The sequence below is a fragment of the Oncorhynchus tshawytscha genome, linkage group LG16 (assembly GCF_018296145.1).
Source record: "Oncorhynchus tshawytscha isolate Ot180627B linkage group LG16, Otsh_v2.0, whole genome shotgun sequence".
In the NCBI taxonomy this organism is placed as follows: Eukaryota; Metazoa; Chordata; class Actinopteri; order Salmoniformes; family Salmonidae; genus Oncorhynchus; species Oncorhynchus tshawytscha.
Window position 1 is genome coordinate 73,150,747 of NC_056444.1, and position 56,801 is coordinate 73,207,547.

Here is a 56,801-nt window from a genome sequence, read left to right on the forward strand (position 1 = left end):
CATGCTTCTACACCTGCATTGCTTGCTGTTTGGGGTTTTAGGCTGGGTTTCTGTACAGCACCTTGAGATATCAGCTGATGTACGAAGGGCTATATAAATTAATTTGATTTGATTTGATTTGAACTTCCAGGAGAGCGGTTCAATTATTGTAAAGAAGGCTTCAGGGCGCCCAAGAAAGTCCAGCAAGTGCCAGGACCGTCTCCTAATGTTGATTCAGCTGCAGGATTGGAGCACCACCAATACAGAGCTTGTTCAGGAATGGCAGCAGGCAGGTGTGAGTGCATCTGCGCGCACAGTGAGGAAAATACTTTTGGAGGATGGCCTGGTGTCCAGAAGGGCAGCAAAGAAAACATTTCTCTCCAGGAAAAACATCAGGGACAGACTGATATTCTGCAAAGGGTACAGGGATTGGACTGCTGAGGCCTGGGGTAAAGTAATTTTCTCTGATGAATCCCCTTTCCGATTGTTCCGATTGCTTTTTTCAAGGTTAGCGCTACCATCAGTCCTGTGTCATGCCAACAGTAAAGCATCCTGAGACCATTCATGTGTGGGGTTGCTTCTCAGCCAAGGGAGTGGGCTCACTCACAATTTTGCCAAAGAACACAGCCACGAATGAAGAATGGTACCAACATATCCTCCGAGAGCAACTTCTCCCAACCATCTAGGAACAGTTTGGCGACGAACAATGCCTTTTCCAGCATGATGGAGCAACTTGCCATAAGGCAAAAGTGATAACTAAGTGGCTCGGGGAACAAAACATAGATATTTTGGGTCCATGGCCAGGAAACTCCCTAGAGATTAATCCAATTGAGAACTTGTGGACAATCCTCAAGAGGCTGGTGGTCAAAAACCCCCCACAAATTCCGACAAAGTCCAAGCACTGATTATGCAGGAATGGACTGCCATCACTCAGGATGTGGCCCAGAATTTAATTGACAGCATGCCAGGGCAGATTGCAGAGGTCTTGAAAAAGAAGGGTCAGCACTGCAAATATTGACTCTTTATATTGCATCAACTTCATGTAATTGTCAATAAAAGCCTTTGACACTTATAAAATGCTTGTAATTATACTTCAGTATTCCATAGTAACATTTGACAAAAATATCTAAAGACACTGAGGCAGCAGACTTTGTGAAAATTAATATTTGTGTCATTCTCAAATGACTGTATAGACCTGGTGTGAGATCCATTAAATTGTTTGTGGAGCAAAGATAACCAGTGTGCTGTGGTTTTCATTGAATGGCCTGGCATTTCATTAGAAGTCTATTAAAAACTTCTAGTCGATCACTACATAGGGAATAGGGTGCTAATTTGGGAAGCAGACATATAGTACAGTGAGTTAATTTAATATGCTAAATGAGACAGTCTAACAGGGTCACACTATAATATGGTCTCCGGAAAGAGGAAGTGAGGGGGAGACGAGCCACTTGTCCATGGCAACAACACAATTAAGAACACAGTGCTGAACCTTAAAAGCACCCCTCCTACGGATCTGTTTCCTTATGTCATAACCCCATCATTATATTCATTTTGGTAGGGATGTGAAAATGAAGCACCTATTTTTCAGATACAAGCCATGCCAAATGTGTTACAGTCACACAGTGAAATGCCATCCTACCACTAGATTATAGATTATTATGAAAACTGTACATTAATTTGCATTCATTACACTTTTCAAACTATAAATATTTACATACATTGTATATAGATATTCAACTATAGATATTTACATTGTATATAGATATTCAAATATAGATATTTAAATTATATATAGATATTTAATATAGATTATACATTTTCCACTATAGATACCGTAATTACATTGTACATAAATTATATTTAACATATTTTCAACTTTGCAATGAACATGTCTGTATCAACAACAAAATTAATTGGTGAAAAGATTAATAGCCTGCACTCAGCTCAGTAAAATACTGACAGTTCAATGACTGTATTACCATAACAATTTACATTTAAGGTACATATACTGTAGATGGTGGATAAAATCTGGCCTGATCCTTGTTGTGTTTTCCAAATGATTGATGAGGAATGCATTTCAATTGTTAGTTACTGGTTGACAGAGAGCAGCACCGACCAAGAAAGCTTAGCTAGGTCTCCTCAAATCAAATCCAATTTTATTGGTCACAACACATATTTAGCAGATGTTATTGCGGGTGTAGCGAAATGCAACCTTTGTGAATAATGGGAATCTGCTGGGCACAGGGAAATGCCTGGTATTTTATAGGGAAAAAAACGTATCACACAATAACAAGACGCACCTGGGCACAATCATAGTCAGGTGATGCGTGTCACACTAGGTTATAATTATGCTCCCTCAATCTGTGATCTATTAAACTCTGCGGCGCTGATTCTTTTTAACACATCATATTTCTCTCTGAATATAAATGAGTGCCCTCACAGTCACAGCATTGCAGGATATGTGCTGAATAAGTTCCACTCAAGCAGATCAACAAAGTGAACTCTTTTAGGTTTAATTTATTACATTCTGGGAATGTGTTTGTTTTGCTTTTAAAAACAAGCCAAAGCAATAAAACGTGACAACAATTTCTCATCGAATTCCTGACTTGTTTTCTAGATAAACATGTCTGCAATGATAAAAGGATGATGATTCATATAGAAAATATATCAATTCAATTCAGAGTATTAAAGGTCCCGAACAGTGAAAATCAGGTTTATCTATGAAGCAAGTTCAAAGTAGGGTGACGCAAGGATGAAAAATGACTGTAGCTAGTACATTGATCAAGTTTTATCATAAAGGTACAGGTCCCCTTCCCCTGTGTCAAACACTTGGATTCAGGAGGCAGGCATTACCAAGGATTTACTTCCGGGCTTTATGCAATGTCACACAAAGCCAGGAAATGTAATACACCAATGGTAGCGTCTTATCATCTTAACTCATTTAAATATGTACCGCCTTAAAACCATCATCACATGTGTACCTATGCCTTCTTTGACTTTGTTTACAAACGGGAAGTTAGCTAGCTCAAGCAGAATATACAGCCAAAGTCACTAGTAACCTTTCACCTTTCATCTGTAGTGTGTTAGCTAGCAAGCTACTTACCAGCACGTTGGCAACATCACACTGTGTTGTGACTCGATGCCATAGTGTAAATTTAACTTTAAACTATTTTCCGAAGAATGAAGACATCAGAGAGCAGGTGCTGCTTTTCGTTTCAGGTGAAAAATCTGCACTGAAAATTACAATCATGTCACGTGTATGCAGTGTACATTTAGAGCGAAGTTGCTTTATCAATTGGGGAGAACATTCGATGGGTCTTGCCAGGAAGCCAATCCTGAAGACGGATGCTATACCTTCATTGACAGTGGATCTTGCAAGTGCTGACCACAAATGTAAGTATCAGAGTTTGATGAGTTTAACACGGTAGTCAACATTTTGCGGGGATCGGGGGGCTAAAGTTAGATAATGCAACTGTGGCTGTGGCTTCTTTGACAGTTGCTTGGATGAATCTCCAATTAAACAGTAAGCTACTGTAAATCTTGATGGATCTGTAGATATTCTCTATTATCCTCTACCATGGCCTTGGTATTGGAAGAGGAACTACCAGTCCCAAATCCCCCCACTTCCCCTTGTCCCGAACACTTCAATGTTTCCAGATCTGAATAGTGTGGATAGGTAAAAGTACTAGCGGAGCTTCCATCATATTGTTTACACCTTACATATCAACAAACAGTAAAGGATTAGGGCAAAAGGGGAGGGCTGGGGAGTAAATTGGGACTGGTTGTGACACTGCTCTCAGTGTCTCTACACTAGACATCAAATACTTATTTACTCCTATCCACGTGTCCTCAATTCCTTGTCTCAATGTCATTGCTCATTGGAGGAGGAGATCTAAGTGGATAGACATTTGATCCTCTCATCCATCGTGCTTAGAGAGGTTGTGAATAATAGAGACAACGGTGATGGGAGGAAGCAGGGATTTGACAGTTACTCAAATAAATTCTGATACGGGCCGGTTACCTGTGATACAAATCAAATCAAATCAAATCAAATTTATTTATATAGCCCTTCGTACATCAGCTGATATCTCAAAGTGCTGTACAGAAACCCAGCCTAAAACCCCAAACAGCAAGCAATGCAGGTGTAGAAGCACGGTGGCTAGGAAAAACTCCCTAGAAAGGCCAAAACCTAGGAAGAAACCTAGAGAGGAACCAGGCTATGTGGGGTGGCCAGTCCTCTTCTGGCTGTGCCGGGTGGAGATTATAACAGAACATGGCCAAGATGTTCAAATGTTCATAAATGACCAGCATGGTCGTATAATAATAAGGCAGAACAGTTGAAACTGGAGCAGCAGCATGGTCAGATGGCCTGGGGACAGCAAGGAGTCATAATGTCAGGTAGTCCTGGGGCATGGTCCTAGGGCTCAGGTCCTCCGAGAGAGAGAAAAAAAGTCAATATTTAACGTCCATTCATGTCTGAGAACATCAGGAGATAATGTGGAAACCGGCCACTAGGGGCAACAGTGAATTCTGTTACCTTCAAGTAGGTTAGTTCCATGATTGACAATTTTTGGCGAGTTGGAAGATTTAGTGAGTCCTTTGTGTGCGTGCGTGTGTGTGTGTGCGTGTGTGTGTGTGCGTGTGTGTGTGTGCGTGTGTGTGTGTGTGTGTGTGTGCGTGTGTTCGTGTGTGCGTGTGCGTGTGTGTGTGTGCGTGTGTGTGCGTGCGTGCATGCGTGTGTGTGTGTGCGTGCGTGCGTTATTTCCCCAAACATGACCCCTGAAATCCATGTAGGACATACCAAAATACATTGTGTATGAGGATTGCCTGTTGTAACTTTTCCAAGACTGCCCCATCTGCACAAGGTCTGCAATGTCACAAGATTTGTGAAGGGAACATTCTTGTCTGTGGAGTGGAAATGTTCCTACAGTAAAGGCTCATTTTTCAGACAGTGGAAGAGCCAGCCACTCATTGGTAACATCCCATCTGCAACCTCTACCTCTCTGCTGCCATATACTGTACCTCACTTGGTCATCTTTAATCCAGACAAATAAGACAAGTTAAAGGCACATATTATGATATATTCTGCTGTTCAATATACATTCCAGTTCAAAACCATGTACTCAACCATGATGGCTTTGCAGATGCTGACATACACTATGTCGGCATTTGAAAGTATGTGGACATCCCTTCAAATGAGTGGATTCGGCTATTTCAGCAACACCTGTTACTGACAGGTGTATAAAATCGAGCACACAATCTCCATAGACAAAGATTGGCAATGAAATGGCCCATACTGGAGAGCTCAGTGACTTTTAACGTGGAACCGTCACGAGCAAAGCATTGGCTGGAGTGGTGTAAAGCTCTCTGCCATTGGATTCTGGAGCAGTGGAAACGCGTTCTCTGGAGTGATGAATCACGGTTCACCATCTGGCAGTCCAACGGACAAATCTGGGTTTGGCGGTTGCCAGGAGAATGCTACCTGCCCGAATGCGTACTGCCAACTAGTTTGGTGGAGGAGGAATAATGGCCTGGGGGTGTTTTTACATGGTTCGGGCTAGGCCGCTTATTTCCTGTGAAGGGAAATCTCAACGCTACAGGACACAATGACATTCTAAATGATTCTGTGCTTCCAACTCTGTGGCAACAGTTTGGGGAAGGCCTTTTCCTGTTTCAGCATGACAATGCCCCCGTGCACAAAGAGAGATCGATGTGGAAAAACATGACTGGCCTGCACAGAGCCCTGTCCTCAACCCCATCGGACACCTTTGGGATGAATTGGAATGCTGTCTGCAATCCAGGACTAATAGCCCGACATCAGTGCCCGAACTCACTAATGCTCTTGTGTTCTGAATGGAAGCAAGTCCACGCAACAATTTTCCAATATCTGGTGGATAGCCTTCATAGAAGAGTGGTGGCTGTTATTGCAGCAAAGGGGACCAACTCCATATTAATGCCCATGATTTTGGAATGAGACTTTCGACTAGCAGCTGTCCACATACTTTTGGCCATGTAGTGTCATTATTCATTTCAAATCTGCATCCATTGAGCACACAAAAACTCCAAATACAAACATTGAAAAGTTTCACTAAAAGTGCTGGACCAAATATTGCATATTTCAAATTGAGTACTTCAAAAACACCAGAAAACACATTTTAGAATGACTAGATCACTACATGAACAAATATACAGCATCATAACTCAGACCAGTAAATAAAAGGAAATTAAAGTCACTACCATTTAATAAATATTTCCTTTTCAAAAATATTACAGTTAAATAAAGGTTAAATATAGGCTAGGTAACCAAGCTCCTGGATCTCCCCTTCAATGAGGTCACCCTTGATCCAGCATCGTATGTGCTAGCTGTCCATGCCAGGACCCTTGTCTGCGCAGTGTGAGGCCTGACAAGGAGGAGGATATAGCTGGATTTGTCTCCCGCTTCAATCTTGGGGGTGACTGAAGACTGCTTCATTGAAGCGGGGTGCATGGATCCCCTCCCCCGCTCCCCTCCCCATCAATGTCTGTATTTAGTTGCATTTCCTAAAGCCATTTCCTAAAAGTAATTCAGTTTTATCTTATATGATATCACATTTTGTTACTTTTTAATTTTTTTCAAGCATGCAGACGGGAGATTAGTGTTACAAATCGTATGGATCAATGGGTCCTGCACACTTTAGGGTGATCAATGTTTTGGCTGGCCTATTTTATATGGTCCAATAAATGTCTGATCAATAGATACAATTCTGAACATAGTCATTTACAGAGGCATGAATAAATTGTCCAGTACACTTATTGTATGCTGTTTTCATGTACATTCCCTTTTATCTAAGCTTCTAGGGTGACTCCTTCTTGTCTAATTATTGTGAAGAAGTGTATCAGTCAACTGTATTCCTTAATTAGTTACAAATATTGTGAATTGCTGCTGTTTGTCTGATATCCAACAGTCCATGATCAGTTCTGTTGACCACGATAGTATTTTGCTGAGAAAATGGAGAGGCATACTATTTTCCACGGTCATCTTTTTGACCATTTGTGCTCAGAAATGAATTCCAACACAGTATTCTCTCCCATCATGATACTGTATGGATATTAATCAAAAAGATTCAACCTATACTGTAGGTGCTGTTGCATGACAATATTTTATCAGAGAAAAACATTGAACATTACATTAGTAGCTAAGGGATTCTAGCTAGCTCCTGTCCCATCCCTCTTACAGAATACTGCAACAGAATATGGTGAAAATTGACTATTAGTAATTAATGTATCAATTAAAGGCCATTCGATCCACTTTGGAAGAAGGGAATCTGTTCTAATCACTTTATTATACAGTAGGGCTAATAGGGATGATTGGCCCAGTTCTGCAGCCTCTTACTGATACCCTGCAATTAATGTTGGGAAAAAAATTGATGACCATATTGTACTTAAAAAGCATTTTGATTGAGTGCCACAGTTTTCAATTGTACTGTAGGTCTGTGAGACCATTCTCTGATTGTGTTCTGTTCATAAAAGGGTGACACTGGTCCATGACAAGGTTCCCTTCAGGGTAAAAAGGCCAGTGTGAAAACACTACAGACTTAAAAATGACCTTGCGTGACAGGAATGCCGTTTTTTCTGTGATCAACAAATGTTTACTATCCCCTAACTCTTAGCCATCCCCACCCACTTTGTAATGAATGTTATGTATTGAAAATATATAAACAAATCCACTTTGACATGTAGTCAATAATAATTATACTTTTCCCAAGTTGTCTTCAGGCCAGGTGTCAATTGGAAACAGAACACAGACACAGTATCCCTCAATACAAGATAAGGGCTAATCCATTGACCGACAAGACCGCTCAAACATGGACAGTTAGCTTCAGTATGGCCCTGTGATAAAGCACCACAGAAAAGGAGTGCGGGCACAGAAAAATTCACCCTTATAGATTTCATCACTTTCTTCTGTGGTTAAAGGCATGTGGCTCAGCCACCTTGTGAAAACAACTGTCCTCTGGTCTTCACATGCTAGGTAAACTCATAACATTTCCCAAAACCATTTGTTTTTCATCACCACACAGACAGTACACTAATGATATGAGGGTACTGTAGGAGTTATTACCCAATGGCAACTTCAGTCAGTGTCTATCTGGTTATGACCGGTTAACATGTTGTTTCTTTTAGATCCCACCCTCAAATGGCAGTCAATGGGATAGAAGCACAATCGACCTGTCATCTGACTGCAGCGTGAAGAGATTGTCCTGCTGCCTCCATTTCCCTCTGAGGCTGACAGCAGCAAGTCAACAATATTCCTCCCCACGGAAATATAAACAGCTAGCAGCGGTGTTGAGCAGCAGTGTTGAGCAGCGGTGTTGAGCAGCAGTGTTGAGCAGCGGTGTTGAGCAGCGGTGTTGAGCAGCGGTGTTGAGCAGCGGTATTGAGCAGCGGTGTTGAGCAGCGGTGTTGAGCAGCAGTGTTGAGCAGCGGTATTGAGAGCAGCAGTGTTGAGCAGCGGTGTTGAGCAGCAGTGTTGAGCAGCGGTGTTGAGCAGCGGTGTTGAGCAGCGGTGTTGAGCAGCGGTATTGAGCAGCGGTGTTGAGCAGCGGTGTTGAGCAGCAGTGTTGAGCAGCGGTATTGAGCAGCAGTGTTGAGCAGCGGTGTTGAGCAGCAGTGTTGAGCAGCGGTGTTGAGCAGCGGTGTTGAGCAGCGGTGTTGAGCAGCGGTGTTGAGCAGCAGAGCAGCAGTGTTGAGCAGCGGTATTGAGCAGCAGTGTTGAGCAGCGGTGTTGAGCAGCGGTGTTGAGCAGCGGTGTTGAGCAGCGGTGTTGAGCAGCGGTGTTGAGCAGCGGTATTGAGCAGCAGTGTTGAGCAGCGGTGTTGAGCAGCGGTGTTGAGCAGCTGTGTTGAGCAGCGGTGTTGAGCAGCGGTGTTGAGCAGCGGTGTTGAGCAGCGGTGTTGAGCAGCGGTGTTGAGCAGCGGTATTGAGCAGCGGTGTTGAGCAGCGGTGTTGAGCAGCGGTGTTGAGCAGCGGTGTTGAGCAGCGGTGTTGAGCAGCGGTGTTGAGCAGCGGTATTGAGCAGCGGTATTGAGCAGCGGTATTGAGCAGCGGTGTTGAGCAGCGGTATTGAGAAGAGGTGTTGAGCAGAGGTGTTGAGCAGCGGTGTTGTGCACCTCTTGTTTGTTTTCTTTAGGAAAGGAGCACTGATAGGCAAATTCCGTCTCTTAGGACTAATTATGCTTAAAAGGAAACAATATCTTCCGTATTTTAATTAAACAAATAAGGGCCTAAGCCTTCCTTGTTTTTTTATTTGATTTATTTATTTAACCAGGGAAAAATACATTGAAACCTAGGCCTCATTTGCAAATGTGCCCTGGGAACAATACAGAAAATACAATTATACACAATTTAAAACACAAAATTAAATAAATAGCTAATATTATATACACAAACAATCAAACAAAACAAACACATTTATCTATATAATAATCACTTTCTCCTAAACTGACCCAGAGACAACAACACATCCAAATGAAACGTTACCTGGAGTTTATTCCACCTGACAGGAGCCTGGTAGGAAAAGGCAGATTTACACAACTCTGTGGATACACGTGGAGTCTCCAGCATTAACCAACCCTCTGACCTAGTGTTGTAATCCGAGTTTCTACAGTACATTTCAACAATGATGTCAAGTAAATTGGTAGTTTTCTGAGTAAGGCTTTATAAACAAAAACAGAATAATGAAGTGACCTATGAGTTTTTATCAAGGTCCAACTAACTTTATGATAAAGGATGCAGTGGTGAGTGTCAAAACTGTCAGATGTTATAAAACAAAGTGCGCTGTGATAAATTGTGTCCAAGGGCTTCAAAATACTGGTAGCTGCAGTCATTTATATAATACTACCATAGTCTATTACAGGAATTAATGTAGACTGAATTATCTGTTTTCTACTATTTAACGAAAGGCAAGCCCTACTCCTATCGATGAAGCCAAACTTCATTTTTAAAAGATAGCTTTTCATCAATCCAGATGCCCAGACATATATAGGCGGGGACACGATCAATGGTGGCACCATCTAACGTACTTATGCACAAATCATCAGTTACATTATTACATGATTTGGAAAAAAACATGTACTTGGTTTAACCAGCATTTAGTACCAACTTCAAGTCCAACAAGGCTTTCTGCAAGGTAGTAAAAGCAGATTGAAGAATCAACAGAGGCTGAGGTGCCGTAGGGGCAGTAGCTTATACAACAGTGTCATCTGCGTACAGATGAAAGTTACAGTTTTGTACAGATAGACCAATGCTGTTAATATAAATAGTAAAAAGAACTGGACCAAGAATCGAACCCTGTGGGACACCTTTTGTTATGTCTAGAAATCCTGATTTTAACGCAGTCAGTAAGTACACACTGTGTTCTGTCATTTAAATAATTTTCAAACCAGCTACCGATCTAAGCCAATCGTAGATTGATTAAATAAGGTGTGATCCAGTGTTGAAAGCCTTTTGTGCGTTTTGCCAGCAGCTCTTCCTTGTGCGTCAAGCATTGCGCTGTTTATGACTTCAAACCTATCAACTCCCGAGATGAGGCTGGTGTGACCGAAGTGAAATGGCTGGCTAGTTAGCGAGCGCTAATAGCGTTTCAAACTTCACTCGCTCTGAGCCTTGGGGTGGTTGTTTCCCTTGCTCTGCATGGGTAACGCTTCGATGTGGTGGCTGTTGTCGTTGTGTTTCTGGTTCGAGCCCAGGGAGGAGCGAGGAGAGGGACGGAAGCTATACTGTTACACTGGCAATACTAAAGTGCCTATAAGAACATCCAGTAGTCAAAGGTTAATGAAATACAAATGGTATAGAGGGAAATAGTCCTATAATAACTACAACCTAAAACTTCTTACCTGGGAATATTGAAGACTCATGTTAAAAGGAACCACCAGCGTTCATATGTTCTCATGTTCTGAGCAAGGAACTGAAACGTTAGCTTTCTTACATAGCACATATTGCACTTTTACCTTCTTCTCCAACACTTTGTTTTTGCATTATTTAAACCAAATTGAACATGTTTCATTATCTACTTGAGGCTAAATTGATTTTATTGATGTATTATATTAAGTTAAAATAAGTGTTAATTCAGTATTGTTGTAATTGTTATTATTACAATTTTTTTTTTTAATATTTTTAAATCAGCCGATTAATCGGTATCCGCTTTTTTGGTCCTCCATTAATCGGTATCGGCGTTGAAAAAAATCATATTCGGTTGACCTCTAATAAGGACAGTGAAATTGATCAGAATCATAAAATTATAATTAATGATGTGTGTAAGTTTCAGTCATGATGTGTGTAGTTTTAGACAGAATTAGAGTAAAACAATATAATTGTACAATATGTCTCTATGGTATCTTAAACACAGACTGTCTTAGCAGAATTCAGTGCTGACCTGGCTAGGGGGCCTCTGAAAGATTGAGGAAGGGACGGGAGGTACTTCACACGGTCTCCCTATCTTGAGGGAGGACGGGGAGTGATTCTCACGGCCTCACCTAATCTTTGTCGGCTGGGTAGTAGGACAGTATGTACGTAGGATCCTTAATGTTTGTGTGTGTAAGTACTGTATGTGCGTAAGGAGTCTGTTTCTGTGTGAAAGTATGTGCGTAAGAAGCCAGTATAAAATGAATGGTTTTGTACAACTAACCAGTGCTCTTGTAAATAAACCTTCTGACTATCGTAGCTGGGCCTCTGTCTGTTTCCTTTCAACCAGTATCTGTCAGGATTTGGCCAGGGTTGTTCCGTTTTTTGCCACTAGATGCCCCCGTTGTGCTTTTTGACCCTTTTGTTTTCCCTTGTTCCCAGTTATTACCTGTGCCTCATTTCCCTTGAATGTATTTAAACCCTCAGTTCTTTGCTCTGTGTTTGAATGTTAGCACCCAGCCCCAGCGATGCTATGAACATTTGTTGCTCCAGTTGGACTCTCTTGTGGTACTCTGTTTTTGTTCTCGTTTATTTATTTTTGTTTATCTTTTGAGGCTTTTTCTGCTGTACCTACCACCTTGTGGATTTACCTTTTGACTTGGAGGATGGATTTATATTTTTGCTTGAAGAACTTTCCTTTTTACTTTATAAAAAACTGTCTCAAGTACTGCTGTGTCTGCCTCATCTTCTCGGTTCTGCCGACTATTAGTAGCTCAGTTTGCTAAGTGGCTGTTTCTCACACCGGAGACCCGAGTTCGTAACCGGGTCTTGACAGTATCTTACAAATTCTGGGTTGCAGACTGAGTAGTATAATTGATTTGGGTTATGAACATTGAGAACATAATTCTCATGACACTAATTGACTACCACACCGTTCTGTCATCATGAAGTGCTTTGAGAGACTAGTCAAGGACCATATCACGTCCACTTTACCGGCCACCCTAGACCCACTTCCGTTTGCATACCGCACCAACAGGTCCACAGATGACACCATCACACTGCACACTGCCTATCCCACCTGGACAAGAGGAATACCCATGTAAGAATGCTGTTCATTGACTACAGCTCAGCATTCAACACCATAGTACCCTCCAAGCTCATCATCAAGCTGGAAGCCCTGGGTCTCAACGCCACCCTTTGCAATTGGCTCCTGGACTTTCTGACGGACCACCCCCAGGTGGTGAAGGTAGGAAACAACACCTCCACTTCACTGACCCTCAACACTGGGGCCCCACAAGGGTGCGTGCTCATTCCCCTCCTGTATTCCGTGTTCACCCACGACTGCGTGGCCATGCACGCCTCTAACTCAATCATCAAGTTTTGAGACGACACAATGGTAATGGGCTTGATCACCAACAACGACGAGACACCCTACAGGGAGGAGGTGAGGACAGTCAGAGCGTGGTGTCAGGAAAACAACCTCTCACTCAACGTCAACAAAACAAAGGAGATGATCATGGACTACAGGAAACAGCAGAGGGAGCACCCCCTATCCACATCAAAGGGACAGCAGTGGAGAAGGTGGAAAGTTTTAAGTTCCTGGGCGTGCACATGACAGACAAACTGAAATGGTGCAGCAGCGCCTCTTCAACCTCGGGAGGCAGAAGAAATTTGGCTTGTCACCCAAAACCCTGACAAATTTTTACAGATGCACAATCGAGAGCATCCTGTCAGGCTGTATCGCAAACTACCTGCCCTCCATGACACCTACAGCACCCAATGTCACAGGAAGGCCAAAAAGATCATCAAGGACATCAACCACCCGAGCCGCTGCCTGTTCACACCGCTACCATCCAGAAGGCGAGGTCAGTACCGGTACATCAAAGATGGGACCCAGAGACTTCTATCTAAAGTCCATCAGACTGCTAAACAGCAATCACTAACTCAGAGAGGCTGCTGCGTTCAATGAGACCCAATCACTGGCCACTTTCATAAATAGATCACTAGTCACTTCATACGATGCACTCTAAATAATGCCACTTTAATAATGTTTACATATCTGTATATACTGTATTTTATACCATCTATTGCACCTTGCCTATGCCGCTCGGCCATCGCTCATCCATATACTTATATGTACATATTCTCATTCACCCCTTTAGATTTGTGTGTATTAGGTAGTTGTTGGGGAATTGTTAGATTATTGTTAGATAGCAGCACAAGTGTTAGATACTTCACTGTCGGAACTAGCAGCACAAGCATTTCGCTACACTCACATTAACATCTGCCATGTCATATGTGACAAATAAAATTTGATTTGATTTGATTTAGAGTCCTTTGCTTTCTTGTCTGAAGTTACAGATAGACCAAATAGAAAAACTATTGATGAAGCAATTTATTTTTGTTCTCCCTTCCAATGACAAGATTATTGATTCAAACTTAGTTACTTTACAGATTTTTGCAGAATGGAAGGCTTTCATGTCTCTGGCCCTTGATATCTGTTATCAGGTCTGCTCAGTTTGCTTGTAACAAGCAGAGCCGTGCTGCAAAACCTACTAGAAAATATTAATTTGTCTACTGTACATTCTTTCTACAAAAACATTCCAGAACGACAAAGCATCTATCAATAAAGACAAGTAAGACATGAATGGCCTACATTTCCCATCCTGCGTATGTGCTCTTATTGCTTTGTCTTGGAGCACTTATAGTACTGCTGTGTGTTATTGTCTTGACTCTCAGTTGTGACTGAACTAGCGGTAACACTTCATTGATTTTCCCCTGAAGAGCCCATCAAAGGCTCTTCAGCAGAGTGGAGTGGTCAAATTCATCCTCTCCTTCTTCTTCACAGATCTTTGAGTGCCCGGACAGAATAACAAAAGAACCTCAGTTACTGTAGTAGACAGATAGGGACGAGTGTTTTATTGAGGTTTGTTTTAGAGTTTATATTATTTTAGTGTTAGTATTTTAGCATTATAATTATTTTGCAGTTAGTATTGCTCCTGATTGCATTAATCAATTACTGACTGCTGTTGGATACATAAAATGGAAGGCTACTGCACCCAGATGTCCCTTCCAAGTTCATCCACAATAAAACTTTGCTCCCCAGTTTATTGTAAAACTAGTGATGGATAGAGAGGTCTAGGTATTTTCTGCACATATTTCAACAGTACCCTGATTGATGTGCTGCGTCTCAAAATTACAGCAACAGAATTTGAGAGTGGGCCCAGGCAGAGGCAGGATGGGTTTTCCGTCATGCATAATGCATATTCACAATGGGTAAATAACTCAAACTGGAGAGAAAGATTCTTCTTTCACATTACAGGAGTTGAGGTATCATTTAAGATGTATTGATCCATTACTGATATATTGATTTGTACAGTACCATTCATCATATTCATCTTGGTTGATTGCTCAAACCTCCATCCTGATCATTACAGTATAATTCTGAACCATTATATATGGACCTGCTCAATGAGATGCATACAGTACTGCATACAGTACTACATACAGTACTGCATACAGTACCCCTGCTCTGCAACTGGATTATGTTCATACTTCAGACAATTAGTGAGGGTGGTATTTGGGAGAGTGGAGAGGACACATCTTCAAATCTTAATACATTTATTTACAAAGCCATAAAGTGAAATTTAGTTGCTTTGGGCCATTTTGTATGCTGTTGTTTATGTGCGAAGAGCATGTTATATACAGTCGAAGTTGGAAGTTTACATACACCTTAACCAAATACATTTCAACTCAGTTTTTCACAATTCCTGACATTTAATCCTAGTAAAAATTCCCTGTCTTGTGTCAGTTAGGATCACCACTTCATTTTAAGAATGTGAAATGTCAGAATAATAATAGAGAATGATTTATTTCAGCTTTTATTTCTTTCAGCACATTCCCAGTGGGTCAGAAGCTGACATACGTTCAATAAGTATTTGGTAGCATTGCCTTGAAATTGTTTAACTTGGGTCAAACATTTTGGGTAGCCTTCCACAAGCTTCCCACAATAAGTTGGGTGAATTTTGGTCCATTCCTCCTGATAGAGCTGGTGTAACTGAGTCAGGTTTGTAGGCCTCCTTGCTCACACATGTTTTTTCAGTTCTGCCCACACATTTTCTATAGGATTGAGGTCATTGCTTTGTGATGGCCACTTCAGTACCTTGACTTTGTTGTCCTTAATCCATTTTGCCACAACTTTGGAAGTATGCTTGGGGTCATTGTCCATTTGGAAGACCAATTTGCGACCAAGCTTTAACTTCCTGACTGATGTCTTGAGACAATGCATCAATATATCCAAACAATTTTCCTTCCACATGAAGCCATCTATTTTGTGAACAGCATCAGTTCCTCCTTAAGCAAAGCACCCCCACAACAACATGTTACTACCACATGATGCTTCATGGTTGGGATGGTGTTCTTCGGCTTGCAAGCCTCCCCCTTCTTCCTCCAAACATAACGATGGTCATTATGGCCAAACAGTTCTATTTTTGCTTTATCAGACCAGAGGACATTTCTCCAAAAAGTATGATTTTTCTCCCCATGTGCAGTTGCAAACCATAGTCTGGCTTTTTAATGGCAGTTTTTGAGCAGTGGCTTCTTCCTTGCTGAGCTGCCTTTCAGGTTATGTCGATATAGGACTCGTTTTACTGTGGACATAGATAGTTTTGTACCTTTTTCCTCCAGCATCTTCACAAGGTCCTTTGCTGTTGTTCTGGGATTTTTTTTCACTTTTCGCACCGAAGTACGTTCATCTCTAGGAGACAGAACGCGTCTCCTTCCTGAGCGATATGACAGCTGCGTGGTCCCATGGTATTTATGCTTACTATTGTTTGTACAAATGAACGTGGTACCTTCAGGCATTTGGAAACTGCTACAAAGGATGAACCAGACTTTTGGAGGTCTACAATTTTTTTTCTGATGTCTTGGCTGATTTCTTTTGATTTTCCCATGATGTCAAGCGAAGAGGCACTGAGTTTGAAGGTAGGCCATGAAATACATCCACAGCTACACCTCCAATTGACTCAAATTATGTCAATTAGCCAAACAGAAGCTTACAAAGCCATGACGTCATTTTCTGGAATTTTCCAAACTGTTTAAAGGAACAGTCAACTTAGTGTATGTAAACTTCTGAACCACTGGAATTGTGTTACAGGGAATTACAAGTGAAATAATCTGTCTGTAAACAATTGTTGGGAAAATTACTTGTGTCATGCACAAAGTATATGTCCTAACCAGCTTGCCAAAACTATAGTTTGTTAACAAGAAATTTTTGGAGTGGTTGAAAAATGAGTTTTAATGACTCCAACCTAAGTGTATGTAAACTTCAGACTTCAACTGTATGACTCCATCATGGTCAGTCATACTGCTCTCTGTATGTAACGTATACACAGGGAGTCAGGAAGCAGGTGCAGAAGGTGAGTTTAATAATAAGAAACATGAAGAATATCAAAACAGAAGTAGCGTACTGAACGTAAACAAAGCCAATACTACCTGAAGATTGAGGCTGCTGAGAGCTAAATAAAGGGGAAGTAATCAAGGTAATTTGGAAGTCCAGATGTGCTTAACGAAGGGGAGCAGATGTGCTTAATGATGGTTGCCAGGTGTGCGTAATGTGGGTTGCCAGGACTGGTGGTTTGTAGACTGGCGACGTCGAGGGCCGAAGAAAGGAAACGGGAGTAGGGATGACTGACACTGTACGCTCCTCAAATGACATTCTGCTCCAGCCCTGCTGAGGAGGGGAATTAAGTTGCCCACTGGTTCCTAATTGTGTCATTAAAATTTCAATAAAAAGGAGAACATAAAGCAGTCAGTTAATTAAGTGCCAATGTGTCTGAAATAAAGGCTGCAAAACAACCTACTTTAATTTAATTGATTGTTTGTATTTCAGTCTAGAGAAAGCTTAATAAACAGACTTCATGGTAGTTTTTGTTCTGGTTAAGATTCATCTGTATGTATTGTATTGATCTAATTAATGTGGCAATATACATTTAATGTTCTGAATAGTTTTTGTTTCATTAAATTAATTGTCAACATGCATAAACATTTTCACAAGGAACAAATAGATGCCCAATTTGATTATATTATTACATTATATTTATTATTATTATCTTGTCATTGTAAAAATGAAAATTAACAGTGCATGCACTCATCTAATAATGGAAACACATGAGTAAATGAGGGTTCTGGTAGCTCTGTTATGCTGTGGAGTTTATTTTCCTGCCATGGTTTAGGTCCACTCAACCCCTAAGAGGGCAAGGTAAACGTTCAACCTACGTTGAATCCTTTCTATCCTGATGGGAGTGGATGACAATCCCCTATCCACAGGGCACAAGTGGTCACTGAATGGTTTGATGAGCATGAAAACGACGTAAACCGTATGCCATGGCCGTCTCAATCACCAGATCTCAACCCAATTGAACACTTATGGGAGATTCTGGAGCAGTGCCTGAGATGGCGTTTTCCACCACCATCAGCAAATGATGGAATTTCTCTTGGAAGAATGGTGTCACATCCCTCCAACAGAGTTCCATACACTTGTAGAATCTATGCCAAGGCACATTGAAGCTGTTCTGGTGGCTCGTGGCGGCCCAATGCCCTATTAAGATACTTTATGTTGGCGATTCCATTATTTTGGCAGTTACCTGTACATAAACCACTTACAGAATTGGAATAATTGTTATGTTCATGATAAGTAATATGAGTGAATATGAATATATGTTACTCCCATGCCATGGTCAAATACACTTAATAGCGCAATTAGATTCCTCCTAATTTGTATTCAGATTTTTAAAAACATTCTGTTATTTTTTACAATGATCCAAACTGCTTGGATACTTAGTGTCTTTTTAATTCAAAGTGGCCATCACCCCAAAATGATGACTAATCTGAATCAACTGTTTGTTAATACTTTGGAAGACCTACCCTTTGGCAAGATGGTTCACACAACAGATGTGTTAGCTAGTACAACTGAATGGATGAGGCTGTTTTCAGAGCTACTAGGTAGACGGCTGAACATTTCATGAGGTGGAAGGGGAAGTGTGTTGAATACCAAACACAGTGAAGAGGATAGTTGTTTGAGTTCATACTCTGAGAATTGTGTTCTGTGATGAATGATAATGCAGAGATACTGAAGGACTTGTCCAGAAGTACTGTCTGTGAGCTGATATTTTCCACTGCTGACCCTAGAGAGGAGGATATTAGGAGAAGTGAGTTGAATACCTAACATGGCAGAGAGGAGAGTTACTTGAATTCAAGAATTACTCTTAACCAATTGAATTTTTTGCAATATTGCTATACCTATACTGTAAATGTGTCTGTTATCCACCGGTAAACAAAGTGAATGTACAGTACAATCAAGCTGTTATTCACACCTGAATTACACAGGGATTTGAGAGCTGAAATCTGTCAGAAATAGCCAGGGGTCATAGCTGCCTCCCACATACTTCCCCACTGTGTGATGCTGCTGCATTGTAGCTTTACATACATCCTAATAATAACAGTACAGTATAGCTAGCCAACCCTACTGTAGGAAGCTGATACGCAGTTATCAATGCTCTATTGACAATGTGACAAAATTGATGGAATGAAACCTGCTACAATAAAATGTCAATAGATAATTTGAGTATTATCCTTTCACAAAAGACAAATCAGGTGAACTACGAACAATTTAATGAAGCAAACTACAATACTCTCAAGGAGACCTTCATTTCCCCTCCAGTGTATTGCATATAAATGAGATTCTGTGCGTGGCGTTATATCAGGGAGAGATCTGGGGTGATTAGTGTGGGTCAGTCAGGCTTTAGGAAGCACAAGCGCATGTAGGTAAGTGAGTGTTTCAAACATTTCCTTCTGTCAGATCAATGCAACATCCCATAACCCAGAGATGAGACGGTGAATGTTCTGATTGTGTGTGCCTGCTCATGTACAGTCCATTCATCTGAGCCAGGCCACAGTTGAAAGCTGGACCAGGGATGAAACCAGTCAGTTCAACCACCAAAGACAGACCGATTCGATCTCATCATACAGTTAAAGACCTTGATTTTCCATCAAGAAATTCCTTGTATGGAATAATGTGGTAGTTACCTTCCTTGGATTATAGTCCTGAAACCTTTAGGGATTCTCCCTTCACACGTCACTGAGTATAAAGTAAGGACCAAATCAACTCTGCATGTTAACTATAATGTGGATTAACTTCAAAGTGATGAACTCAGAGTTGCTTTTGTCTTGGACCCTTGGCCTCATTAACTGTGAAATGACAATTAGCTGTCTGTGAAAAAAACATGTAAAGAGCTAATGATGGTTCCTGTTGATAACTACCACATTATTCCATACCTTAAAACATTCTGTAATACCCAATACATGAGATACATCCATAGCTACTTCATAGCTACTTCTTCTATGTGTGCAATATTCAGCAATATAAAGCCATATCAACAAGAAGATAAACAAATATTCTTAAGTAGGCATTACATGTATTGACTGGGGAATCAACCCAAAGAGAGCCTACTGTGAGTTGATCAGAATTACAAGACAGAGACCCTTTGGCTCTCCAAGCTACAGTAAGTATAGGCATTTCCATGATCAACATCTGTCGAATGCCTGAGGGATTATTAAGAGTGTAATTACAAAGTTACTACACAGGTATAAAATCTACTTTCTGTAAAGTGTTACCAGAAATGGACATAGAGAATGGAATGGAGGAAGAGCATATCTGATAGCCTACTGTTGATAATGGTAGACTGTACCTCCAACAACTCATTCTAACAGTGAGTTCACACCTGTCTAATTTTGGACACAGCGATGGCTATCTGAGTACATAGAGTGAGGGGCGCAGCGGTCTAAGGCACTGCATCTCAGTGCAAGAAGCCTCACTACAGTCCCTGGTTCAAATCCAGGCTGTATCACATCCGGCCGTGATTGGGAGTCCCATAGGGCGGCGCACAATTGGCCCAGCGTCATCCGGGTTTGGCCGGGGTAGGCCATCATTGTCAATAAGAATTTGTTCTTAACTGACTTGCCTAGTTAAATAAAGGTTAAATAAAAAAATATAAAAAAACGAGGAACCAGAGTGAGTGAACCTTCTTAGGCGCTTACTTCAGGGGAAAAATATAAACCATTCACATGAGTCTACGGCCAAAAGCGAGTGATTATTCCTGTTTCAGGGGGGGAACCCTTCGCTCCACTCGCTAGCTAGATGCTGGTTGCTATGGATTTCTGTGAAAAGCTCTCAGAATAATGTTAGAATGGCACATCCCACCTGTGATGTCAGAGCTGTGAGGCTAGCTGTTGATATAGTAGGAGGGGCGAGGCTGTAGCCTGTTGCTCATGATCATCAAATAACCTGGTAATACTCTGCATGCCTTGTGTCTGTGTGCAGAGAGAGCAGAGTTGTCGTGCCATGCAGAAGCAACAGCAACACTTAGGACTTCATGTTTTCTTCTCTTATTGATCACTTTGAGAGCCGCTGTTTTTTTTTGTATCAACTAAAACTCACAACTGTTGGAAGAACTGATGCACAACAACAGTGAGTATTTCATCATATTTGTTCTTATTTAGCTCATCTCAGAGGATATTAATACAATACAGTTTTCACAGCTCATGTAATAGTAAATGCATAGTGCTGTCACGTGCTATCAGTATTTACCAAGACTTCAACAAGTGTGCATCTGTTGATGCTGACCACCCTTTCAACATTTAATGTATTGTATTCCTTTTTCATTTTCAGTGGAGACGTAAAACATTGGGTGGTGTAACAGCAGTATTGCTACTGTACTAATCACCCTCACAGTTTACATGGTTATGATTAAACAGTTCAAAATGTAAACAAATGGTGATCAATCAACATGTTAATCTGGTGAGCATGTTTTCAGTTAGTTGGAAAAATCAGTCATCCAGAGATCATAGTTTTCAGCGTTAACAAGTTTTGATACTGGTACTCTTGCACGCAGCACCCATTTGAGTATCTATGGGCATATTGCAAGTTAATATTTTTCCCCAGGTTCTGAATTAAATCATAGTAATATACTGTCCTTTCAGTGCCATATGAAACATTTTAGCTACTGTCCACTCTGATTTTATCCAATGATTCCATCTGTTCATTTCTTCTCGTTGTATCACTCCATCTCCATGTCTCTGACAGATGACTATGATTAGCATACTGTTGATCAGCCCATGGTAAAAGAGTGTCAGATACAGCAGATACGCTACATAGTGAGTCACATGTATTTCTTCTTAGAGGACAGATTTTGTTGAAATTCCGTAGCTGTAGCATCTGAGCAACATACAGTATTTGTTGTTGGCAAGGAGTATATATAAAAAGAATGAATTGAAAAACATTCACATGACTAAATTCCAGTATTATTGGTATTTAGTAATTTTGCTGTCAGACAGACATTTGAAGCAGAGTGGATAATAATAACTGCAGATCATTCTGACCATAATATAAATGTTTCTAGTAATACAGTAAAAATCTGCATAACAATGTTTTATTATATCCCTTGCCAACAGTTACCCATATTTGGTTGTAAGTGGTGTGCCTCCCCCATTTTATTGGGCCACCTAAGACCAACAAATAAACACAAATACATACAGTACATACATACACTTTATATACAAAAGTATGTGGACACCCGTTCAAATGAGTGGATTCAGCTATTTCAGCCAGACCTGTTGCTGACAGGTGTATAAAACCTAGCGCATAGCCATGCAATCTCCATAGACAAACAGTGTCAGTAAAATGGCTGTACTGAAGCTTTCGGTGACTTTTAACGTGGAACTGTCATAGGATGCCACCTTTCCATTCCAAGTAATTTCTTCAAATTTCTTCCCTGCTAAAGATGCCACGGTCAACTGTAAGTGCTGTTATTATGAAGTGGAAATGTCTAGGAGCAACAACGGCCAATGCATAGTGCCAACTGCAAAGTTTGGTGGAGGAGGAACAATGGTCTGGGGCTGTTTTTCACAGTTCGGGGTAGGCCCCTTAGTTCCAGTGAAGGGAAATCTGAATGCTACAGCATACAATGACAATCTAGACGATTCTGTGCTTTCGACTTTATGGCAACAGTTTGGGGAAGGCCCTTTCCTGTCTCAGCATGACAATTCCTCTGTGCACAAGTGAGTTCCATACAGATATGGTTTGTCACGAACAGTGTAGAAGACCGTGACGGGCCTGCACAGAACCCTGACTTCAACCCCATCAAACACCTTTGGGATGATTTGGAGCGCAGACTGCGAGCCATGTCAATCGCCCAACATCAGTGCCCGACCTCACTAATGCTCTTGTGGCTGAATGGAAGCAAGACCCCGCAGCAATGTTCCAACATCTAGTGGATAGCCTTCCCAGATGAGTTAAAGTTGTTATAGAAGCAAAGGAGGACTAACTCCATATTCATTCCCTTGATTTTGGAACGAGATGTTCAACGAGCAGGTGTCCACATACTTTTGGTCATGTATTTTATGTATGTACGTACAGTGCATTCGGAAACCATTCAGACCCCTTCCCTTTTTTAAACATTTTGTTACGTTACAGCGTTATTTTAAATGGATTCTATCTACACACAATACCACATAATGACAAAGGGAAAACAGGTTTTTAGACATTTTTGCACATGTATAAAGACCATTTGCTATGAGACTCAAAATTGAGCTCAGGTGCATCCTGTTCCACTTCGAGGCAAGCAACACTGCAGCATGCATGAGAGCACCAGCTGTTCCGGGCGACTGTGTGATCAAGCTCGCAGTAGCCGATGTGAGCAAGACCTTTCAACAGGTCAACATTGACAAGGCCGCAAGGCCAGACGGACTACCAGCACGTCTACTCAGAGCATGCACTGACCAACTGGCAAGTGTCTTCACTGACATCTTCAACCTGTCCCTGGCCGAATCTGTAATACCTACATGTTTTCAAGCAGACCACCATAGTCCCTGTGCCCAAGAACACCAAGGTAACCTGCCTAAATGACTACTGACCTGTAGCACTCACATCTGTAGCCATGAAGTGCTTTGAAAGGCTGGTAATGTCTCACGTCAACACCAGCATCCTCCCAGAAACCCTAGACCCACTCCAATTTGCATACCGCCCGAACAGATGCACAGATTATGCCATTTCTATTACACTCAACACTGTCCATTCCCACCTGGACAAAAGGGACACCAATATGAGAATGCTGTTCATTGACTACAGCTCAGTGTTCAACACCATAGTGCCCTCAAAACTCATCACAAAGCTAAGGACCCTGGGACGAAACACCTCCCTCTGAAACTGGATCATGGACTTCCTGACGGAACGCCACCAGGTGGTAAGGGTGGGCAGCAACACATCTGCCACACTGATCACCAACACAGAGGCTCCTCAAGGGTGCGTTCTTAGTCCCCTCCTGTACTCCCTGTTCACCCACAACTGCGTGGCCAAGCACGACTCCAACACCATCATCATCAAGTCTGCAAACGACACAACGGTGGTAGGCCTGATCACCGACAACAACGAGACAGCCTATAGGAAGGAGGTCAGAGACCTGGAAGTGTGGTGCCAGGACAACAACCTCTCCCTCAACGTGGTCAAGAGAAAGGAGATGGTTGTGGACTACAGGAAAAAGAGGGCCGAGCACGCCACCATTCTCATCGATAGGTCTGTAGTGGAGCAGGTTGAGAGATTCAAGTTCCTTGGTGTCCACATCACCAACACACTATCATGGTCCAAACACACCAAGACAGTCATGAAGAGGGCACGACAATGCCTATTCCCCCTCAGGAGAATGAAAAGATTTGGCATGGGTCCTCAGATCGTCAAAAAGTTACACAGCTGCACCATCAAGAGCAAGGCGCTACAGAGGGTAGTGCATACGACCCAGTACATCACTGGGGCCAAACCTTCTGCCATCCAGGACCTTTATACCAGGCAGTGTCAGAGGAAGGCCCTAAAAAATGTCAAAGACTCCAGCCTCCCTAGTCATTGACTGTTCTCTTTGCTACCACATGGCAAGCGGTACCGGAGCGCCAAGTCTAGGTCCAAAAGGCTTCTTAACAGCCAAGCGACTTCTGAACAGCTCATCAAAAGGCTACTCTGACTATTTGCATTGACCCACCCCCCTTTTTATGCTGCTGCTACTCGCTGTTTATTATCTATGCATAGTCACTTTACCCCTACCTACATGTACATATTACTTCAACTACCTCAAATATCCTGTACCACCGCACACTGACTCTGTACCAGTACCCCCTAGCCTCGTTTTTGTTATTATATTGTTGCTCTTTATTTTGTACTTTAGTTTATTTAGTTAATATTTTTCTTAACTATTATTTTTCTTAAAACTGCATTGTTGGTTAAGGGCTTGTAAGTAAGAATTTCACGGTAAGGTCTACACCTGTTGTATTTGTCCAAATAACATTTGGACAAAAGAGCAAGATTTTTTTACTTGTCAAATGACAGACAGGCAACAATCATCATGTCACCAGAATAAGACCCTTGATATTAATTGGAAAAGAGCATCAATCTGTAACGTCGTCTGTGTGTAGCTGGTGAGATGAGTCAGGCGCAGGACAGCAGATATGAGTAATAAAAACACTTTTACTCAAAAATCTAAATATATACACATAATATATATGGCCACGCAAAACGAACCACCATACAATAAGCAATCACTCACAAAAACCATGTGGGGAACAGAGGGTTAAATAATGAACACGTGATTGTGGGATTGAAAACAGGTGTGTGAGAAACAAAGACAAAACAAATGGAAAATGAAAAGTGGATCAGCGGTAGCTAGAAGGAGAGGGACCAACTTCGGCGGAAGTCGTGACACAAGCATCACCATCCTGTGAAGTTCATCATAATTTATTTAATCTGTAGCCTAATTAACAGCCTGCTTCCCTGAGGACTATTATGTCAATATTTGTGCATAAAAGCATTTCCGCCGATTTCTCACATAATTCATTTTACAGAAACAAAAAGAGTATTTTGTTTTGTCACATTTAGAAAGTTGACTGAAAATGTTTCTGTTTCCATCAGGCCTGTCAAGACATGTTTCATCTGACAAAAAGGTTGGGTGGAAAGTTGGTTACAGACAAACATTTTGTCAAAACTTCAGCCATGCCGACAGGCCGACAGCACCCATTGGCATGCCCCCTACCACGCCCCCTGCCACACCCACCACCTAAGCTCCTTTTTGTTCCAGAAAACCCTAAATATTTCTGCTATACACTGTAAACCCCACACTGACTTTCTATATTCATTTGCAACAGGCAACATGAAGGTGGCAATGCTCATAACGTTGACTACATCTCTTAAATCCACTACTGGAAATAGCCTATTGGGAAATTATGAGCGATAAGAGAGCTAAGAAGTGAAGGAAAATGAGCAGAGTTGATTTACTTGCACTCCTGTTGGTCACAGGATTTGTTAGTAGGGTCATTCATCAATTGTGATACTATCAATAACCTGATCATGATTTTCCGCAGATGTATTAGTGTGCAAAATGCTCATTTCTTCTTTAGACCTATTTATGATATATGGTGTGTAACCCATGGATCAATTTCTCCCACTCTACAGGGTCATTCAGATTTGAATGAGATGAACTAATGACTTTCTTGTACCTACATCTTTAGCAGTCATGCTTCCCCCACACTCAGATTTGGCCAAGGCCAGAGTAATTATAAACTGCTATTCCTAGATGTATTCAATAGCAATTGATGTACAGTACAAATCTCCCAGTTTAGAATGATTTTAGAGTTTTGGGGTCTAGGTAATTTAGGTAGTAAACCAACGCTGACTGAACAGTAAGCAGACAGAGGCTTACATCTAATTATGTGCATTTAAACGGCATTATACTTTACCAACAGGGCAGATTGTCATTTTATATCTCCTTTTGTACAATTGCATGTTATAGTACAAATCCCTGCTGGCAAGAGTTTATAAATGACAGAGGAACCTACTGTCCATCTTTTTGAGCCACTACACATTCTATCAAATCTATCCGATTTGCTACCAAAACCACTGCTGAATATATCAGTCTTAAATCCGCTCCAAGTAAAATAGCTTTTCCTTTTGAGGCCCTACCATTCTATACAATCCTATTTGCTACCACTACATTCAACTCTTCACTCAACTCCACACAAAACGGAGTTTCCCCTTGTTGGTATTACCTAGGGCCCAGCTCTGTTAATCAATCCCATCAACTAAAGTAGTTTCCCCTCTCTGTTCAGGCTGACACAATCTAATAATGGTGTCCAGATAGACTGGATGTTGATTTTTCAAATTTTCAGTCCAACACCATCCATCCCTCATCCCTCCATCTCTCTTTGATCTGTCATTCCCTGTCCTCCCTGCCAGACCATCCCGCTGAGGCTTGTAGTGGGGTCTGGTTTGGTCTGGTAGCCACACTGAGCAATCCCTTCTAAGGAAGCAGAGCAATCCCATAGAGCAATCCCTTCAAAACACTCTGTCCATGCAGTGTCAAGCTGTCTGCCTTCAGGTACACATCCCTACTGGGATACTTTTACCAATGGCTGAAGAGCAGAGTTGGGGCTCACAAAGACATGATGGGAAACAGAGGGCTAAATACATGTAAATTGATTAGGGAATGAAAACCAGGTGTATATGGGACAAGACAAAACAAATGGACGTGAAAAAATGGAGCGGCGATGGCTAGAAAGCCGGTGACATCGATCGCCAAACGCCGCCCGAACAAGGAGATGACTCGAATCCAGGATGGAACGAACGATGTACGCCGGGGCCCCCTCAATGTCCAAAGGAGGCGGAGGGACCTCCCACACCTCAGATTCCTGGAGCGGATCAGCCACCACCGGCCTGAGGAGAGACACATGGAACGAGGGATTCATACAATAATCAGAGGGAAGCTGTAATCTGTTACATACCTCGTTCACCCTCCTCAGGACATTGAAGGGCCCCACAAACTTTAAATATAAAAATCTAAAAAATATAAATATAAACCCTCACGTCCTTAGCCAAGGTGGGCCAACAGTACTTCCCAGTCAGACAGCGCACCATCCGACCGATCACTGGGTGACCAGAGGAGGGAGACGTGTGGGCCCAATAGATCAACTGGTCACGGACAACAGACGGAACGTAGATATGCACAACGGGACACTGGAGGGGAACGGGCTCTGTACGCAATGCCTGCTCAATGTCCGCATCCAGGTCCCACACGACCGGCGCTACCAGGCAGGAGGCCGGGAGTATGGGAGTCTGATCCATGGGCCGCTCCTCTGTGTCATACAGCCAGGACAGAGCGTCTGCCTTCTTATTCTGGGAACCTGGTCTGTAGGATAGGGTAAACACAAAGTCGAAAGAATTGTCTGTAGAGCTCAGAGACAGGATTGTCTTGAGGCACAGATCTGGGGAAGGGTACCAAAAAATGTCTGCACCATTGAAGGTCCCCAAGAACACAGTGGCCTCCATTCTTAAATGGAAGAAGTTTAGAACCACCAAGACTCTTCCTAAAGCTGGCCGCCTGGTCAGACTGAGCAATCGGGGGAGAAGGGCCTTTGTTAGGGAGATGACCAAGAACCCCATGGTAACTCTGACAAAGTTCCAGAGTTCCTCTGTGGAGATGAGAGAACCTTGCAGAAGGACAACTATCTCTGCAGCACTCCTCCAATCAGGCCAGACGGAAGCCTCATGACAGCCTACTTGGAGTTTGCCAAAAGGCACCTAAATGACTCTCATACCATGAGAAACAAGATTCTCTGGTCTGATGAAACCAATATTGAACTCTTTGGCCATGCAACATGTCTGGAGGAAACCTGGCACCATCCATATGGTGAAACACGGTGGTGGCAGCATCATGCTTTGGGGATGTTTTCAGCGGCAGGGACTGGGAGACTAGTCAGGATCGAGGGAAAGATTAACGGAGCAAGGTACAGAGAGATCCTTGATGAAAACATGCTCCAGAGCGCTCAAGGCATCAGACTGGGGCGAAGGTTCACCTTCCAACAGGACAGCGACCCTAAGCACACAGCCAAGACAACGCAGGAGTGGCTTCAGAATAAGTCTCTGAATGTCCTTGAGTGGCCCAGCCAGTGCCTGGACTTGAACCGGATGAAACATATTTGGAGAGACTTGAGACAGTGCAGCGGCGAGACTGTGCAACGGCGCTCCCCATCCAACCTGACAGAACTTGAGAGGATCTGCAGAGAAGAATGGGAGAAACTCCCCAAATACAGTTGTGCCACGCTTGTAACATCATACCCAGATGACTGGAGGCTGTAATCGCTACCAAGGGTGTTTCAACAAAGTACTGAGTAAAGGGTCGGAATACTTATGTAAATGTAATATTTCAGTTTAATTTTTTTTATACATTTGCAATAATTATTTTTTAAAACTGTTTAGCTTTGTCGTTATAGGGTATGGTGTGTATAGGTAATCCATTTTAGAATAAGGCTGGAATGTGCAAAAAGTAAACGGGTCTGATACTTTCCAAATGCACTGTACTACACTATATATACACAAATATCTGGACACTTCTTCAAATTAGTGGATTTTACTATTTCAGCCACACCCGACAGGTGTATAAAATCGAGCACACAGCCATGCAATCTCCATAGACAAACATTGGCAGTAGAATGGCCTTACTGAAGAGCTCAGGGTGCCACCTTTCCAACAAGTCAATTCATCAAATTTCTGTAACTGTATGTGCTGTTACTGTGAAGTGGAAACATCTACGAGCAACAACGGCTCAGCGGTGAAGTGGTAGGCCACACTAGCTCAAAGAATGGGACCGCCGAGTGCTGAAGCATGTAGCACGTAAAAATTGTCTCTCCTCTGTTGCAACACTCACTACCGAGTTCCAAACTGCCTCTGGAAGCAGCATCAGCACAAGAACTGTTCGTTGGGAGATTCATGAAATGGGTTTCCATGGCCGAGCAGCCACACACAAGTCTAAGATCACCATGCACAATGGCAAGCATTGGCAGGAGTGGTGTAAAGCTCGCCGCTATTGGATCTTGAAGCAGTGGAAACTCGTAATCTGGAGTGATGAATCATGCTTCACCATCTGGCAGTCCGACGTACAAATGTAGGTTCCGCGAATACCAGGAGAACTCTACCTACCCCAATGCATAATGCCAACTGTAAAGTTTGGTGGAGGAGGAATCATCAGCTAGAGATGTTTTTCATGATTTAGGCTAGGTCTCTTTGTTCCAGTGAAGGGAAATCTTAACACTACAACATACAATGACAATCTAGACGATTCTGTGCTTCCACAGATTTTGGGAAGGACCTTTCCTGTTTCAGCAGTTTGGGGGAGGCCCTTTCCTGTTTCAGCATTACAATGCGAGGTCTATACAGAAATGGTTTGTTGAGATTGGTGTGGACGAACTTGACGACCTGCTCAGAGCCCTGACCTCAACCCCATTGAACACCACTGGGATGAATTATTATCAGTCACGCTGTGGTGGTGTTGAAAGTCCTTTGTGGGTCAGTTGGTAGAGAATGTTGCTTGCTACACCAGGATTGTGGGTTTGATTGGATTGGCAGGGTCTTCTAAGCGTCTATCTGGGGAGTTCTAAGGGCATGAACAAGGAACAAGGAACAAGGACAAGGAGGGTACACTAAGATAAATGGAGAAAATTCTGATCGTTCCCATTGATGGCCTAACATTTTCTGAGAGTGGGAACTCTCTACTGAAAGAAATACATAACCACTGCAAGAAAGGACATTTCCTTAGATTAACGTCAAAAGGTTCCCCAGTGCACACAAAAGAAAACAAATTTCAAGAAAAAAAATATTCTTTTTTTTTCACCTTTATTTAACCAGGTAGGCTAGTTGACCACAAGTTCTCATTTGCAACTGCGACCTGGCAAAGATAAAGCAAAGCAGTTCGACACATACAACAACACAGAGTTACACATGGAATTAACAAGCATACAATCAATAATACAGTAAAAAAATCTATACACAGCATGTGCAAATGAGGTAGGATAAGAGAGGTAAGGCAATAAATAGGCCATGGTGGCGAAGTAATTACAATAAGGCAATTAAACACTGGAATGGTAGGATGTGCAGAAGATCAATGTGCAAGTATAGATATTGGGGTGCAAAGGAGCAAGATAAATAAATACAGTATGGGGATGAGGTAGATTGGATGGGCTATTTACAGATGAGCTATGTACAGGTGCAGTGATCTGTGAGCTGCTCTGACAGCTGGTGCTTAAAGCTAGTGAGGGAGGTAAGTGTCTCCAGCTTCAGAAATTTTTGCCGTTCTTTCCAGTCATTGGCAGCAGAAGGAGAGGCAGCCAAAGGAAGAATTGGCTTTGGGGGTGACCAGTGAGATATACCTGCTGGAGTGTGTGCTACGGGTGGGTGCTGCTATGGTGACCAGTAAGCTGAGATAAGGCAGGGCTTTACCTAGCAGAGACTTGTAGATAACCTGGTGCCAGTGGGTTTGGCGATGAGTATGAAGCGAGGGCCAGCCAACGAGAGCATACAGGTCGCAGTGGTGGGTAGTATATGGGGCTTTGATGACAAAACGGATGGCACTGTGATAGACTGCATCCAATTTGTTGAGTAGTGTTGGAGGCTAATTTGTAAATGACATCACCGAAGTCGAGGATCGTTAGGATGGTCAGTTTTACGAGGGTATGTTTAGCAGCATGAGTGAAGGATTAAAAATATTGCATGAAGGGTTTTCATCAAAGTAAGAGTCACAGGAGAGATAAAATGGTCTTCATTAACATTTCATAATCATAAAATAAAATATTTGGTCAAATTATACATTTTGTGTATGGTTCCCTAGAAAGACGGGTGGCTCATCTTACCCCTTTGGCTCAACTTACCCCACTCTCTCCTTATACATTATACTGTACGAAAAATGTAAAGTAGTAGTATTGTGTGGATTAAAGTAAATGACGTTTGGATATGGTGGACAATGTTGAAGGCTAGCAAAGCAATTATAGCCCTGGAGATATTTCTTGTGCCAATGTATTCAGAATTTATTAAATCCACCCACTTGCATCATAAAAGGGCCTTTTTTCGATTCCGCAATTCATAAGCATAAGGTTTGCTCCAGGCGTTGATTCTTGCCTGCATAAAAAAACTGATTTGAAAAGAGAGGAGCGAGAGAGAGACATAGCGAGAAAGAGAGAGAGAGCAAGTGAGCCAGAGAGAGGGAAAGAGAGAGTGAGTGACAGACAGAGCTCAGTATCTCTGTGGTCAAAAATCCATTTCACATAACGTGTGGAGAAACAGAGAAAATGGTCTATAGAGAAACCAGTCTATAGCAGAGGGTGAAAAAAAATCTCTCTGCTCATACCAAGTAGACAGGATTACAGAGAATACAAAACTAATCAAAGTAACCAACAGTATGATAAATAAGATATATGATTTGCTTAATTCATCCTCGGTGTGAGTTTTATATTTAACAGACCGAGATTCTGTTTTAAATGCCAAATATTTCATTAATAAGAGATTGGAAAAATTCAGACTCAGTTTCGGTCATTTGATCTAAACTGAACATGAATGTGTCTAGCTTAAAAATAATTTAAGACGATGTATTTGGGGTCCTCCTGAGTGGCGCAGCGGTCTAAGGCACTGCATTACAGTGCTAGAGGCATTAATACAGGGTCCATTCGCGGGTCCGTAGTACAATTGGCCCAGCATCGTCCCACTTAAGGGAGGGTTTGGCCGGAGGGGCTTTATTTGGCTCATCGTGCTCTAGTGACTCTTTGTGGCGGGCCGGGTGCCTGCAGGCTGACCCCGGTTGCCAGTTGAACAGTGTTTCCTCCTACACATTGGTGCAGCTGGCTTCCGGGTTAAGCTGCCGGGTGTTAAGGCGGGTCATGTTTCGGAGGACGCATGACTCCACCTTTGCCTCTCCCAAGCCCGTTGGGGAGTTGCAGCGATGAGACAAGATTGAAATTGGGGAGAAAAAGGGGGTAAAATATTAAATAAAACATGTATAATGCATTTAAGCTTTGTATAGTTAATAAACTATAATGTACTTGTGTTTACACAGACTTCTCTGAAACCTTTTACTCATTACCAAACCAATGACCTCTGAAAGCTAACAGAAACGTCAATGTTGATTCAAAGTGTGACCAGAAAATGTCACCAAATAAGGATCAACTTCATATTTGTCACATTACGATGGCCTGAATGGCACAATTCCAGGATCTCAGTAATTGCCTTCATTAGACACATGAAGTATGTTGCTCACTATATTTCCCAAGCAATTTCAGTCACATTCTCAAGGTACTGTTGGAAATCTGCTTCATTCGTGTTGCATTTCAAAGCCACAGTCAATCCTATATTTCTCAGACCCTTGAAATGTTCTGGTAGTGCTTTCCAAAGACAGTTTGAGTCAGTTTCTCGAGGCACAGTTGGAAATGCATGAGCACTGCAGACAGAGGGAATCACAGCCCAGGCCAGTGACTCACAAGCAATCTGGAGAGAACATGCCCTGTGGCAAAGCTGCGATAGATAGCATGGCATAGCGCCTGCACAGAGAGGCACATCGAGAGAGGGCCAGACCTCACCCGATCTGGTGGAAAGAGAAAAATGTATCTGGCTCTGTGTTGTTTCATCTCTTTCTCCGAGATCCCTGGGAAATACAAATCTCCCTTAAGGAGGTGTTTAAAGGCACAGCAGAGTTCTAAAACACAACAACTACAAGGGTTCTCCTGTGACTGGAGACACCTGTTACTACTGGCCCTAGAGAGTAAACAAAACTGGAGAATATAAGGGTTTTATCTATCGTATCTTTGCCATCCATGTCTTTGGGCTAAGAAGAGGAGAGGAATTTTTAAGATAATTTATTTGAGAATTTTGACCGTTGGAGCATGAAGAATAAATAACTAATTGTTCTGCAATTTAGAGTGGAACACATGTCTACTGTCTTTGGTCTTTCTATTCTTGATTTTTATCAGTATAATATCCTTGGAGCATCAATAAATTAGTAATTTTCATGAAAGATTTACTGGATATTTAGGATTTTAGAAGCAGATGGGATATGGTTTGTTGAAACTAAAATGGTCTATTTGTTATACTTTTGTGGTATTCCATAAAGACATAGAATGCTGTTGGGAGTCACTGCAGTGTTATAGAGCTCACCAGCTTGTCGTCCTAAAAACCGGGAATGAGTTTGTTCAATCATTCCTATGGGGAAATTAATGGAGTTTTGGGATAAATGCAGAAAATAAGGTCTGAGGTTAACACAGGCTAAGGAGATCGTATACGTTTTGTTCTATGAGATATCAGTCAGTTAACATGGACTTTATGAATTATGAGGTCTTTATGTTCTTTATGTGCTCATTGTGATTACATAAATGCTAGTTAGTGCCTACAAAAAGATGCTATTACTATTGCTTTCTATTGACCATCACAACAGTGGCCTTGTTCAAGCTGGTTTTGTTCAAGCTGTTGAGTCGATTCAAGATGCTGATCATTGTGACCTAAGTGTCTCTCCTCATCTTACACATATCCTTCTATGAGTAATGCTGGTTCCCTCTGTTCTTTAGAAACAACCAGTGGCAAACCAAACACAGATTCCTCCAATTGGATACCAAGCAGGCTAAATGTTACAGTGATGCTTTGCCAGAGAGGAATAGGCGAATGTCAATGTACTCCATAATCTTTGGCTTCGCTTGGGGTGGTTCACTCTAATGTGACAGGCGGGAAACAGAGAGAAGGCCAACAGTAACTGTAATCATTGGCTCAGAGGAACTGACAGTGCAGGTGCCTAATAACTATCCACTGACCGTGACGCACTCCGATCCATCCATTTTTAGAACCCCTAGGATCCTTCCTCACCCAGTGATTGGTGGCTGAAGACGCCTGCGCTCTGACATTAATTTGTCACAATTTGCGACTTGCTAACCTGCCTCTCCTTAAACACAATAATTTATTTAATTAGTTTGGACATAAGCCACAAGGCCCTCAGAGCCACTGATGAAGTTAATCGTTTTAATTTGTGGTTGGTCTTATGGCTGCACAGTGAAACTTCAAAAAATTGAAATCCAATTTTGTTTTCTTAGTGGTATTTTTGGTTGTTATGGCGTTGCCAAGGAAAGTCTGTCAGGAATCAGAGAAATACTATTAGAATATTTATTGTAATCATTATAATCATAGGCATAACAAAACATTCAAACTGGAGATTTTTTGTCATGTTTTTTTTTTTTACAGCTACAAAATGTATTGTGTTGTGGGATTGGTAGTTACGGTATTTCACACATGACGGAAATTGAAGTGTTACAAAAGGCAAATTTACATAAAAACGTCCCCTTCTCAGGACCCTGTCTTTCAAAGATAATTCGTAAAATCCAAATAACTTCACAGACCTTCATTGTAAAGGGTTTAAACACTGTTTCCCATGCTTGTTCAATGAACCATAAAAAAATTATGAACATGCACCTGTGGACGGTTGATAAGACACTAACAGCTTACAGATGGTAGGCAATTAAGGTCACAGTTATGAAAACTTAGGACACTAAAGAGGCCTTTCTACTGACTCTGAAAAACACAAAAAGAAAGATGCCCAGGGTACCTGCTCATCTGTGTGAACGTGCCTTAAGCATGCTGCAAGGAGGCATGAGGACTGCAGATGTGGCCATGGCAATAAATTGCAATGACCGTAAATTGCAATGTCCGAACTGTGAGACACCTAAGACAGCACTACAGGGAGACAGGACAGACAGCTGATCGTCCTCGCAATGGCAGACCACGTGTAACAACACCTGCACATCCGAACATCACACCTGTGGGACAGGTACAGGATGGCAACAACAACTGCCCGAGTTACACCAGGAATGCACAATCCCACCATTAGTGTTCAGACTGTCCGCAGCAGGCTGAGAGAGGCTGGACTGAGGGCTTGTAGGCCTGTACTCTGGAGCGGGATCGATTTGGAGGTGGAGGTGGGTCATAACATCATCGGACTGAGCTTGTGGTCATTGCAGGCAATCTCAATGCTGTGCGTTACAGGGAAGACATCCTCCTCCCTCATGTGGTACCCTTCCTGCAGGCTCATCCTGACATGATCCTCCAGCATGACAATGCCACCAGCCATTACTGCTCGTTCTGTGCGTGATTTCCTGCAAGACAGGAATGTCAGTGTTCTGCCATGGCCATGGTCGGATCTCAATCCCATTGAGCACGTCTTGGACCTGTTGGTTCAGAGGGCAAGGGCCATTCCCCCCAGAAATGTCCGGGAACTTGCAGGTGCCTTGGTGGGAGAGTGGGGTAACATCTCACAGCAAGAACTGGCAAATCTGGTGCAGTCCATGAGGAGGAGATGCTCTTCAGTACTTAATGCAGCTGGTGGCCACACCAGATGCTGACTGTTACTTTTGATTTTGACCCAACCTTTGTTCAGGGATACATTATTCTATTTCTGTTAGTCACCTTTATTTAACCAGGTAGGCTAGTTGAGAACAAGTTCTCATTTGCAACTGTGACCTGGCAAAGATAAAGCAAAGCAGTTCGACACATACAGCAACACAGAGTTACACATGGAATAAACAAACATACAATCAATAACACAATAGAAAACTCTATATACAGCATGTGCAAATGATGTAGGATAAGAGAGGTATAAGGCAATGAATAGGCCATGGTGGCAAAGTAATTACAATATAACATGGGAATGGTAGGATGTGCAGAAGATGAATGTGCAAGTATAGATACTGGGGTGCAAATGTCTGTGGAACATGTTCAGTTTATGTCTCAGTTGTTGAATCTTGTTATGATCATACAAATATTCACACATGTTAAGTTTGCTGAAAATAAATGCAGTTGACAGTGAGAGAACGTTTCTTTTTTTGCTGAGTTTAGTTGTAGAAAGTGTAGCTGCATAAAGCAGAGGTGATTGTACTGTTAAAAAGTGTTCAGTACATACATAGTTTTGGCCTTAGATACCACATGCAATCAATCCAGCCCTAAATGCTCTCGCTAACATATAGTCTGGAAAAATAAAAACAACTTCGGAAAAACAAAAAGCAACATATTGTTCTCAGTTTGAGCAACTGTTACACAACGGATATTTGCTGTCAGAACATGGCTAGATTATTATCAATTAATCTAGACAAGTACTCTTGTTTAAAGATGTGTAAACTGCATCTTCATGTAACAGGGGTCAACAGTGTGGGTGTCGTGCTACACCATTCTATTGTAATAATCCATTTGCTGTGACCAAACCGGGGGGAGGGGGTAACAGGGTGGGTTTACCTCTGTTCTGCTTCCTCGACAGCTTAAAGGCCAGCCATCAAGAACAACAATGCAGTCAGAACCAATGTGGCAGGAATGTCCATATTAGGAAGAGTCGATAGTAACAGTCTTGGCAGATTAGAAATCCATTTTTGTAAGCAGGAAGTCACCCCGCTGTGTATGATGATGTCATATTGCGTTTGTGTATCTGTGTGTGTGTGTGTGTGTCTATTGTCTATAAGTGTTGTTATGCAAAGCTCCTGAAATAGAAGCAGTTTTCTAGAAGATCTTGATTCCCATCACAACAGAACCACCTCACCTTTGGCTCTGAATGTGTTTTTACTTGTGTTTTGGTTACAAGTAAATATTTCATTTTAACCCAGTGTTTTTCATGGCTACATGACTCCACTACATGATACATGGTTCCCCTCTGGCTGAATTGAACAAAGTCTGTGTGTGGTGACACGTAACAACAATTATTCACATTGACATATTTCACAATGACACCCCCTACATAATCAGAAGCCAGGATCATTTCAGCTTTTGTCAATCAAGCATCAACATCACAGTGAAATCATGTTGTTGCCTAAAATCCTGAGTCAGAACTTTTGATGCGCAAAACCCAAGACATTTTATATGTTGATTAGACAAAGCTTTTATGAGCATTAATGGGAAATCAGCCACAATCAGTAACTGTTTCAAACATCCTGAATCGACCACTAAATGCAATAGTTTTTTTTGTTTTTGAGGCTTTTGCTCTGCTGTGACAATAATCTCTCCATTAGGGGCATAATGAGAAAAGACAGTAGGCTAAATCAATGATTTATTCATGTTTGTAGTGTTCGATGTTTCCCATAATTGTCACAACACAACACCCTGTACATTTGGTGCCATGTATGTTGTGGTATAGTGATGTACATTATGTCCACTTATACCGTGGGATTTTTGAAATCTTGTTTCTGATTGGCTTGAAGGGCATTCTAGAGCATGCATGATTTCCCTATAATGCCCAGCAATATTCAAAGGCTATGAAGTTCATTTTTACATGTTCTATGTTTAAGCTGATTTTGAAAGTAGAATTGAAAACATTATTGGCATTGTTGAATTTAATTTTCATAACAGCAAGCTACTGTAGGAGAATTGATGGTTTGGTTCGCTAAGCTAGCAAGTCTGTTTGATTACCAAGGCTGTAGCTATCTGATACATTTTCTAGCTACTGCAGTGGATGGTGAACACATTTTTACCGGGAAATTAACACATTTCTAGTGGCAAATGTGTTAAATTATAGCCGTAGTATAAGCGGGATAATCAACTCAGGGTTCTATGCTTTCTTTGGAAAATAATGCAACTCCATGGAAGCTTGGTGCCACTCCGCTTAGGCTATGCATTGTGACTAACAACTTCACAACGTACTTTATTTTCCTTAGAACGCATAGCTCCTCATTGATTATCCCTTACATGATTGTAAAATAATCCTTTTAAAAGTAACAAAAATATATTACAGCTATGAAATTAACTCATCACTTCTTTGAACTTATAAGTTAAATTGCTTATAACTTATAAGTTAAATTGCAGGATACATATAGAATGTCAATTAGAAATCCTAACTATCAAGTACAATTTTCCCCCAATAAATGCCCCATATGTCATGTCCATATAACTTTAGCCAGTTAGCAATCACTAATCAAGCTATTGTGAATGACTGGGTAACCATTAAACAATGGTAGCCAGTTATATAAAAGCACTGGCGAAGAGTAGGGACGTAAAACATTCAGCCTGCTACAAATCAGCCAGGCCCAAATCCCTGTCATTAGCATGAAGAAGTGGCGGAGATATATATGGGTCATAGGTCAGGGTGCCTTGTAAGAATCAGAATATTATCCTCCCGGGTGGCGCAGTGGGGGTGCTGTACTGCAGCACCAGCTGTGCCACCAGAGCCTCTGGGTTCGTGCCCAGGCTCTGTCGTACCGGCCATGACCGGGAGGTCCGTGGGGCTGACACACAAATTGCCTAGTGTTGTCCGGGTTAGGGAGGGTTTGGCCGGTAGGGATATCCTTGTCTCATTGCACACCAGCGACTCCTATGGCAGGCCGGGCGCAGTGCACGCTAACCAAGGTTGCAAGGTGCACAATGTTTTCTCCAGGTTGGATGCGCACTGTGTTAAGAATCAGTGCGGCTTGGTTGGGTTGTGTATCGGAGGACGCATGACTTTCAACCTTCGTCTCTCCCGAGCCAGTATGGGAGTTGTAGCGATGAGACAAGATAGTAGCTACTAAACAATTGGATACCACAAAATTGGAGAGAAAAAGGGGGTCAAATGGAAAAAAAAGGGGGGAAAAAGAATCAGAATATTGGGTTTTGCCTGAGTATCTCATGGTAAGCTGTAGACCACACTATTTACCAAGAGAGTTTTCAGTATTAAAGCTGATCCAGTCCCTAAATATACTGTATATACACATATTTGTTTACCAAAAAAATACAGTTTTCATCTATATTGTTCGTAGCTGTCTATTTAAAACCAAAAACCAATGATGGCACTAAGACTGCACTGAAGGAGCTGAAAAGGCCATAAGCAAACAAGAAAATGCTCATCCAGAGGTGGCGCTCCTTGTGGCAGGGGACTTTAATTCAGGGAAACTTAAATCTGCTTGACCTCATTTCTACCATCATGTTACATGTGCAACAGTGGGAAAAAAACTCTAGACCACCTTTACTCCAGACCAATAGACACATACAAAGCTCCCCCTTGCCCTCCATTTGGCAAATCTGAACATAACTCTATCCTCCTGATTCCTGCTAATAAGCAAAAACTAAAGCAGGAAGTACCAGTGACTCGCTCAATATGGAAGTGGTCAGATGATGAATTACTAAACTACAGGACTGTTTTGGTAGCACAGACTGGAATATGTTCTGGGATTCTTCCGATGGCATTGAAGAGTACACCACATCAGTCACTGGCTTCAAAAATTAGTGTATCGATGACGTGGTCCACATAGTGAACGTACGTACAGTGGGGAGAACAAGTATTTGATACACTGCCGATTTTGCAGGTTTTCCTACTTACAAAGCATGTAGAGGTCTGTAATTTTTATCGTAGGTACACTTCAACAGTGAGAGACGGAATCTAAAACAAACATCCAGAAAATCACATTTGTATGATTTTTAAGTAATTAATTCGATTTTATTGCATAACATAAATATTTGATACATCAGAAAAGCAGAACTTAATATTTGGTACAGAAACCTTTGTTTACAATTACAGAGATCATACGTTTCCTGTAGTTCTTGACCAGGTTTGCACACACTACAGCAGGGATTTTGGCCCACTCCTCCATACAGACCATCTCCAGATCCTTCAGGTTTCGGGGCTGTCGCTGGGCAATACGGACTTTCAGCTCCCTCCAAAGATTTTCTATTGGGTTCAGGTCTGGAGACTGGCTAGGCCACTCCAGGACCTTGAGATGCTTCTTACGGAGCCACTCCTTAGTTGCCCTGGCTGTGTGTTTCGGCTCGTTGTCATGCTGCAAGACCCAGCCACGACCCATCTTCAATGCTCTTACTGAGGGAAGGAGGTTGTTGGCCAAGATCTCGCTATACATGGCCCCATCCATCCTCCCCTCAATACGGTGCAGTCGTCCTGTCCCATTTGCAGAAAAGCATCCCCAAAGAATGAGGTTTCCACCTCCATGCTTCACGGTTGGGATGGTGTTCTTGGGGTTGTACTCATCCTTCTTCTTCCTCCAAACATGGCGAGTGGTTTAGACCAAAAAGCTCTATTTTTGTCTCATCAGACCACATGACCTTCTCCCATTCCTCCTCTGGATCATCCAGATGGTCATTGGCAAACTTCAGACGGGCCTGGACATGCGCTGGCTTGAGCAGGGGGACCTTGCGTGCGCTGCAGGATTTTAATCCATGACGGCGTAGTGTGTTACTAATGGTTTTCTTTGAGACTGTGGTCCCAGCTCTCTTCAGGTCATTGACCAGGTCCTGCCGTGTAGTTCTGGGCTGATCCCTCACCTTCCTCATGATCATTGATGCCCCACGAGGTGAGAACTTGCATGGAGCCCCAGACCGAGGGTGATTGACCGTCATCTTGAACTACTTCCATTTTCTAATAATTTCGCCAACAGTTGTTGCCTTCTCACCAAGCTGCTTGCCTATTGTCCTGTAGCCCATCCCAGCCTTGTGCAGGTCTACAATTTTATCATTGATGTCCTTACACAGCGCTCTGGTCTTGGCCATTGTGGAGAGGTTGGAGTCTGTTTGATTGAGTGTGTGGACAGGTGTCTTTTATACAGGTATCGAGTTCAAACAGGTGCAGTTAATACAGGTAATGAGTGGAGAACAAGAGGGCTTCTTAAAGAAAATCTAACAGGTCTGTGAGAGCCAGAATTCTTACTGGTTGGTAGGTGATCAAATACTTATGTCATGCAATAAAATGCAAATTAATTACTTAAAAATCATACCATGTGATTTTCTGGATATTTGTTTTAGATTCCGTCTCTCACAGTTGAAGTGTACCTAGGATAAAAATTACAGACCCCTACATGCTTTGTAAGTAGGAAAATCTGCAAAATCGGCAGTGTATCAAATACTTGTTCTCCCCACTGTACATACTCCAACCAGAAGCCATGGATTAGAGACAACATTCGCACTGAGCTAAAGGGTAGAGCTGCCACTTTTGAAGGAGCTTCTAAGAAATCCTGCTATGCCCTCCGATGAACCATCAAACAGGCAAAGCGTCAATACAGGACTAAGATTGAATCCTACTACACCGGCTCTGACACTCGTTGGATGTGGCAGGGCTTGCAAACTATTACGATTACAAAGGGAAGCACAGCCGCGAGCTGCCCAGTGACATGACCCTACCAAATGAGCTAAATTACTTCTATGCAGACTTCCAGTCAAGCGACACTGAAGCACGCATGAGAGCACCAGCTGTTCCCGGACAACTGTGTGATCATGCTCTCCATAGACGATGTGAGTAAGACCTTTAAACAGGTCAACATTCACAAGGCCGCAGGGCCAGACGGATTACCAGGACATGTACTCCGAGCATGCGCTGCCCAACTGGCAAGTGTCTTCACTGACATTTTCAACCTGTTTCTGACCGAGTCTGTAATACCAACATGTTTAAAGCAGACCACCATTGTCCCTGTGCCCAGGAACACCAAGGTAACAGGCCTAAATTACTTCTGACCTGTAGCACTCACATCTGTAGTCATGAAGTGCTTTAAAAGGCTGGTCGTGGCTCACATCAACACCATTATCCGAGAAACCCTAGACCCACTCCAATTTGCATACTGCCCCAACAGATCTAAGGATGACGCAATCTCTATTGCACTCCACACTGCCCTTTCCCATCTGGACAAAAAGGAACACCTACGTGAGAATGCTATTCATTGACTACAGCTCAGCGTTCAACACCATAGTGCCCTCAAAGCTCATCACTAAGCTAAGGACCCTGTGACTAAACACCTCCTTCTGCAACTGGATCCTGGACTTCCTGAAGGGCGACTCCTAGGTGGTAAGGGGAGGTAACAACACATCTGCCACGCTGATCCTTAACACTGGGCCCCTCAGGGGTGCATGCTCAGTCCCATCCTGTACTCTCTGTTCACCCATGACTGCATGGTCAAGAACGACTCCAACACCATCAGTAAGTTTGCCAACGACACAACAGTGACTGATCACAGACAATGATGAGACAGCTTAATGGGAGGAGGTCAGAGACCTGGCAGTGTGATGCCAGGATAACAGCCTCTCCCTCAAAATGATCAAGACAAAGGAGATTATTATGAACTACAGGAAAAGGAGGGCCAAGCACGCCCCCAATCTCATCGATGTGGCTGTTGTGGAGTAGGTTGAGAGCTTCAATTTGCTTGGTCTTTACATCACCAACGAACTGTTATGGTCTAAACACACAAAAACAGTCAGGTAGAGGGCACAACAACACCTATTCCCCCTATGGAGACTGAAAAGATTTGGCATGGTTCCTCAGATCCTCAAAAGGTTCTACAGTTGCACCATCGAGAGCATCCTGACTGGTTGTATCACCGCCTGGTATGGCAACAGCTCGGCCTCCAACCATAAGGCACTACAGAGGGTAATGCGTACTGCCCAGTACATCACTGGGGCCAAGCTTCCTGCCATCCAGGACCTCTATAACTGGCGGTGTCAAAGGAAGGCCCTAAAAATTGCCAAAGATTCCAGCCACCCTAGTCATAGACTGTTCTCTCTGCTACCACATGACAAGCGGTACAAAGCACAAAGTCCAGGTCCAAAAGGCTTATAACAGCTTCTATCCCAAAGCCATAAGTCTCCTGAACAGCGAACCAAATTGCTAACCCCACTTTTTACACTGCTGCTACTCTCTGTTTATTATCTATGCATAGTCACTTTACCTATACCTACATGTACATATTACTTCAAATACCTTGACTAACCTGTGCTCCGGCACATTGAATCTGTACCGGTAGCCCCTGTATATAGCCTCGCTATTTTTATTTTATTGTTATTCTTGTAACCGCCGTTAAAAGAACTGGACCAATGTGCAGCGTGGTGAGCGTACATTTTCTCTTTTATTCGAAATGACGCCGACAAAACAATAAACAATACAAAATCAACCGTGAAGCTTAAGGCTATGTGCCATCAAACCAAGTTAACTTCCCACAAACACAGGTGGGAAAAAGGGTACCTAAGTATGGTTCCCAATCAGAGACAACGATAGATAGCTGTCCCTGATTGAGAACCATACCCGGCCAAAACATAGAAATAGAAAAGTTATTTCGTAAATACTTTCTTAACACTTGTTTTTCTTAAATCTGCATTGTTGGTTAAGGGCTTTTAAGTAAGCATTTCACTGTAAGGTCTACACCTGTTGTATTTGGCGCATGTGACAAATAACATTTGATTTGATTCATTTTTTTTTTTACTAGTGAGAAATATATTTCATTACTGAAAAAATCTGTGAGTTTGCTTCATTCACTATCATGCTAAACTATAAAATTAAATAATTTGTCCGTATCTAATTAATGTATATTACCCAACATTTTACCTCAGATTGGTGCAGTGGCGACCCGTCATTCAGGGCAGACCCACCTGTTTTGAGCACTATCTGTTTAGCTAAAAAAAGTAAATAAAAAATATATACAGTACCAGTCAAAAGTTTGGACACAGCTACTCATTCCAGGGTTTTTCTATATTTTTACTATTTTATACATTGTAGAATAACAGTGAAAAAACTATGAAATAACACATACGGAACCAAAAAAAGTGTTAAACAAATCTAAATATATTTTATATTTGAGATTCTTCAAAGTAGTCACCCTTTGCCTTGATGACAGCTTTGCACACTCTTGGCATTCTCTCAAACAGCTTCATGAGGTCACCTGGAATGCATTTCAATTAACAGGTGTGCCTTGTTAAATTTCTTTCCTTCTTAATGCGTTTGAGCCAATCAGTTGTGTAGTGACATGGTAGGGGTGGTATACAGAAGATAGCCCTATATGGTAGTCCATGTTATAGCAAGAACAGCTCAAATAAGCAAAGAGAAACAAGTCCCTCAATACTTTAAGACATGAAGGTCAGTCAATCAACAAGTTTCAAAGTTTCAAAACCGTAGCAAAAACCAACAAGCACTGTGATGAAACTGGCTCTCATGAGGACCACCACAGGAAAGGAAGACTCAGAGTTACCTCTGCTGCAGAGGACAAGTTCATTAGAGTTACCAGCCTCAGAATGATTAGGTGTATATAGTAGGTGTATATATATTTTTGCATGTTATTTTGTCATTAATACATGTCACATATCAGTTTGCAAACAATGTACAAAAATGTATAATTCAGTTAATAAAGCTGCATACAAACATGGTCTCTTTTTGCTTTTTTGAGTAAGGCAGCTCCAAAATGCAGGTGTTTCAGCCTAGCCCAGTGCTTTCTGTGGTGGTGGGGCAGCCAGTGGAAGTACAGAGTATAGGGGTTGGTAATGTTCGCTGAGATTGTCTCAGTATTCTGTCAGTCATTGGGACATTACATCACCGCAATATCTACATGTAGAGCTTGAAAATTCCAGCCCCTTGGGTGCTGCCATAGATTTACATTAGATGTGCCCATCCAAGAAGGCCCAAGGTCATTGGCCAGAGATAAAATTACATCAAATCACGTTATATCTACCGTAGCTTTGATTGGATTGATCATGTCAACATCATGCTTTCAAAATCTTAGTTAGCAAGCAGTTATCATCCTGCATCAAGTCTGCAATCTACTGGCAAATACTTTTCAATCCCTGTCATATGAAGAGAAATTATAGATAAAATGTATCAGTACTCATCGGTCATAAACATTACATAACAAGTTGGAAATTGCAAATTCAACAATGAGTCCTAAGGCACCACTGCAGCCATGGTTCGATCCCAGGCTGTGTCACAGCCGGCTGTGACCGGGAGACCAATGAGGCGGTGCACAATTGGCGTCGTCCGGGTAAGGGGAGGGTTTCGCTGGCCGGGATGTCCTTGTCTCATCGTGCTCTAGCGACTCCATGTGGTGGGCCGGGCGCCTGCAAGTGGACTTCGGTCATCAGCTCGACAGTGTTTCATCCGACACATTGGTGCTGCTGGCTTCCAGGTTAAGTGAGCAGTGTGTCAAGAAGCAGTGCGGCTTGGCTCTCGACTTTTGCTGAGTCCGTAGGGGTGAGACAACATCGTAATTACCAATTGGATATCACCAAAAAGGGGGTAACGCCACGGGCCAGAAAAGTTTGAATACATTGGCCATGCTGCCAATCCAGCATGACTTCTGTTGCGTTCAAAACAACTGAAAACTCAGACCTGGGAAATCTCAGACTTTAGTGAATTCAAGACAACTGGGAGCTCAGATCAAACTTGCTCTGACTGTGAAAATACGGAAAATAATTTTGAATGGTCATCCAACTCTGAATTCGAAGTCGGGATTTCAGGCCTCTTTCTAGAGCTCACAAGAAGGACCTCTGTGCCGCTTCCTGTTCAAGTGAGCAGAGCACAACAACGTGAGTCAAAAAAATTAAAGTGTGCTGCTGCATAAATGATGAAATATGCCAGGGAGATATGTATACTGTAGCCAAGAAAGTAATACTAAGGGTATGTTGTGTAGTAAGCTGTTAGTAACCCATGTGCCTCACCCTAAACATTTGGTCCCTTTCCTCCCTCATAACTTAGCCTACTGTTCTGACTTGATGGTGCACATGTACTGTAGTCTATAGCCTGTTATAGAGAAATATAATCATTGAGTATTGTAAGAGCTTTCATTGTCTGCTTATATGCCCCCTTATTTATCCTCCCGTTCTGACTTGGTGTTCAGAGAGAATACTGTAAGAACAGCCCATGTTATTAATTCAGTCGCTGTACATTTCAAAGGGCTGAACAAATAGTTATATTGACTATGTCCGTCCTAGCTCCCTCATTAATGTCTTAATCAAAATTGCGGATTGCCTCTTATCTGCTCGTCACCTCATTATGCCATAGTTTGTGCATGTCAATTGTCAGTAGAAACCAGATTTTGTTTAAGCAAGTCAGCCATATCAGCTATGTTTTTTAACAGCAGTGAATGAGGCTGAATGAACTACCATGAAAATAAATAAATTACAGCGGTTTTTGGACTCATTCAGCAGTTTTTACCTGATTAAGGACAATACCAATACAATACAAGCCCTCTCCTGTACTCCCTGTTCACCCACGACTGCGTGGCCACGCACGCCTCCAACTCAATTATCAAGTTTGCGGACGACACAACAGTGGTAGGCTTGATTACCAACAACGACGAGACGGCCTACAGGGAGGAGGTGAGGGCCCTCGGAGTGTGGTGTCAGGAAAATAACCTCACACTCAACGTCAACAAAACTAAGGAGATGATTGTGGACTTCAGGAAACAGCAGAGGGAACACCCCCCTATCCACATCGATGGAACAGTAGTGGAGAGGGTAGTAAGTTTTAAGTTCCTCGGCGTAGACATCACAGACAAACTGAATTGGTCCACCCACACAGACAGCATCGTGAAGAAGGCGCAGCAGCGCCTCTTCAACCTCAGGAGGCTGAAGAAATTCGGCTTGTCACCAAAAGCACTCACAAACTTCTACAGATGCACAATCGAGAGCATCCTGTCGGGCTGTATCACCGCCTAGTACGGCAACTGCTCCACCCACAACCGTAAGGCTCTCCAGAGTGAGGTCTGCACAACGCATCACCGGGGGCAAACTACCTGCCCTCCAGGACACCTACACCACCCGATGTCACAGGAAGGCCTTAACGATCATCAAGGACAACAACCACCCGAGCCACTGCCTGTTCACCCCGCTATCATCCAGAAGGCGAGGTCAGTACAGGTGCATCAAAGCTGGGACCAAGAGACTGAAAAACAGCTTCTATCTCAAGGCCATCAGACTGTTAAACAGCCACCACTAACATTGAGTGGCTGCTGCCAACACACTGACTCAACTCCAGCCACTTTAATAATGGGAATTGATGGGAAATGATGTAAAATATATCACTAGCCACTTTAAACAATGCTACCTAATATAATGTTTACATACCCTACATTATTCATCTCATATGTATACGTATATACTGTACTCTATATCATCTACTGCATCTTTATGTAATACATGTATCACTAGCCACTTTAACTATGCCACTTTGTTTACATACTCATCTCATATGTATATACTGCACTCAATACCATCTACTGTATCTTGCCTATGCCGCTCTGTACCATCACTCATTCATATATCTTTATGTACATATTTTTTGTCCCCTTACACTTGTGTCTATAAGGTAGTAGTTTTGGAATTGTTAGCTAGATTACTTGTTGGTTATTACTGCATTGTCGGAACTAGAAGCACAAGCATTTCGCTACACTCGCATTAACATCTGCTAGCCATGTGTATGTGACAAATAAAATTTGATTTGATACCATTGAAAATTAATGTTGAAAGTTCAATATCTACTCCTAAAACTTAAATGTTTTATTGTCACATAGGTGCAGTGAAATGTGTTGTTTTACAGCAACTCTGAACCGCAGGATAAATAAAGGGGCCATATAAGCAGACAGTGAAAGCTCTTACAATATTAGATGATGACATTTCCCTAAAACAGACTATAGGCTACATGTGGACCACCAAGTCAGAACAGTAGGCTTAGTCATGAGGGGGAAAGGAACCAAATTATTAGGGTGAGGCACATAGGCTACTAATACCTTACTCCATAACATACATTTAGTGTTACTTAGCTACAGTATACATATCTCCCTGGCATATTACATCACTTATGCAGCAGCATACAATACATTTTTGGACTCACCTTCTTGTGCTGTGCTCACTTGAATAGGAAAGTGGTGCGACGGTCCTTCATGGGCATATTTTGTCATCAAACATTGTCATGAAAGTCTGGCATTCTCTGGATTTATGGTGCATTCATGACAACTGGGAACAAGGTTGAATCAAGACGTCGGTGATCTTCAAGTCGTTTTAAGCTTTAAGCTTTAAGCTTAAAGCTTAAGTTTTAAGCTTGGAAAGAGACCCTTAAACCCAGACTTGGACCACACACCCACTCCCCTTAATACCAGGCTAGTGAATGCCTTTCAATGCTTGCAGTTAGCCACTCATTCCTTCCAAACCACTCATTGTTGAATTTCCGATTTACAACTTGTTGTGTAATGTTTATGTCCAATAGTCGATGAGCACCGATACGTTATATCATTAATTTATCTTCATACAAAAAGGATTAAAAAGGCTTTGCTAGTTGATTGTGGACTTGATTCATGATTATGACTGCTAGCTTGCCAGCTAATTTATGAAAGTATGATGTTGACATGATTAGTCCAATCAAAGCTACAGTGGATATAATGTGATTTGACATCATTTTATCTGTGGCCAATGACTTTGAGCCTTCTTGGATGGGCACTTCTAATGTAACTCTGTGGCAGCACCTAAGGGGCTTACATTTTCGAGCTCTACACCTAGATTTTGTGGCGACGTAGTGTCCCTATGAGTGACAAAACATTGAGCAACTAAAGAACATTACCAACCCCTACGTTGCGTATTTTCCGCTGGCTGCCCCACCACCACAGAAAGCACTGAGCTAGGCTGAAACACCTGCATTTTGGAGCTGCCTTACTCAAGAAAGCAAAAAGGAGACCATATTTGTATGTGGATTTATTCATTGAAAGATTTTTTGATTTTTTTACATTGTTTTCAAACTGATATGTGACACGTATTAATGGCAAAATAACATGCAAAATAGGCGACAACAAAAAACAACAGGTGTGGCACTGGTTCTGCCTACATAGAGAAATGTTCACCTAGTTGTATAGACAGGAATGAGCAGTTAGCTTCCCAGCCAGCTGATTGATATGCTACGAGCCAACTCAAAGAAGAAACAATATAAATGTAGCTAACTAGCAAGATACACTACCAAATATCATGTACTGTAGGTCTTATTCAGTTAAATGCAAAGAAGTAATGTTAGGAAAAAGTAACTCCCCTAAAGTTTCAATTCCGTCATCCCAGGCACGTGTTCTTCAGACAGAGGTTGAGGTTCAACTTCAGGTGATATTATCTCAGAAAAAGTGGCACGATAACTTGTGGGGGAGGGGTGGAGGAGGATGTGGAGAAAATGTCCTAAGTTTGATGTACTGTATGACATTAAGCTTCAAGCAAATACAAAAGACAGGGCTGGACTACTGCATTTGGGGCCCCGGGCCACTGACGAAAGAGGCTAACTATGCCAAAAGAATGTTGGGGGCTTATACTCTTAAAGGGATAGTTCCCCCAAATAACAAAATGACATTTTGGTTTCCTTACCATGTAAGCAGTCTGTTGATAATGAATGACAACAATCCATGCTTTGGTTAAGTTTACCTGGCAGTGGCTGGCAAGTCATAGAACCGATGTTAGCATTTTTCGTGAATCATATTCAAATGATCTATAAGTGACTTTGTTGAGCTTAACAATACATTTTAGATTCTTTAGAACAATTTGGACATGATGCTCAAAAAATGCTAATGTCAGTTCCATGACTTGAATGGGATTTGTGCCACAAAATGGGATGGGATTTATAATTTGGAAACCGTGCCAGGTAAACTAGACCAAAGCATGCATTATTGTCATACCATGTCCATAAACTGGTTACATGGTAAGGAAGCTAATGTAATTTTGTCATTTGTGTGAACTATCCCTTTAATGCAAGGGTCAAGAAATGTTTACATTCTACAATGCCATATTTCCCTCAAGAACCATAGGTTCTAACAAGGTTCTAACAACCTTTTAAGAGTATTTTTAAGAGTGTATAGTACATGATTTTTTGTGTTTGTCCTTTCCCTCCCGAAGGTAAAGGTGTGTCCGTGAGAGGTTGACCACAGGAATGTGAGCTGCGGTGGGAGTGCACATGGAGGTTCTGTGCCTGTATAGGTAAAGATGACTCTGCTGGCAGGCGACGGCTCAGACTACGACTACAGCGCTCTGAGCTGTGCCTCCGATGCCTCCCTCCTCCTCCCTCAACCCCCGCCCCTGTCAGAGCAAGAGGCCCTCAAGGGGGCCTACTACAAACGGGCCCAACTCCTACCTGAGGACCCAGACCACCACCTCACCAACTCCACCTCGCTCTCCGCTGCCCGTAAACTCCATGCCATTATCAATGTCGGCGGGCTGCGTTATCAATTACCCTGGACCACCTTGGAGGACTTCCCCCTGTCCCGACTGGGCCAGCTGCGCCTCTGCAGCAGCTTTGACGAGATCATGTGCGTCTGCGACGATTATGACATTGCCAGCAACGAGTATTTCTTCGATCGTTCGCCCTGCGCCTTCCGCACCATCCTGACCTTCCTGCGGGCCGGGAAGCTGCGATCCCTCAGGGAGATGTGTGCCCTCTCCTTCAGGGAGGAGCTGCTCTACTGGGGGGTCCCTGAGGAGAATCTAGAGTGGTGTTGCCGTCGCCGCCTCATCCAGCGGGTGGAGGAGTGTGACGAGCTGGAGCGGGCAGCCCAGGAGGATGAGGAGGAGGAGCTGATGATGGACACCGAAAGCGGGCACCGCAGAGGCAGCGCCGCCCGGGCTACGGAGACACGGATGGGACATTATATGAACAATCTGAGAGACATGGTGGAGAGGCCTCACTCAGGCCTGCCAGGGAAGATCTTTGCCTGTTTGTCGGTGCTGTTTGTCACCATCACGGCTGTCAACCTGTCCATCAGCACCATGCCGGCCATGAGAGAGGAGGAGGAGCAGGTAGGTGGACATCATGAGGACTAGGAAGCGTCAGCACAGGGCAACAGGACATACACTCTCACCATGGATATTACATAGTTATTACATATGGACATAATAATTACACCATACGTATTACATAATTACTAACATAGCCATTACATCAACACAGAATTCAATTCCCCAACCCTTGATAACAAAGCCTGCACTTTGAAATTGTAAATAACTTTTTTTATATCAAAGCTCAAAGAGCATTTGGCAAGTAAAATGAATAATTGATTATGTGTGTGGGCATCAGACCACTCTTCTAATTTGCAAAGAAAACGTTTGGAAAAGTCTCGTTCTAATCTAATTTAGGTGCTCATTATCATGGCTGACTTCAATCACTGCGGTAATTAACTTTTTCTGGCCTCAGTAGCCAGATAAAAAGAAAATAAATAGAAAATTGGAGTCACACACACACACACACTGCACTTCACTGGTTTCAAGCAATTAATTTGTCTTTAGCCTCAGTTACCTGTATGTAACCATTATGGAACATATTTTTGTACCCAGAAGGTAATTCATTACCCCAGAGGGGAATTACTTTATATGGGGCTCCAAAGGCTGGTACATGAGCAGTGCATTCCAAAATTGTATCCCTGATATATTATATTGTTACACAGTTAGAATTAATTGAAGAGGAGAATGTTGTTTTCTAAAAGCTGTTCTTTCTGAAAAAAAGCTTATTGTACATACTGTGTAGATATCATACACTGGTATAAGTCATTTCCGACTGTGTGGGAGTGTTTCATAATAATACTGCGTGCTTTCTTCTGAAATAGAATCAACTCAAAGGCCATTTTATATTATATTGTATGTGTTTTGAATTGGTTAACAATTGAATATCAATTGAAACATCTTCACAAAAACAATTTATTAGAAACAACCTCCCAAATAATACATAACCATTGGGCTTGGAGAGGATTTTCTGGTGCTAACTACATTCAGGAGTTTTGTCAGGTTTTTGGTTCAGTACATTGCATTCTCATCTTTTATGTAGCTTAATAAAGCAACACCTACACTCACAACACCTCACTCTGAACAGAACCATCTGAGCAGTGAACAGAGAAGGTGCAATCTTGGAGTTTAACATGAAAAGATTGGCAACAAGCTGTGACTAGAAAATAAATGGTCTGTTATAAATAGAGTCTGTTTTTGATGCCCTGCAGTCTACAATTTGACATTTGAGGAATACAAATTGGTATACCACAATAATGTCCCTTAGATTTTAGGCAGCATAATAGCTCCCTCTAGTGTCTAACTACATCCTTGTAACAACAAAAGGTCCAAAATGAGTTCAGAACAAAAGCCTACACACCCTGTAGCCTTATAGGACAAATGGTGAAGAATACTGTTGTATATGCTAGATGCATAATATTAGATGTATGTACAGGTGCTAACCAGTGTCTCCTGTGCCTCTTAGGGCAAGTGCTCCCAGATGTGCTACAACATCTTCATAGTGGAGACGGTGTGTGTGGGCTGGTTCTCCCTTGAGTTCACCCTGCGCTTCATCCAGGACCGGGACAAACTTGCCTTCCTGAGACGCCCTCTGAACCTCATAGACGTGGTGGCAATCCTGCCCTACTACATCACCCTAGTAGTGGACAGCTACCAGGGGGAGAAGAAGCTGGGCTCGGGCAGCAGTTACCTTGACAAGGTGGGTCTGGTGCTCCGGATCCTCCGTGCCCTGAGGATTCTGTACGTGATGCGGCTGGCCCGCCACTCATTGGGCCTGCAGACTCTGGGGCTTACTGCACGGCGCTGCACGCGGGAGTTCGGATTACTCCTCCTCTTCCTCTGCGTGGCCATTGCCCTCTTCTCCCCGCTGCTCTACCTCATTGAGAACGAGATGGCTACGACCCACGAGTTCAGCAGTATCCCCGCCACCTACTGGTGGGCCGTCATTACCATGACGACAGTGGGCTACGGGGACATGGTTCCGAGGAGCATCCCGGGTCAGGTGGTGGCTCTGAGCAGTATCCTGAGCGGGATTCTTCTCATGGCGTTCCCAGTCACCTCCATCTTCCATACATTCTCCCGGTCCTATGTGGAGCTGAAGCAGGAGCAACAGAGGCTACTGCAAAGACGGACACACTTCCTGTTACGCAGGAGGATAGGCGGGCTGGGGAGTAACATGTCGCTGGAGAGTGACTACCCCAGCTGTGGTTCCTCTGGGGCCAGGGACAACTGAGTAGTAGTAGTAGTAGTAGGAGGAGGAGGAGGAGGAGGAGGAGGAGGAGGAGGAGGAGGAGGGATGATTAAAGGGCACAGCACACAAAGAAAATTAGAGAAAATAGGTGTTAGAACTTGGCAACTTCATCTGTGAACAGGGAACCAAATGACTGAGGAGCATGAGAGAAGAGATCAAGGACGCAAAGCACAGACTATAGACAAAGAGACTATAGACAGAGAGACAAACTGAGAGTGATAAAATAAGGGTTAAGTAAGATTACCTGGCAATGCTCTGCTTCCATTTTTTGAGTTTATTATTCTTCAATGGATGACGTCATCTCTGCCTACAGCATTATGATTTAACAGATGCCGGAAATGTTCCCAGAAATCAAAAGATCTGCACAATAGCAGAAAGAAAATTATAATAAACCATTTTAGATGATTGACATAACAGTACATCATATTCCATAAAGTAATTTATCAAAAATAACATGGACGTACAGTATAGGCTACATGTAATATGTGATCGATTTCTTATTCATTTTTGTGTCTCAATTGTAAAGTGTGAGTCCATAACCATATTTCTTAAGAGTTACCTGTGTTGGAGGTGTATTGGTGCTCAGCACTGGGTTGCAATTGTCTGTATAAAACAATGAAGGAATATGTATCTGTACATAGTTATTATGTTCTCCGTCTCTCACAAATGTATTTCTAAAACATAGTAATTGTGTGTAAAAAAAAATTGTACATTTGTTTTCATTTTTGCTATTGATTGCTAAATGTTTTGAACTTATTTTTCTCTTTAAAGTTTAACTGAACTTAATCTGATCTGCCTCATGATTGCTTGGACTTATTTGTAATTTACTGACTTTTCTGCTATTTCCTAACCATTTATATGTCTATTTTCAAAACACAGCAAATGAAATGAAATCAAATCTAATTTGTCACATGTGCTTAATACAACAGCTGTAGACTTTACCATGAAATGCTTACCTACGAGCCCTTTAAGAACAATGCATTATTAAAAATTAATAAAACATTTTCTTCATGAAAAAATAAAATAGTAACACAATAAAATAACAATAACGAGGCTATATAAAAGGAGTACTGGGTCAATGTTCAGGGGGTATGAGGTCGTTGAGGAAATTGAGATCATATGTACGTATAGGTAACAGTTAAAGTGTCTAGGCAATCAGAATAGATTATAATAACAGCAGCGTATATGTAGAGTGTGAAAGTGTGTCTATGTGTGTGTATGTGTGTGTTGGTGTGTCAGTGTAGTATGTGTTAGTGTGTCGGTAGGGTCCAGTGAGTATGCATAGAGCCAGTGCAAGAGAGGCAGTGCAAAACAAAAGGAATCAATGCAAATACACCGGGTAGCCACTTGATTAACTGTTCAGAAGTCGCATGGCTTGGGGGGTAGAAGCTGTTCAGGAGCCATTTGGTCCCAGACTTTGCGTTCTGGTACCGCTTGCAGTGTGGTAGCAGACAGAACAGTCTATGACTTTGGTAGCTGGAGTATTTGGCAATTTTTTGGGGCCTTCCTCTGACACCGCCTAGTATAGAGGTCCTGGATGGCAGGGAGCTTGGCCCCAGTGATGAACTGGCCGTACCCACTATCCACTGTAGCGCCTTGGTCAGATGCCAAGCAGTTGCCATACCAAGCGGTGATGCAGCCAGTCAAGATGCTCTCAAATAGTGCAGCTGTAGAACTTTTTGAGGATCTGAGGGCCCATGGCAAATCTTTTCACTTCCTTAGGTCCTTAGTGATGTGGACACCGAGGACCTTGAAGCTCTCGACCCGCTCCACTATAGCCTTGTCTATGTGAATGGGAGGCATGCTCGGCCCTCAGTTTCCTGTTGTCCACGATCAGCCCCTTTGTTTTGCTGACGTTGAGAGAAAGGTTGTTGTCCTGGCACCACACTGCCAGGTCTCTGACCTACTCCCTATAGGTTGTCTCATCGTCGTCGCTTCCAGACAAACTAAACACCTTCTTTGCCCGCTTTGAGGATAATACAGTGCCACCGTCGTGGCTTGCTAACAAAGACAGCACCCCCCTCCTTCACTGTGGCCAACGTGAGTAAAACATTTTAACCTGTTAACCCTCGCAAAGCTGCTGGCCCAGACGGCATCCCAAGCCGTGTCCTCAGAGCATGCGCAGACCACCTTTGCTGGTGTGTTTACGGACATATTTAATCACTCCCTATCCCAGTCTGTTGTCCCCACATGCTTCAAGATGGCTACCATTGTTCCTGTACCCATGTAGGTAAAGATAACTGAACTAAATGACTACCGCCCCGTAGCACTCACTTCTGTTATCATGAAGTGCTTTGAGAGGCTAGTCAAGGATCATATCACCACCACCTTATCGGCCACCCTAGACCCACTTCAGTTTGCATACTGCCCCAAAAGGTCCACAGACCCTATCCCACTTGGACAAAAAGAATACCTATGTAAGAATGCTGTTCATTGACTACAGCTCAGCATTCAACACCATAGTGCCCTCCAAGCTCATCATCAAGCTGCAGGCCCTGGGTCTCAACCCCGCCCTATGCAACTGGGTCCTGGACTTTCTGACCGGCCACCTCCAGGTGGCGAAGGTGGTAAACAACATCTCTACTTCGCTGACTGTCAACACTGGAGCCCCATAAGGGTGTGTGCTCAGCCCTCTCCTGTAATCCTTGTTCACCCACGACTGTGTGGCCATGCATGCCTCCAACTCAAATCATTAAGTTTGCAGACGACACAACAGTAGTGGGCTTGATCCCCAACCATGACAAGATAGCCTACAGGGACGAGGTGAGGGCACTCGGAGTGTGGTGTCAGGAAAACAACCTCTCACTCAACGTCAACAAAACAAAGGAGATGATCATGGACTTCAGGAAACAGCAGAGGGAGAAGGTGTTTTCTCTCAACCCCCTTATCCACATCAAAGGGACAGCAGTGGAGAAGGTGGAAAGTTTTAAATTCCTGGGCGTACACATCACAGACAAACAGAAATGGTCCGCCCACACAGACAGTGTGGTGAAGGCGGAACAGCGCCTCTTCAACCTCAGGAGGCTGAAGACATGTGGCTTGTCATCCAAAACCCCGACAAACTTTTACAAATGCACAATCGAGAGCATCCTGTCGGGCTGTGTCACAGCTTGGTACGGCAACTGCACCGCCCTCAACCGCAAGGCTCTCCAGAGTGTGGTGCGGTCTGCACAACGCATCACCAGGGACAAACTACCTGCCCTCCATGACACCTACAGCACCCAATGTCACAGGAGGCCAAAAAGATCATCAAGGACAACAACCTACAGCACCCAAGGCCAAAAAGATCATCAAGGACAACAATCACCCGAGCCACTGCCTGTTCACACCGCTAACATCCAGAAGGCGAGGTCAGTACAGGTGCATCAAAGATTCAACCTAGATTTCAACCGAGAGATTGAAAAACAGCTTCTATTTCAAGGCCATCAGACTACTAAACAGCAATCACTAACTCAAAGAGGTTGCTGCCCACATTGAGACCCAATCAATGGACACTTTAATAAATTGATCACTAGTCTCTTTAAACAATGGCACTTTAAATAATGACACTTTAATAATGTTTACATATCTTACATTACTCATATCACATGTATATACTGGATTTTATACCATCTATTGCACCTTGCCTATGCCGCTCAGCCATCGCTCATCCATATACTTACATGTACATATTCTCATTCACCCCTTTAAATTTGTGTGTATTAGGTAGTTGTTGGGGAATTGTTTGATTACTTGTTAGATATGACTGCACTGTCGGAACTAGAAGAACAAGCATTCCGCTACACTCGCATTAACATCTGCTAA

General features: G+C 42.6%; 1 protein-coding gene across 1 annotated transcript; it reads left to right on the forward strand.

Annotated features, from left to right (window-relative positions):
• The first annotated feature begins 2,988 nt into the window (after positions 1 to 2,988).
• LOC112216622 (potassium voltage-gated channel subfamily G member 1-like) lies at positions 2,989 to 52,995 on the forward strand. Its single transcript, XM_024376609.2, has 3 exons — positions 2,989 to 3,372; positions 49,871 to 50,767; positions 52,212 to 52,995. The coding sequence occupies exons 2-3, from the start codon at positions 49,958 to 49,960 to the stop codon at positions 52,977 to 52,979; spliced, it is 1,578 nt and encodes a 525-aa protein (XP_024232377.1). The 5' UTR covers positions 2,989 to 3,372; positions 49,871 to 49,957; the 3' UTR covers positions 52,980 to 52,995.
• Positions 52,996 to 56,801: the final 3,806 nt, after the last annotated feature.

Bases quoted from the DNA above. Each gene is read 5' to 3' on its own strand.
- LOC112216622 (XM_024376609.2), top strand. From the start codon at position 49,958: ATGACTCTGCTGGCAGGCGACGGCTCAGACTACGACTACAGCGCTCTG. The intron at 50,768-52,211 runs GTAGGTGGACAT...TGTGCCTCTTAG, and splicing joins TGAGAGAGGAGGAGGAGCAG to GGCAAGTGCTCCCAGATGTG.